Genomic DNA, 68011 nt, shown 5'->3' with positions numbered 1-68011 from the left:
GAGAGAGAGAGAGAGAGAGAGAGAGAGAGAGAGAGAGAGAGCATGATGAAGAGAGAGAGAGAGAGAGAGAGAGAGAGAGAGAGAGAGAGAGAGAGAGCATGATGAAGAGAGGGAGAGAGAGAGAGAGCATGATGAAGAGAGGGAGAGTGTGTGACAGAGAGAGAGAGAGAGAGAGAGAGAGAGAGAGAGAGTATGCGCTTGTGTGTGTGTGTGTCTCTCCTCCTACCTGGGACGCCTCAGTGCTTAGGCCCAGCTCCAGGACAGCATGTGGAGCCTTCAGCTTGGCCTGGCTGGACTGGGCCATCTGCAGGTTCAGCTGCCAGCCGACCTGCTCCAGCTATCACACACACACACGCACAAGATGCATACACACACGTCACTCAACCGTTCTCTGCCATTGCTGGTCTCGTCAAGTTTCTATTTGAATCGATCTAGGGAAATCTCCAGAGACCGCCGGCCATTTAGCGAAAGCGCTAACGTGAGCCCTACCTTCCTGGGGGTGAATATCCCCTGCTGAAGCCTCTCCACCAGGTCGGGGCCAGCGGAGGCCCACGCCTGGCTGACCGCCTCAGCCCTCTCTGGGGACAGACTCACAGCCTCCAGCTGCAGCTTCAGAGCCGCAGGCTTCACATTGTTGTACACTGCCTGGAGAGAGGACAGGATGATAAGATGGGGTTAACCGAATCGAGAGGTCGAGGGGGGGGGGGGGGGGGGGGTAGCAAGAGTAGCCCCCTTGTGGTATCGACAGGTGAAGACCGCTCCTTACCTGTTCTAGAATGAAAGCTGACGTCTCCAGCACCAACCCCAGAGCCTGCTTATCCAACGAGAGAGCAACCTGTAATTTCTCTTCCTCCTCCTCGCTGAAGGTGCGTTCCCCCTGCAAGTAAGTTACATGCTTTTTGCTCCTCTAACTGTTGCGGCGGTCGATAATTGTATCGGTAGGTAGGTAGGTAGGTAGGTAGGTAGGTAGGTAGGTAGGTAGGTAGGTAGGTAGGTAGGTAGGTAGGTAGGTAGGTGCGAAGTCTCGTTAATATCAAGACCACAGCCTACCTTCAGATGAAGCTTCTGTAGAATCCGCGACAGCAATCTGGAAAACTTGTTCTGATCGATTCCATTGATTAGAGACACTGCCTCTTTGATGCTAAGTGGACAGGATATAACGGTATTACTGTACCAGCTACTGTAAGCACACTAGCTAGCATGGCTATTTTCAAATATAACTGAATGTATTATAATACTAGTGTATGGACCACTGTCTATTAATTAAAGACAAACACCATTATATGATTTAAACTTCAGATGAGAAACTAGCTAGCAACAGTTTACAAGAGACCATTCCGCACCAAGACTGTGAACGATCTGTGACCTCACCTTTGAGTCTCTTTTAAGAGAGCAGCCATAGTTGTCCTTCGTGCACTGATTTACTCTACAAGCGATCTAAAGTTTTTAAGCTTTAGCTGGTTGATTGAACGATACTTCCATCCAGCCAACACAGCCGCTTCCCTGTTGTCATGGGGTTTGTCTGGATGTATTTCTGAACATCACAGTTGCGCAGGAATTTGGTGAGGAATATTATCTGTCACCGTAAAGTATTCTATGAAGTGTTAGTATGGTCAATTTCAACAATAACTACGGTAATTAAACGTATATGAGCCTGGGATAATCGATTAATAATTGTGAAGTGATGCGCGAAATTGGCGCTCACGAGTTGCGTTCGATGATGTTTATCTCACGGGTTCGTTGTCACGTGATTGTAGACTTGAAGCGTTAAAGCCACACGCACGCTCCAAAGTCATCAAATGTTATTTGCTGAACCGAGACCCTGCATGGCCAGCTACATACAAAAGACACAAGCGCAAGTGTCGTGCCAAGGCACTTATCCCTGCCAGGATTTGCATCCCCTTGCCGCGAGAGCGCGTTCAAATTCACCTCTTAAATTGAACAAATAGCGACGTGGAACGGTGGAAGAAAAACGTCCTGATATAATGTGTATCCTGTCTGTAACTCTTGCCGTCTACCATATGAGTTACAGAGGGGATGTACTCCCTCCCTTAACATGCTAAGAGTCTGTCCTGCCATCATGTGTGTTATGTTCTGTGTTCATTTGGTCACTGAGATAATATGGAGATGTCTGCTCTTTTCTAGCAAAAGTTACAGAGGGAATAGTGTGAAGGAATGATATCTATACTGCTAATCCAATGCTGCTACAACAATCAATACCTCAATTATATAAAATGTGTCATGCTTAATACTAAACATATATCTTAATGTGATTGAATGCTTTAATTAATGTAACAGTGAGTCTATGCAACAGGGTGATTCTGAGTCTGTAGTGACTAAAAGTCATGCTGAAATGGAACTCTGTAGGAATGTTGAAGGTCGGCACGCTGACTTGGCAGGCTGCTGCTGATGCCCAGGACTGGTGTGAGAACAACTGGGCCTCTCAGCTCAGGGGAGCTGTAGAGTGTCAACTTGAGAGATGAGGTGATGCTTGGGCCGTGGGAGATGTTACTCTTTGCTCCTGCAGGACGAGTCAGACCGGCTGGTCTGACCACCTTTGGATATGCAACCCCTGTTCTACTGCCCTCTGTTCCCTTGGAGACCCTACCCCCCCTCTCTCTGGGTGCTCCTCTCTGATTTCTGTCAAGACTACTTTCTCAACGAAGGGCTTCGTTTGATCTATTCCGTGACTCTGTTCCTGTGAAGCTGCACTGGCATCATCGACTGACTTCCTGTTCTGGACTGAGGACGTTCTGGTGTGTTGTATTCATAGTTTGATTTGCATAATTTCTTAGTAATAAACTACAAAGAACTTGGTCTGGCATTTAACCTTGTATCCTTCTCCACCTAGTTTGACACACCTTAACAATACACATGATATCAGGCTGTTTTTTCACCTGATATCATGTGTACCTCCTCCCCTAACATGCAAAGAGTCTGTCCTGCCATCATGTCTATTATTTCTTCATTCACATGCAGGAACACAATCTATAGGTTATACCTTAGATGCACACACACACACACACCTTGCATTTCCTACTTCAGGGTTTTGTGTGTCACTCACCTCCTGCGAGGTATGGTTGCCATGGTAACACATTTTGGGCTGTGGCATGCTGTGAATGGTGGAGGTGTTTCTTCAGCGCGGTATTGGAACGAAGCAGATGTAAACAGCACGGTGGAATTTCCAACCAAATGAGTGTCTTGCCACATTGCTAAGACTTGTCAAATCGTGTCAGACCTGTATTGGTGCACAATCACATGGGCCTGGATTTTAAGAGTTTTGTGATCAGAGTGTGTTTGTGGGAAATAGAAATACAAATATAGATGTTCAGTGCTCCCTGGTGGTCACATGAAGGTGGGTCTTATAGCTGTCGGAGAATTTCAGCTTGCTGCGGGCTTGGAGAAAAGTGTCATGATTTGACCCAAGTTAATATAATAAAATCACCGGAATGAGCATTAGCACGATGAAATGCGTGAACTGTAATATGTATCACACTCGTAACATTGAATTTTTTGTGATGATTGACTAATTCATATATTGATTAATTGCATATTAATGTTACCAATGAAACTAATAAATTACAACAATATGAAAGCAGTTTTTAAAGGGGTACTATTCAAATGCCACCATTGGGTTGCGCTTTAATATCGCCATCTAGCGGTTTAATGTGAGAATTAAAGGTGCCGTTCTCACAGTAAACCACCAGATAGCGATGGTAAAGCGCAGCCCTATGGAAGGGTTTTTTAAAGGGCACTGTTTCGACAGCGCCATTGGGCTGCGCTTCGATACCGCCATCTCGTGGTTTAAAGGGAGAATTACAGGTGCAGTTCGCACAGTAAACCACCAGATGGCGGTGGTCATCACTGAACGCCAAACTATCTACATTTAGATCTCACAATTCAAAACATTATCGTTTTTTATGCATGAACTCGAGTTCAGCTGTTCAAAAATACATTTATTGGTGCCCATAACCAAGAAAATACCACTGTTTCAGGCATTCATTCAGCATTAAGTATCCATCACGTTCACAAAATGAGCTTTGTCCAGGTGTTTAATTAAAATGGACCAAACCATCTGCAGGGGTGCTCATCATCACACATCCCAACCTTGTTAACTTGGTTGGTGTGAACAAAACATGAATTATACAATAAATATACATATTAACAATACAACATACAAACATGAAGATTGTTATTTTGTGATTGATTAAAGAAGAACACCTAAACAAACCCAATCCACATTCCCCTGCCAATTAACAATGGAAGTGGCCGGTACTACATAACTACAGACATTGTTCCAGTTGAGCTTCTTTTGGCTGTGTGCCACTCACCCAGGCGACGCGCTCACTAACAGGCAAGTAACACGCAAACGCATGATTTCATGTTATAATTCCTAAGAAATAGAGATTATCTCCATGCCTGAAACTAGAATATTCTTAACCCTGCAGAGGAACTCCTGGGCTCATTGTAGAGCAGGGGTGTTCAGCTTCAGGGGCTGCTGTCCTGTGTTTTTTATGTTTCCCTGATCCAGCACTCCTGATTCAGATGAATGGCTTCTTGTCAAGCTCTGAGGAAGCCTGATGAATCTTTATTTATATCAGGTGTGTTGGAGCAGAGAAACATTAGGATTGAACACCGTAATGTAGAGGAAGATGCATAGACTTGAACTAAGACTGCGGTTCTTCATACACTGACGGTACGTATGTTTGTGTGTGCATGTTTCCCTCCTCTGGTACCAGCCTGCTGCAGAACTGCTCCAGTACAACAGAGCTGAGGTTCTCCACCACGCCCTCTTCAACCACCTGTACACATCTGAAGCCCCTCTCATACAGGTACAACCAGATCCACACGACTGTAGCTCGTACAGGTAGTGGGCTATTACTTGCTTGATCAATGCTGCCTCAGGCTGCTGTTGTAGATATCTGTTGCTTTTCTTTGACAAATTTGATGGATGCAGTTCTGAGATGCCTGACTGTTTCAGGTGGTGTTGCCATGCGTTGGAAAAATCCCCTGCTCACTGTCGCCTCCCGGAGGCCCAACCGGTACGACACGGTGCTGCGTCTGGTCCTGTCCCACATGGAGGTGGAACACAAGCTGCCTCTGCGCAGGGTCTACGCTGGCATCCTGCCACTCTTCATAGACATGTGGGCTGCTTGTATCTGTCTGCAGCCAATCTAGGACCCTGGTTGATAGTAAACCAGGCTGTACTTTAACTGTAGGCTGTACTAACTGTGCAGCCTCCAAGTCTGTGTCCCAACAGGATTGGTGGTACCTGGAGGTGTGATGGTCCTGAGGAGCAGAGCCGGATCACCATCCTGGAGAAGACCATCACTGCAGCCTGGTCAGATTCCATTTCCTGTTGTGGCTCTTCTGTCAGCTCATCAGTATCATTCTGTGTTTAAGGTGGCGTGTGAGTGTGCTGGTGAGGAGACTGGCTGACGTGTTGTCAGAGGACGCATCTGCTGCTGTCTGACACAACCACCGAGGGAAAGTACAGGTCTGACATGAACGTAGCTGGAAACGGTAGATGTGGAGATCTCACAGCAAACTTGATGGTTGTGTTTTGTTCTAGACTTCTACAGGATGTGGACAGTAGCTGCGCTGCCGACAGACATCAACACTGCTACCTCCTATACCAGACTGGGGGGGCCAGAACTACCATCACACCCTGTGCTGGATCTGGACATGTTGTTCTGTTTATTGTACTGTCTTCACATTGTGCTGTGTGTTTATATAAAGTTTACAAAAGACTGATTCTGTCTTTGAACATGTTTATTTCAGATCATTACATACAATAAAAACAATTCAATCAAAAACTTAGCCTTATCTAAGCAATTTTTTTTTGGTAAAAATGCAGGAGAAGGAGTTCGAGGGAGCTAGCCAGGGATGGTCAGAAGATGATTACAGCTGGCTGGGTCCATGTCCAGAAGGAGACTATGTTCAAAAGACATGAAGTTAAAAAAAATGTACTAAGTGCAAATTAATAAACAAAATTTGAAAATGACAGACAAAATTAACAAAGACCATATTACCTCTTGGCTGACGAGGTGAGGGGTTCCTCGATGCAAAAAGGCTTTTTCCAGAGCCTTATCAAATGCATGGAAGTTGTAGATGTATCCATACTGTAACAAACACACACAACAATGTGATTACCACATGAGTTGATGAGGAGCTAACAAATGAGAAACAGTCAGACGAGACTTACCTCATTTCTTTTCTCTCTTCATTCTGCTGAGGGGAACCAGCTTCCTCCTTGGGGGGGGGGGGGAACATTCATTGGCATTATTGTCAGGATGACAAATTGCATATTTAACTTACATAAACTTCAGGGTGTTCATACAAGAGTGTATGGTTGCTTACTGTCTGATGAAGCGAGGTCAATAGACGAGGTTTTCGGCAATCTGATCCAAGGCCTTCTCATAGTTCTCACTCGACTTCACCTGAGAGACACGAATGATGGAGACGTCATCTATCTGCATACCAAAACACAACTCTTTACTGTGTCGCCGGAAAAGCTGCTCTCTCAATAATCTTCATGTAACAGAAAACATTGTCGTTTTAAGAATTGCATTTTAGACATTATCTTCAGATTATCTGAGGCAACAGTAACTATGTATTATCAATATGCAGACTAACATAACTACACGTTTAATATCATTAGAAAACAACTTGCCCCTTTCCTCTTCGGTGGTTGCACAGGCCTGTTATGTTGAACTCATTCCTGCTGAAGTTTTTGTCCTGTTGAGAGCAAATTATCATAAGAATAGAGGCTCGAAACCTACAAGCAGAACAGTTTGTTACATATAACGTTACAGATAACCTACAGGGACAGAACTGGATGTCACTGTTTAACCTACATGCATTCCCCGTGCGTTTGGCTAGCTCGTTAGCACACAGACGAACCCGTAACTTTACCGCAGTTTCATAGGCGTTCATGTTTGCTGGTTGAGATTTATGGACCAAATTAAAAAATATCTGAAAACAATTATCGAATGTCTACCGGGGAGATAACCAATTAAAAACAGGACATGAAATTCCCTGATGAACATGTTAGTAGGCTATCGATACGCTAGCTAGCAAACGGAGAAATCAATATCCGTACACCATTCATTACAGTTACTTACGTCGCAGTGCTGCATCTTCAAATCCTTTTCAACGTGTCGTTGACGGCTTCTCGGCTGTTTCAACCTGTCGATACAATATCAAAATATCAACTGTAACTATCTATTTTAGGTTTTGAGTCAGTGAAGCCATGACATGGACATCCAGAACGCCGACATTTTTTTTTTGCGTGACGCAAGTTTTTCTTCTGAGGGTAGACTACGGCAGATTGCAACCAATAATGCATTATCGCCCCCTACTGTTCGGAGGCCTAAGTGTTCCATAACCTCAAAAATACACGTTCATATCTCAATGTTTTACATTAATGTGGGGTTGAAATGCAACCAAATACGCCATCCAGCGATCGTTTCGTATCAGTAATAATGTCAGTGAACACTGGACAGTCACACTTGCTCGTGCTTGCTTTGTGCAACAGACCTGCTGTCAATCAATCGTCGATTTTACGAAATTACGTCGATTCACCTGATAGAGAGACACCGAGTCTATGGAGAATCGCATGCTCAAATGTGAATGGCTATCAAATATATATTACAATTACATAATAGGCCATATAAGCACAAAACAACAAATTACTGTAGCTAGGCTATATAGGCCTATTGTATATTTCGACTGAAATCGGAATGAATTGTGTCACACAAATACAATACCATCATAAAATGATTCAATACTTTATTAGGTTGGAAAAAGAGAGAAACATGCACCGATTAAAATCAAGAAAAATAACTTGATTAGATAAAATTGTTTAAAATATTTTGTGTACAGATAAAACAAAGAGATAAAAGTTTCAGCATATCATATATCATCGTACAGCATATTTGTGTATAAGAATATTATTCTGTTTGTTTTTGACAAACCACTACTAAGGTATGATTTTCCAATACTGTAGCAGCCTGAAATAAGGGCACTCCTCCAAAGAGGGCTGAGAGGAATGTAATAACAAATAAATACTTTCTCAACAAACAAAAAAAGCCACATATAACATTCATTTTCAAACAGGAGTTCAAAACATTAACGCCAAATGGGGATTTCCCACAGTACCTTCATTAGATAGCCTACATTTGATAAAACGTGATATTTTTCCACTTCGGTTTTGGTAAACAACTTGCATCGTAAACATTGGTCGACGTCTGCCGATGGAACTTTGCTGCCGCTACTTGAAGGAGGGTAAGTTTGGCACTTTTATGCTGATGTCTCCAATGTTGATGTTTCGGGGCATTTCCGGAAGGTTCATGTTCTTGACAGCGGACACAGCCCGAGCAGGCGCGCCTGCAATGCCCGCCTAAACACACACACACAGAGATAAAACACACACACGCGCACACACAGCCTGTCACCAGGAGAGCATACCAACATGCTGCGCATTGCAACTCTGTACGACAGACATACGGACAGAGACGGGCACAATCTACCAATACTAAACATGAGGCACCGAACAAACGACAGTCACGGACAAACACAATGCAGAAGCCTGACACTACCACCATACAGACACAATGTGCAAAAAGACATTCAGATGCCTAGCTGGTGTGTGCACATGCATTATTTGGGTTTGTTATGTATGATTTTAACAACCAGAGCCAATTATGAAACCATTAGGAGAACATACTGGTGGGCTCATTTGGTGACAGTAATACTGGTGTGAGAAGGAGACAGATTAAACTCAAAGTAAAAGACCAATCAGAATCTGGAGGTTCGAATAAGGATAAAAATGCAAGGAGAGAATTGAGTAAAGCAGATGAATGAGTTTGGATGTGGAGAGGAAATGAAGCGATGTAAGTTAAGACAGATTTAAGATCGTTTAGCAGGACTGAGTGAACACATGACTTAAGTGAGGTGGCTTGTTCGGACAAAATAAAACATCTGTATGGTCTCATGTGGGCCTCGGTGTAGCTCATTGAGTTACAGGGATCAGCTACATTATGTACACCAATCTCCAGATGGAGCAGATGAGTTCATATCCAGTTTGACCACTAGGACTGTGTCTATGGTGTTAACTACTGTTTAAGACTGAAATTGTAAGTAGATTTGGTGTATGGTGGAAATGGGAGGATGGAACCTTCTAACACAGTGAATCCCAAAGTATACAAATCAAGACCGAAACAAGTCACAGATTCTTCAACTGATTCCAAAATCTGCACTGACAGATTTACATTTTTCTAATCAAATGGTTCAAGTAAAAAATAAAATGTTTTATCCGCGTGCCTAAATCTCCACATTTGAGAATCACTGCTGTTAGAGATCCCCCCCACTAAATCTTTTAACAGACAGACCCAAAAACGAGACCTAGAATCTGGCGTCTCTACGCAACCTATAGCATATATGTTTTATTATATTTTTCTCTCAGCTAAAGCTGGCTGCAACCTTCAGGTTTCAGGATGACTGCTTCAACCCTCCCAGGCTGAACACAGGCAACGATCTGTGATGGGAGCTAAAGGGAACCTAGCCATCTAACCTCCCTCCCGTCCTCCATAATAATCCATGCTCACACGGTAACCAAGGCTCACCGTCTCCTCTCACTCCCTGGCTATCATGTGAGAGGAGTCACACAAGTGGATGTCAACGTGACAGCAAGAATGCTGATCTGGCAGGAATAAAACAATGTGTGTGTTGCAGGCTTGTTCATGGAGAAACAGGGGTGGCTCTCTGACCCATTAGAGAGGGAGAAGGGCTACCAGGAGATACTCCCCAGTAAGACTAGCCCGCCCGCCAGCGATACCCTGGAGCATAAGCGGAGCGGAAGGGGGGGGGGGGTTTGGGACTTGAGCCCCCGAATGTTTCCTCAAAAGCCCCAAATCTTTTAGGTTAAAATCCGGGCTGTAATTTTCAGGCATATATAACAATATGAGTCCAACGTAATGTTTACATTACATAAAGCTCCTAAAACCATTTTGCACTACAATGACTGCACATGACTTTAACCTGCCCATATCCCGGAGGAACTAGGTACAACTTTTGTTTGCATTACATTTAATGGCCACATCCAAACAGCTGTCCAACTCACATCTGAAGAAATCTATACCCCTAGAGCATCCAGACAGGCATGAGAGCCAAGGTAGAGGGAAGAGGTTACAAGATCCTCTGAGCCCTTGGAACATCACAACTGGACGCCATGTTTGTTTACGTTAACCAGACGCCAAGATGAACTGTGTAGTAGGAGAGACCAGGCTTGGGTTGCACTTGCTCTCTCTCACCCTACATCTTAGACACAAACATACATCTCAACGAACGTCACCAGTAGGCCTGAACGAACAGACTTCTGAAGTGAACTTGACACATTTCTGGGTCTGCTGTGAAAGATCTGTGTGTTAGTGACGTTTGGCTACTATGCGGAGGGCCTGTTGGCAGCTGGGGTTGGCGGGGGGGGGGCGTACGATCGATCTGGGGGTCACAGAACTAGGTGGTGGATTCAGCAGTACCTGTATCTACCTGTCCTGCCTGGGAGACTGAAAGATAAACGTCTGTAAAGAGAGAGAAGAATGGAAAGAACTACAGAGGGTCAAGAAAAGAGAGGAAATGAGGAATGTGGTTAAAAAGCAGAGTTCAAAGTAATTACAGTTTTAATTGTAATAGGAATAGTGACTGGGACCTATCGTAGACCGCATTCCGAGGCACACAGTTGACTTATATCCCACCAGAGATGTCTGCTGACAGCTCTTCAAAATGCTGATAAAGCTTTGGTGGGTCTATGTGTAAGACACACTTAGCGGTTTAAGGTTTGCATAATTCCATCACGCCAACCGGCCAATCATCCGTATGATGACGCCAGACTTGCGAAGTTCTTATGGACAACGGCGGTCTAGGATAGGTCCAGGGGAAGAACAGGAGAGGAGACGACAGATCTGACGTTAGTTCAACATTCAGAGAACTCGCTCAGAGAACACCTTAGGAAGCTGAATCGACCCCTCACGCCAGCTGTTGGCCGTAAATATGTCAACCACGCTGAGTAAAGCCAGAGTTCCTTCCTCTCGGTGAGACTGTGAGTATCTCTGACCTCAGGGGACTAGCCATCTGCTCTGGCGCTGCTCAGCCAATCAGCCGCTAGGGATCACCAGTCAGTGTCGAGGAAGTTGGTCACATGAGATCTCTACCTGATAGATTCATGGTTTAGTATGTGGGGTTTTTGCGGGGCAGTTTTTTCAGTGTGACACACTACTATAGTCTGCAGGAGGACGCACGCTGACCTGGTTACCTTCACAGACGTCTGGATTATGCTAGGGCTTCTCAATCGAACTGCAGCAAACAGAGATTGCGTGACCTGTACTTTGTGAATGCAGACGATTTCATGAAATTGTCTCTGGCTGCAAAAAAAAAGGTAGCTTTACAGTGAATGGGTAGAAGTCGCTAGCGTCTTAGCTGCGTGGTTGCACAGGCCCATACGCTCATCGTCGACTGTCAGAAGCAGCAGTGGCTGGATCAAGACAAAGCGGTAAGCCCAGCTGGTAGCTTGCAGCCATATGTGAAGGACTCCAGATAATCACATCCGAGATAACAGGCTTGGCAGATGTTACACTAAACAGACAGCTCAGGGCACCCTTTGACGGACGTCTGAACATCAAAGGCTTCTAACTCTAGCTAGCCCTGGGCCCCTCCCCCTTCCTGCCCCTCCTCCCCCACACCCTCCCCCTTCCTGCCCCTCCTACCCCACACCCTCCCCCAGTTCGGTGGAATGGGGTGAGTGTCTGGGATCAAGGTTCCAAGGACGTACTAACCACAGTGGTACAGAACCACGGTTCTAAGCGATCGGTTAGGACGGTATCTAGGACGAGAACACAGTCGGGTTCTTCTGGGTGGAGCAGTGCAGAGGCAGGGAGGGAGGGGAGGGGGGGAAGGGAGGGGGGGGGCGAACGGCACAAACACCCAGGAGAGGTTAGGAGCATCACGCACAGGCACTGCATAAGGGTTGGGGGGCATCCATGCAGGGTCCAGCACACACACATGCCTGCACATACAGTCCCTGGGGGGAGGGAGGAGGCCGGGGGACTTTACCTCAGACTTCTCCATCTTATTCTGGGCGTCAACCTGCGTGATGATCTCATTCATGTTGGTCTCCAGCACCATCCCGCCCATCACCATCTCAGCCAGGATGTTGTGGACCTGTCAATCAAGGCCACACCACGTTTTGTCTGATCTCTGCACATGGCTGTCTCAGACTGTAGCCTGACTGTCATCACAAAGGAGCAAATGTCTGTTCTCAGTAACAGAGATGCATTCTTTTGTCAGAAGAACTTTGGGAAGTTATGACATCACGAGGGGACATATTTTACCTTGTCCACGTGAAAGATGAGGTCCAGTTCACAGACGTTTTCAAAGCACTTGTCCAGCGTTTCCACAAACACCTGCAGGGACAACATTCAAAAGAGAGCTGTTCACCGGACAAAACACTACAAAACACTTTCTGTTTACTCTACCGGGGGGGCGTGGCCCAACCCTGTAACAAACTTTCCCAACAGTAAGAACGGACGATTCCACACGCTCCCAGACCAACAGCGACCAAGAGTGGATGACAGCGTGGATGAGGTCACCTGGATGAGGTCGAGGATCCCCAGCTCGCTCTCCGAGGAGTCCACGCAGAACACGAAGTACAGGGTGGCGTAGTGCCTGTAGATCAGCTTGTTCTCAGAGCCTCCTATCAACCTGGAACCCAACGACAGCCCATAACTCACCAGCCCGTGACTCACCAGTCCGTGACTCACCAGCCCGTGACTCACCAGTCCGTGACTCACCAGCCCGTGACTCACCAGCCCGTGACTCACCAGCCCGTGACTCACCAGTCCGTGACTCACCAGCCCGTGACTCACCAGCCCGTGACTCACCAGCCCGTGACTCACCAGCCCGTGACTCACCAGCCCGTGACTCACCAGCCCGTGACTCACCAGCCTGTGACTCACTACCTCAACATAGGAGGAAGTTAGCATTGTTGATCACGTGACAGATTACAATCTCTGTTCCCTACATGTGAAACAACAGGGCCGGCTGATATCTTCCCTACGTCTACATTTTACTCGATTACAGGGTGCTTTTATCCGAAGCGAAGCACATAGGCTTGACCCTTCACATGGTCAGAGGATCGCCATCTTGACCTCCACACACAAACTCTTACTGTTCTCGTCCTCCAGATATGATGTGGTCACATGGTCGATGCAGATAAAACCAGGGTCAAGTCAGGAATCCTTGACCAATCACGTTAAAGACTGATAAACCATGTTTGGTAGCAGCAGGCCTTGCTCCCATGGACGACCCAGAACAAACGCTACGTTCTGAGTCCAGTGAGCTTTGGAAAACTCCATTAGTTTAATGAAGCCATCTGTTTGGATGCGTTTAGCTCGGTGGGTAAAGCATTTGACAGCAGATCCAAGAGTGTTCAGGCTCAATACCCCCCTACTCCCCCCAACGGCTGTGTGATATATTAAGAAGTGGCCTGTTGGTGCTACAGCTAGCTAGCTTCTTGCTCTCCCCGCTATCCAAGTTATGGTTGACATTAGCATCTTCAATAGACACGAGTAGTGTTGCCCTTAGTATGTGTTTAACCCTCCCAGTGAAGTGTGAGGTTCCATCGTAGGAACACAACACCTGCCCTGCAATTGCTTCATTAATAATTGATGAATAATTCAACAATTATTCATGATCTATGGTCTTTCCACCAGCCGGTCTCCAGGCAACCCTTTGACAGTTATGGAAGTCCATATTGGATGAATGTTGATGCAATATTGACATGCATTTAATTGCCATATAAAAAAACAACTCCACTTTCTGTACTCTTTTAGAGCAGTTACTGACTAATACAGATCCTAAGCCTATTCTGTTCCAGTTTTAAAACATCTAAAATATGTCTGTAAAATGTAAAGCCTTCACGCTTGGCATTCGTCAGGAAAGGAATCTCTGACCTCTGAGGTCGAGAAGGCAAACACTCACATTCCACCTTCAAGAAAATTGCAGACATTCTCGTCTCTTTTCGACACCAAGTGAAACGTCTCCCTGATGATCTGCTGCTCTGTGTCTTCACTCTGTGGGTTGCAAAAGCACAACAGAACAACATTTACATTTAGTCATTCAGCAGACGCTCTTATCCAGAGCGACTTACAGTAAGTACAGGGACATTCCCCCCGAGGCAAGTAGGGTGAAGTGCCTTGCCCAAGGACACAACGTAATTTTGCACGGCGGGGAATCGATCCGGCAACCATCTGATTACTAGCCCGACTCCCTCACCGCTCAGCCATCTGACTCCCACTGACCACTGGGTAAAAGCTGTCTGTCGTAACACAGGTAGGAGACTAACCTAGAGAAATGACTGGTATGGGATTGTGCTACTACAGACCACGTGGATTGGTACACAAAGTGAAATAAGATAGAGAAAGTGACTGAACTTTCTTTACAGGTTGCCTTCAGCTGTACCACAGTAAGGTAATCTTTTATCTGAGCTGTGTGTGTGTGGGGTCAGGAGGTCAGAGAGAGGGAGGGGGAGGGAGAGAGAGAGAGAGAGAGAGAGAGAGAGAGAGAGAGAGAGAAAGAGAGAGAGAAAGAGAGAGAGAGAGAGGTATGCAGTCTGTACTTGGTCTGGTTACTTGTGCTGTGACTACAGAGGCAGGCTTGCCAGGAGAGAAATAAAAATATAAAGACCTGAACCGCGGCTGCACTCTCATTTCTGTCTGACATCAGTGCGTGGCACCGCCTAGCAAGCCAACGTGCCTCTCGGTTTTGACTCAGGCCGATGCTGTGACAGTAGACTGTCATTTTAGCTCGTACAACAAGACTCTCTGACTAACGGCATGTTGTCGGTTTCCTAGCACTACAGTGAGTGATTTAGAAGAGCTAAAGCTTGGGATGCATATCACATTTCTCAGTAACGTTGTGATAGATGTACTACTTGGATGCAAAAGGTCGGTTTCACTGTCATTGACGACTACCTTGAGATTTAAATCCAATTACACAGTCGAGATCAGAGGACTCGCCAAGTTAGCTTATGTAAATGAGAGCATGTTCCACGTTTTACAATGAATACTGTTTTTATTTTGTTATAGCAGTTGCTACAATTAATAACCAGCATACTGACGGTAAGGAGCACGAGTCAATCACAATTCATTTTATGTTTATCGCTTAAGTATATGTAACGAAAACAAAACGGCACGAATGTTGTTAGTCAGTGTAAATTATACTCTTGGGTACGTTGCATTATTTAGTTGACCTTTTCACAAGACGTCTTTCCCAGACTGACACAGTATACTTTGGCTAAGAGATCCATGACCCAAGCTAATACTCCCATCGATTTAGGACCAGAACAAGTTACACCCCCCGCCCATGATACAACGCTAGTTACAGCAAAATATTAGGCTACTACAATTGTTGTGGCAGCAGTGAAATAAATTACACATTTTGCAGAACTGACTGTTAAACAAATGTAATATAGCCTAAACCTTAGCATGAACGTCTGACTACATGTTCACATCCGATTAAATATTTGGCAATGACAAACCATTCTACCAGTCGTTTTACCAGTCATCTTATTGTGGAGATTATACTAAATATTTCTTGACTTTGTTAGTTTGCTACTTGCAAGTCTTTCAGCCAGTATGACAAGAAAAGGAAATACCTATCTAAATGTAAAAAATATATTTGCAGATCCAGTCGAATACTCACGTAATGCTCGTAGAATTTAGAAAGCCTTGGTTTCCCATGGTTATTGAATATTAAAATGGCTTTAATCATGATGTTATGTTGTATGAAGGGACGACAAAAATGGGATCAGTCTTCGAAAGACTGGTGTCAGCCCTCCTGAACCCAGTTTACCTGGCCTGGGATCGATTGTAAATCCGCCTCAATCTTAGATGAATACGGCTAGCGAAAGCTAAGCTACATTCTGGCTCCACATTCTCTTTGCGGAAATACGACACGTCGGTCGAACCATTCATCTGCTTCTAGCTACAGCAACCGCGGTGGCTCAAACCGTGGAAACACTTCACATCCACTCGACACTGCCTCTGTGTGTCTGACAGCCTACGGTGTTCAGAGCAAAGTGTTATCAGATAGTTTATGGTTCAGACGCCTTGGAGTCATTAAAGCAACGCCAAACTATTTGTTATTGGCTGTGTACTTCCCTCGATCCCTAAGCCTATAATTAATGTAGGCTATTTCATCACGGTTAGACTGCATGAGTCTTGGCGCTTGAAGCCTGGTCAAGGTTTAGGATTTTAGACCTTGGGATGTATTATCCTTCATTACAATATCATACTTCTGAGTATCACAGTATTTTGTTATTCAGGGTCAAAAAATGTGGGCTACCGTTGGACTGGCAATAGTTTATTATCAGGCTTCAGCACATCTGACTGAATGAGCTTAATCCGACCACAAGATGGCGGTACAGTATGATGAAAAGTTAGGCCGAGGGTTCTTGAACCAGATAAAACTGAAATAAATGGCAAAAATGTGCGTTACACTTTTAGTTGGTTAATGCCTAGTCACAACGGCCTCCCTGATCAAACTAGGCCTAAAAAACGGTAGGTTGCCAAAATGTCCCTGTATGGTACCGTATCCTACGTTTGCAATCGACACCGGGCTAAGTAGACGAGCCCATGTGTATATAACTTGTTACTGGAAGAGATCCTCTGTCCAAAAACATGATTTAAAACTCCAGTGACTATAGACCCACTGTAGCTCTTGTTTTATGAGTTCAAGACTAGGTGTTAGATTTGCGGAGCTCCTGTGAAGACGTAGCCTGGTAGCTAACCTACTGCAGGGAAGTGTTGCATCGGAAGTAACACTGTTAATAACACTGTTAGTCCAACAGTGTAAGGTGGTCACACAAATCAAATTTGCTTTATGACAGTCTACTCAAACAGCCGGTCATTCATTCGTTCGTTTGTTCAGTCGTTCATTCATGAGTTCATTCATTTGTTACGTCGTTCATATTTTCCAACTATGTCCAAGAATGTTTTCTGTCTCATTATGTTAACGTTATTGAAGGCCATTTGAGCTCACACGCAATAATTTGATGGCATTTGAACTAAAACAAAAATAATTTTCGAACTGTTTGTTCTTTTACAATGCCAGTCTGACGACAGTCTGCGGTCTTTTAATATTGGTTCAGTGTTTGTAAACATGATTGTTGATGACAATTGTCGAGATTATTGTTTGCCGCCATTGTTTCGGGATAGGGTTAATAAAGTATACAATTAACTTTGAATCTATTGCATTGTAACTAAGATTAAATAAATTTAGCTAAGTCCATACGACCTAACTAAATGCAATAAGTTTGCTATCCTATATATGGGCTAGTTTTCTATCCTATCTCTACCCCATTGTTGAGTCAACTATTACATCCCGTAACAAAGAGAAGGATCAGGCCTCCTATTGTGATCGGCGAGGCGAAAGCAAAGGAATCCTGCTGGGAAGAAAAGAGAACTTTGTTAGTGACAGCTGCACGAGGGTAGAATTGGGCATTTACATTTGGACTAGTCCAAGTGCTCGATAGGGACAAATATATGAGAAGAACTAGCTCGATACATAAATACATTTTATTGGAATATTGTCCACAAATCATACTGAAAAATATGAGAGACGGTATGCGGTCGAATTGATTTTTTTTTTTTCATTGGCATGGTTTGAAGTTGGACTTTGCAGTAGGCGTTTACTCTTTTTCATAATGGTACAGTCTACAAAAGTTCGGCCCAAATTGTAGATTTAAAAGCCTAGGCTTAAGCAATCCTCCATCAGATAGGAAGATCCACAGTCAGCAGCGGTAACGGCACACAAACTCTCATTCAACCATGGAGCATACTGAAGTGATGAAGCCCGAGACCCTTGATGATCTGATCAAGGTGCTGCATCAGATTTTTGAAAGTGACAACGTCAACGTAGAGGAGGTTCAGAACATAATGGAAGCTTATGACAGCAATCCCCAAGATTGGATGAAATTTGCCAAATCTGACCAGTTCAGGTAAAGCTGCTAATATTGCCTTTGTTTGTCATTGCTTGTTAACTTAACCGTTGCTGCATTTTCAGTGTGCTATTTTATTAATGCTTTAATACGTTGTTTTCGTAATAAGGGTACTTTAATAGGCTTTGATGGAGTAACGGACATCCAGATCCATCCACTTGTTTAGGCATGTAAACAGCAAACTAATACCCATGGAATAAAGTCAGTCTTTAATAACAAACATAGGCCATACAAAGCAGATAACTAGTTTTTTCCAAAGAAACGAGCATAATTCGTTTTAAATCAACCAAAACCACGCGTTAATTATTCTAAAGCCTGCAAATTAAACGTCTGACAACTTGGTAACTGCATTCCACCCCCAATCAATTTGCATATCGAATGTTTTTGCCCTGCTGGCAAAGGACCGTCCATTGAAAGTTGTGCGCAGCGATTTGTGCGCAAAAACAGCCTTCTCCATAGAATTCGCCCTCCCTGTGCATGTGTTTTGACGAGTGAGGGGTAAGTGGAGGGTGGGAACACTTCACCCAATCAGCATTTAGAGACTGATCCACACCCGCTTGATTTGAGTACGGCCTGTGCTCGCGCTGTATGAGCTCACCATAAAAACACTGACGAAACTCCAGGGTCGTAAAAGTACCTGCTGCTGCGCGTGCACGAATATGACCACGGTCGGATTACTGTGTGGCCTATAGCATGATGAACCCGAAGTGTTTCTAACTCCATGTAATGTGCTAAATAGACGATTTACGAGTATGGCGGGATTGAAAATGTGTTTTCGCTTATATTTGTTTCCTATGCCCCCTTAAATGTTCCATCCCAATTTAGCCGGAACGTCTGGAGCGTTTAGATTTGTGTGATTTTATATAATATGGCGTCTGACCCGTTTTCTATTAATAGGTCAGGTTGGTTCATAATACTTACCCTTGCCAAGATGTTTCATAAGTAAGATTCCTTAAAATGTCATAAGTCTCGTCTTCCTCTGATCACAAATGACTCGTGAACTACACATTCATCGTGAGTCCTTAAAGTATTCTGGTGTAAATCCTTTGCGATTCTGGACAACCGTAAATAGACCCATACATGTACCCCATTTACATGTATGCATTTAGCCGACGATTTTATCCAAAGCGACTTTCATTGATAGAGCAAAAGAGAGCTTTACAAAAGTGTCACTGATCATAACAACAAGATAGCCCCAAACATTGCGGGTAACCAAAACATGAAACATACATTGTGAAAACTAAATAAGTCCCAAAGGGAAGAACCATAAGAGCATGTTAAACAAGATACAATTAAACAACATGAACCTCGAAAAAGTGCAAGGGTGTAACTGTGGAAGGGTGTAACTGTGGAAGGGTGTACCTCCCATTTACATAACACTTCACAAAACACCTCACACAATGCCCCATTTCACATCCTTACTCTTCAGTTCACCGGGATGGGCAATAAAGTTGTACTCTTTACGATTGTTTTTTCATGCGGTAAATCCAACCAGTTTGACCATAGTCGCCCTCACTGACACCTATGGCTCGTATTTTCCAGGTACACCAGGAATCTGGTGGATGAGGGCAACGGCAAGTTTAACCTGATGATCCTGTGTTGGGGTGAGGGCCATGGCAGGTAAGATACCACACCTGGAGGCTACGATTAAAGTCCCTCAAACCCAAGTTCAGTTGTAGCAGGTCAAGTGGCAGACCATTTGTTTTTCTGCACTTCACAGTACAGACTTTACAGTATAGTTTGCTCTATCGTGCATTTTGTTTGACTTTAAATGTCCACTATTTTTATATAGCTAGAGGTTAATGCAAAGTTTTATAGTGATATGTTATACAGTAGAACTTATGAAACAAAACTGGTGGAAGGGAAATGCAGATTAGAGTCCAATGTTTATTGAGCCATATAAAGAGTAAAATAAATTTGATAACAGCAATGACCTATTTTGAATCCACGTCTGGTGAACTTGAATAACACTTACGGGAGTGAGAAAGCGAGAACGAGAATGTGTTTATACTTTTTATTGGGCACAATAGTCATACCAATCCTGCATTAATTCACCAAATCAGTATGACAAAGCTCTGACAAAAAAACGATTTGGAGTCCTAAACATCATATAGTTCAAGAAGCATAAAAGTCTCTTTCAAAGATTCCATTGGTCACCGTTCTTCAGCGTGTCATAGCTGTTCCACTGCCAGCCAAGTCAACCACAGCAGGAAGACCACTGTAATAGAAAATAACTTTCTTTAAGATGTCTAACAAATTTGGTGGTTTTACTCAGACCCCAGGAATTGTAGGAATACAAGTTCCCCTCTCTTGTCTGATAGACTTATGACTGTATTAAGTTCTACAAACTGTTTCCTTTTTGCTTTTTTGCATTTTGTGGAGTTCATCTTTTGATAGAAATGAACTATTGCACTCTGATTACATAGCTTTTTGGAACCACTGTTTATAAGAGTGCTCACGATTCAGAGTCCTGAACATCGTATGGTTCGAGCAAGCATAAAACTCTCTTTCAAAGATTCCATTGGTCATCTTGGCTCTAGCGTCTCATAGCTGTTCCACTGCCAGCCAACTCAACCATAGCAGGAATACCACTGTAATAGAAAATGACTTTCTTTAAGATGTCTATAATTTGGCCTACAACAATTATTATTATTAATATTAAGGTTTTAACTTCTGTATAGCTAGAATAACCTTTAAGTGTAAAACAGTATTGCTTAAGTTTCCACTTGTTGACCAAATGTTTCTTGTCGTAGTTCATTTTTTGATAGAAATGAACAAATGAACTGATTACGTAACTGTCTGGAACTACTGTTTAGAAGAGTGCTCAGATCATGTCATTTTCAGAGAGCCCTTCTGTTACATATCACTTTGGTACTGTTTTAGAACTGCTCCTCCTTGCTACAAGAATAAACAGAAAAATAAAAATTCTTCTGACCTCAGACTTTAAACGATAAAATTCCACCACACCACATACTGGCGTGCTGAGCCAGTAATAACAACTACAGTATGTTCTAACACTCTGCCCGTGTGTGTGTGTGTGCGACTTGCAGCAGCATCCACGACCACACGGACTCCCACTGCTTCATGAAGATGCTGCAGGGTCAGCTGAAGGAGACTCTGTTCGAATGGCCCGAAGACAAGACCAACGGCGACATGGTCCAGAAATCCCAGAGGATCTTGCAGGAGAACCAGTGTGCTTACATCAATGGTGAGGCCTGACACACACACACACACGCACACACATGCCTATATACACGCTCAATGTGTCTGTAAACTTCTTGCAAACACATCCACGCCCGTGGATTGAACTCTACTTTTTACAGATTTTAACCTTTTAATGTTCTCTTGTGGTTGATTGATAATCTGTGATAACTGCGGCCCAAACAGGACACCGCATAATGACGTGTTTCAGATGTGGGTTAGTGACATTCTGCTGACTCACACTTGTGAGAGCTGAAGTGTTTGCCATTCCAATGTCACTTATCATGTTGACGTGTGACATGCTGTTCCAGACTCCATGGGCCTGCACCGGGTGGAGAACAGCAGTCACACTGACTGCGCGGCCAGCTTGCACCTGTACAGCCCTCCTTTCCAGCACTGCCAGACCTTCGACCAGAGAACCGGCCACAAGAACGTAGTCAAGATGACCTTCTGGAGCAAATACGGAGAGAGAACGCCCTTTGTAAGGATTCTCCCAACATTCCAGCTCATTTCTCGTGCCTTTTACTGGCAACGACATTGTAGTTTGCTGAGACGAAAGAAACAAAGGTTTTGTTTGGTTTAAAACGAGGAAAAAAAGAGGATATGGTAGTTTTTTTGTCTTCGTTGGAGCCCATCTCCTAGCTATAATCTTTCGAGCTAGTCCACACAGGATAGACACTATGAGTGTTACTCAAGCCGTCCTATATTGATTGACTTTCATGTCATACGCAACTCTTTAACTCCCTTTTGGGATATTATATTTAGAACAAACAGTTCTCATTGAGTAAGGAAGCTTATCTATGTGGATCCAAGATGGAGCCACAAAAACAACTTGTTTTTAGAAGTCATAAAAAGCCTCAACTCTTCAGCCTATGTTCCCTAGCCATTGTTAAGTCATATATCTGACTCTAACTACATGTATGGGTGGTTAATGTTTACTGAAGAACAAAGATTATGGGTTTTTACAGAGAGTCTAATCACAGACAGCCAGTCATAACACAACAGAGCATCTGAATGAAAGAGCAGAATAACTTTTCTTTAGCCTATGTTCTCAGCTACCATTTTCGTGGTAGACTTAGTACGTTTTCTAGTTAAGGCGAAAAATACAGGTTTGACTTTCTAGTTCAAGAAAATTCCATTATCATTAAAGGCTGTGAAATCAGCAAGTTTACGGCCATCTCCACCACCTACTACTTTAAGACTTTCCGAGGATAAAACTTTCCTATGTAATGCTTATTTAATGGTAGGATGTAGAAATGCCGGGAGTCTGTTCTCAATCTCAGCCAGATGTTGTCACTGGAAGATTGTGTTCCACAAGGCGAGGGTTTAATGGTTTAAGCATGTGGAAGGCAGCTTTGCGGCAAGCTGGTGGGGGTTCTTGTCTGAGGCGTAGCTGGAACACCACCCCTGAGGCCTTAACTATGCTGTGGGTTTGCCAAACACAAAAAAAACCTTATCAGGAATCTACCAGTTGCATAAGTTTACCTTGACCAAACGGCTGCTTGTCAATGAAATATTACAACACTGGGCTCACTAGATAAGATAAGGTTAACGTGGGCACACAGTGATCTTGCTCAGATTCTGCATCCGCCTACCTGTGCAATCAATTAATTGTTTTAGACACGTTTTTTTGTTAATAAATTGAGGACCTGGGAAGGTTCTGGAAGGAGGAGGGGTCGACGGGGTCAAATTTCTATGGATCGTATTTCCGAACACAGGCGATGTCTAACCTGAAACTGAAACCTGAATCTCTATCAAAAGAGCCTCTTGTTTCTGGGGCTTTACTGTGGCTTTGCAGCCATTTTCACAATAGAACGCCTTTATTCAGAAGTAGTGCTCAGTTTTCATCACCAGTAGGTCCTAATCCGAATCTCCTCTCTCTCTGTCTCTCTCTGTCTCTCTCTGTCTCTCTCTGTCTCTCTCTGTCTCTCTCTCTCTCTCTCTCTCTCTCTCTCTCTCTCTCTCTCTCTCTCTCTCTCTCTCTCTCTCTCTCTCTCTCTCTCTGTGTGTCTCTGACAGGAAACCACCATCTCACAGGAGAACAACTGAGGATGCTTTGGATTCAGAATGACAATGTTGTAAATCCAGAGTGAAACTGCAAAAGAGACGGGACAAAAACTAACAAACACGGGAGGGCGACTACTAAAGTGAGCCATTTATATTGGAGGCAGCGGGCAGTTCAAAGGACATGTCAGTAATTGGAATGGCTTTATCACTGCCTGCTGCATGCCTGGCTAATGCTGATGAGCGCAGGGTGAATGCATGAAAAGGCTTAGCCCACCGTTCTGCTCAAATCAACAAAAAAAACAACAAATCTGCTCTTTGTTAGCCAAGCCAGAAGAGACTCTCTTTCCCTAACAGCAGCATTCCTGTGTGTCTGTGACCTGTGATAACCACTCCTGAGCGCGCCACACAAACACGTTCCTTAGTTTACAGTGAAGCACATCTCAAGGCCTTTCAGTGACAGAACAACAACAACGAGAGCACTGCAGGGAACCACAACACTAGAACACTTTATAGGAACTATGTGCAGGGCAGAGAGGAAGATCAACAACATTTACAACGACAACAAACCTCTGAACTGCCAGAAGGAGGAAGGGAGAGTTCCAATAGGTGGGGTGATGAGTGCAGTAAGAGAGGGTTATCATGTAGGCCATTAGATGATTCCCAAATGTTTTTTAGATGGCTACTAGATAGTTCTGGGTGGGGGTGGGGGGGAGGTTGTAAAAAATGTTTGTGTTTTTGTACTGTTACGGCAGAATGTGGAAATGGGAGATACATGGAAATGGGGAAAAGTCGTCTTTCCAACCACTTACAGTGAAGACCTGCAAAAGAAGAAAAAAAGGGATTCTGTGATGAACAGTTTCACTCTCGATGGAGCACTTATACTTGGGGCGGATTATTGTCTTATTTCACAAATTCACCTGTCAAAACCGTGATGTAACATAAAATTGTTTGTACAGTCAGATGAGTAGAATTGCAATATGCATTAGCAAAGGTAAAGTTTTCTAGGTGTAATATTGTTTTTTAAATGCAATGCCTGTAATGTATTTGCCATGTATTTTGTAGGGCGGGTTATAATTGGCTTTTTCACAGGTTGTAATAAATTGTAATAGACTCAACTTCTCTCAGGATTGTGTCTGTTGTTTAAGTTGTGGCTGTGTTAGTTTGTAGTTTTACAAAGTCCCAAAATATCGTCAGTTATACTGCTTGATGTGAGGCTAATCAACGACAAGTGGTTGCTTTCACGGTACATCATTAAACATTACCCACGTCATGATTAAGTGTGAAGTATTTTTCTGTTCGAACAATCTTCTTTCTGTCCTGTACCCACTAACAAAACCCTCCATCCTGATTCTGTGTTTTTGTTTGAATAAGGGTTGTTTGTAGTCCTCCTGCCTGGTCATAAAAGAGGCACTGTTCTAAGTCACTGGCACCTCGTCAAAGTTTCCATTGGGGAGACTATTGCTATTTGTCATACAGACTTACTTGCCGGTTAGTTAATGGGCGTTTTGGTTGTGTGTGTGATTGTGTGTGTGATTGTGTGTGTGATTGTGTGTGACTGTCTTTGTTGTGTGTGTGATTGTGTGTGTGATTGTGTGTGTGGTTGTGTGTGTGATTGTGTGTGACTGTCTTTGTTGTGTGTGTGATTGTGTGTGTGATTGTGTGTGACTGTCTTTGTTGTGTGTGTGCATTACGTGTTATTCTATGTATTAAAGTTCAGCTTTTATCTGCTTATCTCAGCAGTATAAGACAATAAAATAATAATTATAATAATACAATCTTTCTTAATGCACTGATAACGTTTTAATGATAAAGGATGATGCCTTGACACGGATATATTGCACAACCATATATATAACCATATATAACATATCAGTTATATTAGAGTCCAGGTTCGGTTATTGGATTATCTCTTAATTTGAAATGAATTGTATTATTGATTAGATAAAGCCATGGCCACGAATTTAATCACATTGGTATCTTTCCCACATTAACGATCACTTAATCACAAACTAATAGCCGTATGGATAAAGTCCAGAACCTTATCCCTGTGAAAGTTACAACCGGGGCTTCTTGACTATTCCCACCACCAAAAATCCAAATTGCACGTCCAACTGATAGTAAGAGAGTCATTAACTTCTGACGGTGAATGATTTTCAAAATAGAAATGACGGTACCTTCTGGCCGCCACGTGGTGTTCGGAGCGACATCACTACAGGGCGTGCATCAGAAGGACCTCGTCTACGGACATGGGTTTAATGGAATGGCGGAATGGCCCCTGGCGCGAGACAACCAGGGGTCCAGCCCCGGCAAACAACGCAGACAGGGGTTAAAGGTCGCTGATTACATAACCGTTTTGGGTGGTTGGATCTGAGTTTAAGATATTTCATTTAGAGATTGGGCTCGGGAACCTTAATTTCCGTTTTTTCCAGCGTCGTGAATTAGGAATCATGTTTGCACGTGATGTCACTGGCCCAGCGATCCAACATGCTGAGGTCAAGCAAATGTCGAGACATGCCTACTGAGAGTCTGATACTGCGGAGATCAGAGATAAGATAAGATTTAATGGTCACGTCTGTGCCTCAGCACCTAACCCACCTCTACCTTCTATTGATCATTTCAGCCATCCTGTGATTGATAAGAGGACTTGACTGAAGACTCTTATTCTGGACAGTGTCAGAGGGGACATCAAATTTGGAGGCAATTTTCACTGCCGTTTCCTTTGTCTCGTGCTTTTCTTAATAAGTGATAGCCTGCTGTAGACCAATCAGCATGCTGTTCAGAAACGCATAGACAGGATTGGCCTGGACTGGAAATTTCAGGGTAACAACCCACTCGAAAAGAGCGAGGTGAAGTTAGTTTCATATTCGACATTCGACAAGTCTGGAAAAGTTATTGAGATTAGCAAGGATTTCATGCTATTTTCAGAGATTAGTGATTTTCTCTCATTTAAAAAAAAGTTTTATTCAAAAAGTAAAGGGTGTGGAAGTAGGTCAGACATTGTTGGAATGCTCTGCTGTTTGTTTGAGGTTTTATAGTCATACAAATATTATAAATGTCATCATTTTTCAAAATTGTATGGGTAATTTTCACCCGGTCCCTAACTCGACGCTGCAAAGTAGCGTCTTCCGAATGTGAGACGAATGTCGAATGTCGAATATGAAACTAACTTCACCTCCTCTCTAAAAGACATTATTGTTAGACAGACGCCTTTGGGAAATGTGTCTGAAAGGACGTGCTCTTCCGCTTCTGCTGTATCAACAGATTAAAAGTAGGCAAAGGTCTGCCTCGTATAAATACGCTGACTGTGTTGAATATGCAACATCACACGCTATTTGACTGGATTTAATATATATATATATATATATATATATATATATATATATATATATATATATATATATATATATATATATTGTGCAAATTCTTTCGCGCATGCTGCTGTATCGTATATTTAGAACAGATGGAACAATGCCCGTAAAACAACTGCCAGATTTATCTCCTAGATCTTTTTCCTTTGTTGCCCTCAATTGATGTATGTGCGACACCTGACAGCATCTCAAAGTGATGTTCAAAGAAAATATATTGATAATCTTCTCATCCCATTCTTACATTTTTATCACATACATTTTAAGACATAAAAACAGGATATTTCACGATGTAATTTCACTTATTTTTCTGTCTGTTTTACAACAGTTCAACTGACAGAAAAAGGTTTGTTTTCCTTTATAAAATGACGTGAAATGATCTACATCTGAAACACTGTATCCTATTTTTTTATCAGTCCCTTGAATTCGTATGACAATACAGTACAATATATGTTCCAGGGGTGACAAATTTGACAGTTAACAAATGTGCTATTTCTGTCCTGAGGATCTTCAAGGTCCAACCTCAGTAACAGTCAAAGTAAAGTATTTGTTCCAAGAATATTTGGTCCAAGTAAATCACACCACATGCATGAAATATAATCAGGACGGACAAAACAGGATACAGTCCCCAGTATGAAATGTTGTCTTTCTAATCCACCACATAAAAGATAAAATACTTATTTTAGACAGTGTCTGTGCTCACTGGGAGCGAGAAAAAAAGGAAGAAGAAAAACAGGAGCGTATTCCAAAAAGAACACTGTGTTCAAGGTCTGGCAAGCACTCCGGCACCCGTCTGAACTATTTTATTTGTGACCTTGTGTCACCCTGCACAAGCAAAGACACTCAAAGCCAGATCCTAAACCAAAGTAAACAGGTACACGCGCACAATTTAAATAACTGATATTACCTCTGTTTAATTCTAAACTTGGATTTCATAGATTTGTCTCACAGATAAAATGTAAAGCTAAAGTGAGATAAGCCTGACACAAACACAGGCTTACGGTAAATCATTATTCCCTTTTAAATGTTTATACTTTATTAATTTAGTAGGTGCTTTTATCCAAAGAAACATGCAAATTGTTAATATAATAAAGTAAACCAGGAGATAAAGGATCAGAAATGGAAAATCTAACAGTAATATGTTCATCGAGACTTTAAACCAACACATCAGAGTTCATCTTCGGTGACGTCATCATGGGTGATGGTGCGCAGGCAGAAACTGGCTACTCCGTGACGACCAGAGAGAGTCAACATTTGTTTTGGAATGTATAGTTTGGACCGACCGTGTTAGCCCTCCCAGCCAGGAAATAACAGTTTCTAAACTTGGGGCAGTCAATGCCATGATTCTCTCATACAAGCTGTCCTATTGCCACGCACCAACATTTCACGTAGCCAAACTATCACACTCCGTGCACCCTTCTCCCCCGGCCATTTATGTACTCTACACCCAAACACTTTCCAATACACGTCACTGCTTGTCTGTTGAGCTCTAACATACAGACAGTTCCTTGCAACAGATCATGCTTCAACCTGTTCAGAATGTAACAGAGCACCTTGTTGGTTGGCATACCCCCTAGGAACCTTGACCACCGGCCATAAATACAGTACAGTTTCTGCTATAACCACCTCTCCATGGTACACTGAATTTTGCAACCTCTTTGGAATGTTTCCATGACTACATAATCATTAAATTGATGCACCCATGTACCATGGACGTGGCACGCGGATACTCACTAGCTCCTCCTGATGGATGGTCTGTTTGCGCATGGGCCCAAATCCCTGGTCTATCACCTCCCTCTAGAGGCCACGGCACAGAGAGAGAGAGAGAGCGAGAGAGAGAGAGAGAGAGAGAGAGAGAGAGAGAGAGAGAGAGAGAGAGACAGTGTGTGTGTGTGTGTTCTATTACATACCAGCTGACTTCTTATTCTGTCGACACAAGCACATTCATCATGATGAGCCAACTGTGCAGAAATCAAGACGTGCATTATACATTTGTGTTATTTTTGTTATATTAATTATTATTATACATTATGATGAAGATGAATACTAATGCAGTGAAAGTGTCAGAGCAGTCTGGATGGATGATGATGGCTTACCTTGACTTTTATTTTTGTTATTTTTGTGACGTTGCTTATTGTAGTGTGTCTACGTGTGAGGCGCATAGACTCTTATTTTGATACAAAGTGACATTGCACTTCCTCTTTCAACTGGACCAATAGACAAGGGTAAGAGGCGGATTCTCCCAGATCTCAGCCAATTGCCTTACACGCTGATGTTACGTTTCTTAGCAGCCGCTTGCATCCTGGTGAGGGATTTTAGGTGAGTAATGTTGAGATAGCTAAACCACAATATTGAATTAAATCATTAAAACAGTTTAGTTTAATTCTATTGTACGATGATATCTGCAGACATATACGGTATTTGTCCATTGTGGAACCAGCGGAACTTGGCTACTCAGTTTATCGCTAATTAACCGACAGATTACAAATGTAGCTACTAGCCGTCGAGGCAACTGTGTTAGCTAGCCGTTACTACTAGTGTGTCCGGTTTTGCTAGTCGGCAATTTAGTTAGCCTGTGTATGTTGTCTATTAATATCTAATTCAGTATTACGTTTTATGATTTTGTTTGCAGGTCCTAAACGTCATCAGATTTAACATCTCGTCTCAAGAAAAGATGTTCGGCCATCACGGTGCTATGTGGGTTTTCGTACAGGTGCTCTTGGCCCACCTTTTGTGCGGATGGGCGATTGGGTCCGAACTGACGTTCGAGCTTCCAGACAACGCCAAACAGTGTTTCTATGAAGACATTACCATTGGCACGAAGTGTACCCTTGAATTCCAAGTACGATTATAGTGATTAATAACCCGTTTACTCGACGTGTCGTAGACAGTGGAAAAGAACGGACTAAGACAGACTATACATGTGTATCTCATATTTTATGTCATTGTGTTCCAAAAATCACAGGCAAATTGAAAACGGAAAATACATTTTAAAAAATCAAAGAAAGATGAAAAACAATTACACTGTAAAAGTATCTAACTGTGTGTGTCCATTAGGTGGTAACTGGTGGACATTACGATGTGGACTGTCGCCTGGAAGACCCAGAGGGCACAGTTCTCTACAAGGAGATGAAGAAACAATACGACAGTTTCACGTTCACCGCGGCGAAGAACGGAACCTACAAGTTCTGCTTCAGCAACGAGTTCTCCACCTTCACTCACAAGACGGTCTACTTTGACTTCCAGGTCGGAGAGGACCCCCCGCTGTTCCCCAACGAGAACAGGGTGTCCGCCCTCACTCAGGTGGGTCTGGTCAGCACCTACACCTTCACATTGTCCCATTTGTGTACGTTCTGGTGAATTAATACAACAGTGGTCTGCTTCTATAACCTTAAATAGCCATTGATGATCTGCCGACATGCATACATTCGACTGACTGTCCTGCATGGTTGTAATATCATTTTAATCCACAGTACTGTAACCGTTACCCCTCTCTGTCTCTCTCCCCCCATCACTGTCTCTCTCCCCCCCTCACTGTCTCTCTCCCCCCCTCACTGTCTCTCCCCCCCCCTCTCTGTCTCTCTCCTCCCCTCTCTGTCTCTCTCCTCCCCTCTCTGTCTCTCTCCCCCCTCTCTGTCTCTCTCCCCCCTCTCTGTCTCTCTCCTCCCGTCTCTGTCTCTCTCCCCCCTCTCTGTCTCTCTCCCCCCTCTCTGTCTCTCTCCGCCCCTCTCTATCTCTCTCCCCCCCTCTCTGTCTCTCTCCTCCCCTCTATCTCTCCCCTCTCTGTCTCTCTCCGCCCCTCTCTATCTATCTATCTCCCCCCTCTCTGTCTCTCTCCCCCCCTCTCTGTCTCTCTCCCCCCCTCTCTGTCTATCTCCCCTCTCTGTCTCAGTTGGAGTCAGCCTGCGTATCCATCCACGAAGCTCTGAAGTCTGTGATCGACTACCAGACGCACTTCCGGTTGAGAGAGGCTCAGGGCCGCAGCCGGGCCGAAGACCTCAACACACGTGTGGCCTTCTGGTCCATCGGAGAGGCCTTCATCCTCCTGGTGGTCAGCATCAGTCAGGTGGTCCTGCTCAGAAGCTTCTTCTCCAACAAGAAGACCACGACCACGCGTGTCGGATCCTAACAAGCGGGACTCTGCACACAGCCCGTCCCTTCTCCCATCTCATCACGCCCGGATCCCAATTCTCTACGGCCTCTGTTTGAATATGTAATGGTGTTCTTTTCCGCTCCTCTGATTGGACAGGTGAAAGTCTGTGCTCTCTGATTGGACAGGTGAAAACCTGTGTTCCTCCAGCTGTTACCAGTCCTGTGAAATCCTGAGTGGTTCTACAAGGATGGGAGGAGGAAAAGAGTTTTAGAGCAATTAAAAGTAGAACCGAGATTCATCACCATTATGTTTGCACTATCTGGAAGCACTGTTTGCCCCTCTGCAAGGATGGTCTAATGGGTGTAAGGTTAAATGGGGTTAGTGTTTTCATGTTTCATTACTGATTTCCCTGTGCCAAGCAGGAATGGGAGGTAAAGAATTGGGATTTGGTATCTGTCTCTCACACAAGGAACTGCTGATCCAACTCCCACAAACAGTGATTCATGGCAGAAGTGTTGCTTTGTTTGTCTAGTCAGTTTTAGATTTCATATGCAGATATTTTGAGTTTTTAAGATGAGGTCTCTTATTCTCCAGTCTCAATGTTCAGTTGCTGGTCCTGTCATCCCCGTTGATTCCTTTTTCATCCATAACGATCTAAAACATTGAATCAGTCTGCAACATTCCAACATACTTGAGACGTTGGCTAATACAGACCATGACTGTGCTATGAATTTACTTTTAACACCCCCCCCCCACCCCTCCCTGTGGATGATCTGATCATTATATCAGTTGATGTTGAAAATTTAGCAATTTATTTATTATGTGGGTTGGATACTGCATTGTTTTTTACGACACTGTTTACCTGAATGTATGAACATACTGGTCACTCCTCACATTATTCATTGAGATTGCAGAACTGAAATCAGACACTGGATTAATAATTCCAATAAAAGATTATAGGGGATTTTTTTTGATGTGGACAGGATATACATTATTTGTTTTGGGTTGTAATATTTCCCTTGTCCTGGTTTTGTGGCTACAACAACAGGCCTAATTCTGAAGGAGTGTGATTATGATTTGGTGATATGGTGACTGTACCCTTTGGTTAAATCTTAACTTTCTTGTTGGATTCCAACTGTTCATCTTTAGAAATAAATTCTCATGATTAACTGAAGTGAAATTAAATTAATCCTCAGTGTAGTTTATATGGTCCATCTCTTTAGTGTGATTTATTCCTATTATGTATTTGGTTTAAAGAGGTGGAAGAAAGCTCTTGTTTAAGCACAATTTGATTTCTTCATTTGGCATTTTCTCAATGATGTGGTCAGGCTTTGGTTTGTATACTGTTCATGATCATAATCAGCTTGTGGGCACATCTAAGGGTAATTTCCTTGTTTGCATACAGTTGCTGAATAAACATTTTCTGGTAAACCTATTGTGTGGTCGTTCTTGTCTGATTAATCTTCACTAAACTAAACATGAGAAAACACGTTTAAAATGATTTAAAACAAAATGTCTTATGATTAGTGGCTGAGATAGAAAAATACGTCGGACAGTCCATGTAACCTCATACCTCAAAAGTCATAAAGGAAATTAAAGATCTTGTACTGTAAGTGCGTGGTTCCGAATCTATTTTGTACTTTGAGAGCCTGTTCGTGTTATTGTTCCGTCTGTGTTTTGGTCTATTGGCCACTAGAGGGCGATATGTTTCAATAAAAATTGAACACCATACAGTTAATACGTCTATATCTATGTGTGTAGCAATCGTTTTTCTTCCAATATCATTCATGTCTAATTCCCGCACAATACAATGTGCATCCTATGTACACATGTCAACCACAGTTATAATATCTTAAATTATTTTATTTAGATTCGAAATGAAGTAGGTATATTTCACTTTAACCGAGAGCTCTTCCTTAGATTACGTAACCAACCAGCAGCCCTCTGATTGGATGAAGTCCACGTCAATTCCAGGAAATGTTGCCAAAAAAAAAAAGGTCTGCATTGTTTTTGATTAGACAGAAGCGAGTCGTGATCTGAACGGTGTGGTGGGAGGACAATCTACCCTAATCATCTGCCCCCCCTCTCTCAACATTACAGTCGAGCTAGCTGGCTCGCTACGCGACACGATTGTCCTGTGATTTTACTCGGGTAAATTTTTACAGGAAGAGATCAAAGAAATTCGGTTCCTCCTGATGTCACAGAGCCGTGGAACGACAGAATCTTTGGACACATCACAGCTGTCATCTTATGGAAAAACGCGTAGCTAGTTGGCCTTATAGGATATAAAGCTAACAAAGCTAGCTGGCCATCAAGCGGGGGTGGATGTTGTGGTTTCCTGACTCCACATCCTATTCCTTTTTTGTCGGATATAGCGTCGACGTCGCATGGGTATGTTAAAATGACGAGCGGTGGTGGACTAATCTTGAGCAAGACTTGCGCTAACGTTAACCTGGTGGCGTTTCGATACTAGCCAGAACTACTACTTGCTAGCATCGCCGTGTAGTCAATTACGATAGTATTTCAGCTAATTAGCCAAGTCATTTGACATCTGTCTGGACTAGTCTGTCATATGCTGGGTTAAAATTACAACTAACACCAGTTAGCATAGGCAAATCTATCGTGTGAGGATACAGTTGAGCTTGAAGACAACGGGAGTGGCTTGCTCGGTTTTTAATAATACAGCACAGCTAGCTGGCCAAGCTAGTGCTGAGTAACAGCCCGCTAGCTAGGTGGCTAACACTAGGGACTCCCATAGCTAAACAAAGACTTCCGCTCTTCAGACTTCACTCTCGCTGCTAGCAGTCAATTGTTTGATTTAACTCGGTAGTCTAAGCGTTCTCATAGTAATGTGTGATACAGCCTTTTTAATTGGTTAAGTCTGTTTCCTCCTGTGTGAGAAGACATTTGTTTCAATGGATCTAAAAACGGCGACGTTCAACGCAGCAAGGGATGGCAAGTTGCGGTTGCTTCAGAAACTACTAGAGCACAAAACACTACAGGAGATCGTGTCGATAATATCAGACAAAACCAACGGTGCCACACCTTTACTCATGGCGTCCAGGTATGGACACCTGGACTTAGTAGAGTATCTCTTGGAGTGTTGCTGTGCGCCGGTGGAGGTCGGCGGGTCTGTAAACTTTGACGGGGAAACCATTGAAGGTGCCCCACCGCTTTGGGCCGCTTCTGCAGCTGGACACCTGAAAGTGGTCCAGTCGTTACTGGGCCACGGTGCCTCCGTGAACAATACCACCCTCACTAACTCAACCCCGCTGCGAGCTGCCTGCTTCGACGGGCACCTGGACATTGTCAAGTATCTGGTGGAACATAAGGCTGACTTGGAGGTAGCCAACAGGCACGGTCACACTTGCCTTATGATCTCCTGTTACAAAGGACACAAAGAAATAGCCCAGTATCTGCTTGAGAAAGGTGCCGATGTAAACAGGAAAAGCGTAAAAGGTAAGCAGGAAATCAAGCAGTAGATGCACTACATTAAACAAGCGCTGTTCCTCTATACAGAGGCTTGTCCGTGTCTCTGAAGATAAGATGATAAAATACTTATTTAATGCATGTGTGTTCTCAAAATGTGTAGTTTTAATAACATTGTGTATGTTTAGTGTGCTGTTTCCACCTCCAATGGCTTCTTTCTAACAGGCTGTCATTGACGGCCTTATCTTGATGTGTATATTTGGACTGTCAGACTAGTTAACCTACCAAGCTGGATTAATTTGTTTGTAGCTAAACCAATTAGGTGAAGTGAGCCCACCCCGGCCTGTTCTAAATTTGAGCCTTGCGACAGACATCTCTCTCTGAGGCCCCGTTCTGCTCGGAGAGATTTGCACCTTCTTGGCAAAGCTTCTGACTGGCACATAGCTTACATCACTCGGCTACACCATGCACCGCCCCAGAGACGGAGGGAGAAGGTTAGGGTTTAGTCAAGCATGGTCAAGGCATTTACCACCCAGAGCCCCGGGGAGACCCGAGGGAAATGAAGGAGAGTCTTTTAGTTTTACAACGGCCATCATTGTTTTATGTTTGATGTTGTCATTGGCTCTTTTGGCCAGGTCGTCCCCAGACATGGATGAACCCTAGCCTAGGACTAAGACACCCTCTCCATGGACAGCCTGTAGAGTTGTCTTTAATCTGTCCTGGGTGCTTGACTGTTTACTGTCCTGGCACTTTGACATCGAGGGATAGTCTGCTTCCACTTCCAGTACAGAAATAGCCCAGTGTTGTCTTAGGATCAATATCATCTGGGTTGGGATCTGACTTGAGTGTCATGTATTGATCCTAGGTTGTGATGACGCCTCAACCTTGAGAAAAGCAATCTTGCCCTCTCGACACAAATGTTTATTTCAGTCTTCAGTCTCAATCCAGGTTGTTTCCAATTGGCTTAATTTGTGCCCTGGAAAGTGGAAACACAGAGCAGTTTCATAAAATATATATATATATATATAAGACAGATAGATATAGAGATATAGATATAGATAAATAGAAATAGTCTGCATTGCTTTGGTCACCACTGATTGTTTGGATGCGCCGATCACCCCGTCCCCTAGGCAACACGGCGCTCCACGACTGCGCCGAGTCGGGCAGCCTGGAGATCATGAAGATGCTGCTGAAGTACGGCGCCTCCATGGAGCTGGACGGCTACGGCATGACCCCGCTGCTGTCAGCCAGCGTGACGGGACACACCAACATCGTGGACTACCTGACGCAGCACCAGCAGACCGGCCGGCCCCAGAGGATCAACGCCCTGGAGCTGCTGGGGGCCACCTTCGTGGACAAGAAGAGAGACCTGATGGGAGCGCTCAAGTACTGGAGGAGGGCCATGGACTTGAGGTACAGCGACAGGTAAGACCCGTAGGAGGAGGAGGGACAGGAGAGGGGTGGGTCTCCCCCTAGTTGGACGAAAGGGCCTCCTAAATTGAGTCAATAATAAATGACTAACGCTGCTGCTTATTTCCTATCTCCTAGCAACAACATTCAGTACAAGGCGGAGCCCAAGCAGCTGATCATGGCGTACGACTACGCCAGGGAGGTGACGAACGTGGAGGAGCTGGACAGCCTGATCTCCGACCCGGACGAGATGCGCATGCAGGCCCTCCTGATCCGCGAGCGCATCCTAGGCCCCTCCCACCCCGACACCTCCTACTACATCCGCTACCGGGGCGCCGTGTACGCCGACTCCGGCAACTTTGAGCGCTGCATCAACCTGTGGAAGTACGCCCTGGACATGCAGCAGAGCAACCTGGACCCCCTCAGCCCCATGACGGCCTCCAGCCTGCTGTCCTTCGCCGAGCTCTTCTCCTTCATGCTGCAGGACCGAGCCAAGGGCCTCCTGGGGACCTCTGTGTCGTTCGACGACCTCATGGGCATCCTGAGGAAGAGCGTGCTGGAGATTGAGAGGGCGGTGGGGCAGAGCCAGCCTGGTCCGGACCCGGCTCAGCTCAGCAAGGCCCTGGCCATCATCCTGCACCTGGTGTGTCTGCTGGAGAAGGTGCCCTGCTCCTTGGAACAGGACCACTTCAAGAAGGAGACCATCTACAGGTGAGCTGAACCAGGATGCTCCTCAGCCTCGCTCAGGCCAGGCTCTGCTGGACACCTGGATTGAGACTCAGGCCCAGAAATCAAATCTGGGCTGTGAAACATCTACTGGTGCTAGTTTTAGTGTGTCTTTCAGTCCTGAGTGTAAATATCAAAACGTCCTTCTCCACCAAAACGAAACAACGTTTGAATCCTTTGCAAAACTCTGTTTCCTTCTCCTTGCTTAGTCTGCGATTGGTTCTGTTCAGCTGCTCTGTGTTTATCCCTGGAGGTTTTGCAGAGCTGATGTGTCTGTGTGTGTGTGTGTGTCCCAGGTTCCTGAAGCTGCACCCGTGTGGTAAGAGTGGCTACAGCCCGCTCCACCTGGCTGTGGACCGTAACACCACCTGCGTAGGCCGCTACCCAGTCTGCAAGTTCCCCTCCCTGCAGGTCACCTCCGTCCTGCTGGAGTGCGGCGCCGACGTCAACGCCCGCGACGATGACCACAACAGCGCGCTGCACGTGGCGGCGTCCAACAACCAGCCCGACATCATGAACCTGCTGATCGCGAGCGGCACGCACTTCGACAGCACCAATGCCTTCCGGCAGACGGCCTGCGACTTGCTGGACGAGAAGGAGATGGCCAAGAACCTGATCCAGCCCATCAACCACACCACCCTGCAGTGTCTGGCCGCCCGCGCCATCGTCACACACAGCCTGCCCTACCAAGGCAGCATCCCGGAGAAGCTGGAGGCCTTTGTCCTGCTGCACAGATAGGACCCTGGAGAGACCTCCTGGGGGGGAGGAGGAGGGGGCTGAACTGCTCCTCCTTCTCCTTGAAGCCTCCTCTCCCTTCTCCCCTCCCTCCTCCACCTGCAGTTGAACTCCAGTTTGATTCACCTGGAAGTGGATGTTTGTATGTGACCCCCCCCTTCTTCAAAGACAGTGGTTCCACTGAGTCTCCTGAGGTCGTGGGGGGTCTGTGCGGGACGTTCTGTACTGTCAGCACAATGTTTTAAGCTAGATTCCCCCATTCCCCCCCCCCCAACTCCCCTTTAATTTTAAAGTATTTTTTATTTTATTTAGCTGCTTTAGACTTGATTTCTTTATATTCCATACTATTTATTATCCAAGATGTCATTGAGAGATTTTTCTCCATGCCTGCCCCCCTGTATGTTTCTCTCTTTATGCAATGTGGAGGAATATGCCAGGACTTAAACCATCACTATTTTGCCAATATTGACATAAAGGTATGGACTGTCTGTCGCTATGCCTTCTTACTGCTTTCAGCTCTGCGGGTAGTTTGTCCCAGACCTGGAACACGCTGAGATGGGAGGGGCCCAAACGTTAGCAAGCTTTCTGAGAAGGGTGATCGTTTGCAAATACCATAAGTGCTTTATTTCTCCTATGCACAGGCTACATGATACCAGACTGTTCAGTGTCTGCACTTGTCTGTGCAACAACTCGCTTTTTACTTCTTTTTGTTCGTTTTATTTTATTTTAATTTTTTGTGGTGACTGCCTGTTCCTTCATGTTCCCATGGTTACGCTAAGCTAAGAGGGGGAGCAACAATTGCTGGATGATATTCTGTTTTGGGGGGGGGGGGGGGGGGTAGTTGCCAGAGGTGTGTGTGTGTGTGTGTGTGTGTGTGTGTGTGTGTGTGTGTGTGGAGGGGCGTAGGTGTGGGTGAGACCCTCATACTTCCTGTCGACGATGACCTTTGACCCTGGTTGTCGCCGTCTGCGAGCGCTTAAACAAAGACAAAGGTCGGTTCGGGGTTCAGACACAGCCATGCATGGGGTATACTCCTTTTTTTGTATTAGACATTTTTACCATCCATCCTTTTACTCCATCTGAGCTGTGCACATCATATCAATCATGGTGTAAACAGCCTGACCCGCGGGAGCAAGCCCCCATCACAACGTCAACAACTATCATCCAGTTGTAGGAGAATAGGAAAGAGGCTCTCTCTTGTGGGAGAAGCTTAGCTTTGTGAAAATAACTTTGCACATTAGCTTTACTGAAAAAGAAAAGGGCTTTTTTTTCATACTTTTAGGAACAACTTTCTCCTGTAAAGACGGGTAGAGAACAACACAACTGTACAGACCAGCCCGTGGGGGGGACATGCTTTAATTCTGCACTTTATTCCACCAGAATGGTAAGACTTCATACCAACATAATGGCGACATAAATCAAGTTCATGTCTTAAAGAACCGATTTGACAATAAAAACCCATTGTTGCACTCGTGCTCTCCTCGCCTCTGTCCTTCCTTCATTCCTTCCTTCCTTCCTCTCTTTCTCTTCCGGCAGCCAAGCAGCTAGCCAGGCTCCTGTGTGTGGGACGGTGTCTTTCCTTCTTTTGAGAAATCCCTGATTGGCCGAGTCAGAGCTGGGCTCAGCTGTGTGTTGGAGCACAGCCTTCCATCTGCTCAATCGAGGCAGAGCAGAACTGACCCAGAGGAAGGGAGAGATGCTGTTGCTGTTCAAACAAGGTTCCAGTAACCGGGGAGAGGGAGGGGAGAGAGGGTGGGACAGAGAGACAGAGGGAGAGACAGAAAGACAGAGGGAGAGACAGAAAGACAGAGGGAGAGACAGAGGGAGAGACAGAAAGACAGAGACAGAGGAAGAGAAAGACAGAGGGACAGACAGAGAAAGCAGGAGAGGAAATGTTCGTATGTTGTTTTTCTGGAAAGCTGGGCTTCTAGTTTCTCTGCACCGTGTTCAGAATGTGGCACCGTGGCTGGATGTTCCAGCGGTGATGAATCACAGAGGAATGTTCTCCTGCAAGACGGAGCAGACACCCTCGCCCCAGGAGAACTGCCCAGTAGCCCTGCCTACACCCGGAAGAGCCTAACTCAATGCTAACCTTGACCCCTGGAGGGTGGGTGTCTTTTACTAACTTGCTCTTATCTTGATAATAGTAACTGTAAGGGACAACAATTTGACAGGGAGAGCAAGCCCCAACCTTTGACGAGGTCAAAGAGGTGGATTATCTTATCTGCAGTCATGAGCCAGCTGGGTGGGTGTGTGTCTACCTCATACTGGATGTTAATCTGTTCTAAGTTTCAGTCAACTGTTTCCCCGATTAAAACACCAAGCGCATCTGTGGTGAGGGTTTGGGCTGGTGGGCTTGCTGGCTGTCTCGCTACCTTGAGGAACACACACGCATACTCTCTCTGACAATGGCATACACACACACACACTCTAAGCCCTTTGACCAGGTGCACTGGCTAGCTCTGAAGTGTGAGGAATACACACACCACACCAGGTGGACTGGCTAGCTCTACTGTGAGGACTGTCTCCCACCTGCCCTGTGTGTGTGTGTGTGTGTGTGTGTGTGTGTGTGTGTGTGTGTGTGTGTGTGTGTGTGTGTGTGTGTGTGTGTGTGTGTGTGTGTAAAAAACAGGTGCTCCTCTCTCCTGGTGGCCGGGCGAGCTGAGACCTGTCTCCTCGTAGTCGCATGGTAGGAAGAGAGTTTCCTGGCTCCACCTGTCACATCAGAAGAAACAAAGTGTGTGTGTGTGTGTGTACAGTCAAGTGAGCGCATTCCCGTGGTGTGTGCTGTGTTTGTTTAGAGTCTCCACACACACACACACACACACACACACACACACACACAGACGTATCTCACATCTCGCAATGAATCATTCCCCACGTTCCGTTGTCAGGTTCGACTATCTGTACCATTCCATAATCTCCAGCTCTATTGTCATTTGACGCTCAGCCTACTTCTGTCAGTTCCTAAAATAACTAGGAATTATGCCCCATTGGAAACGTGTCCTACATTAGGGGCTGCTGCCATCGTCACGGCTCCTGCCTGGGCCTGTGCGCATGCCACCAGCTCTCCTGCAGCGGGGTAGGGGGAGGAGGAGCAGGGGGAGGAGGGGAGGAGGAGCAGGGGGAGGAGGGGAGGAGGAGCAGGGGGAGGAGGAGCAGGGGGAGGAGGGGAGGAGGAGCAGGGGGAGGAGGGGAGGAGGAGCAGGGGGAGGAGGAGCAAGGGGAGGAGGGGAGGAGGAGCAGGGGGAGGAGGGGAGGAGGAGCAGGGGGAGGAGGAACAGGGGGAGGAGGGGGGAGGAGGGGAGGAGGAGCAGGGGGAGGAGGAGCAGGGGGAGGAGGGGAGGAGGAGCAGGGGGAGGAGGAGCAGGGGGAGGAGGGGAGGAGGAGCAGGGGGAGGAGGGGAGGAGGAGCAGGGGGAGGAGGGGAAGAGGAGCAGGGGGAGGAGGAGCAGGGGGAGGAGGGGAGGAGGAGCAGGGGGAAGAGGAGCAGGGGGAGGAGGAGCAGGGGGAGGAGGGGAGGAGGAGCAGGGGGGGAGGAGCAGGGGGAGGAGGAGCAGGGGGAGGAGGAGTAGGGGAGGAGGAGCAGGGGGAGGAGGGGAGGAGGAGCAGGGGGAGGAGGAGTAGGGGAGGAGGAGCAGGGGGAGGAGGGGGGGAGGAGGAGCAGGGGGAGGAGGAGCAGGGGTAGGAGGAGCAGGGGGAGGAGGAGCAGGGGGAGGAGGGGAGGAGGAGCAGGGGAGGAGGAGCAGGGGGAGGAGGAGCAGGAGGAGCAGGGGGAGGAGGGGAGGAGGAGCAGGGGGAGGAGGGGAAGAGGAGCAGGGGGAGGAGGAGCAGGGGGAGGAGGGGAGGAGGAGCAGGGGGAAGAGGAGCAGGGGGAGGAGGAGCAGGGGGAGGAGGGGAGGAGGAGCAGGGGGGGGAGGAGCAGGGGGAGGAGGAGCAGGGGGAGGAGGAGTAGGGGAGGAGGAGCAGGGGGAGGAGGGGAGGAGGAGCAGGGGGAGGAGGAGTAGGGGAGGAGGAGCAGGGGGAGGAGGGGGGGAGGAGGAGCAGGGGGAGGAGGAGCAGGGGGAGGAGGAGCAGGGGGAGGAGGGGAGGAGGAGCAGGGGGAGGAGGAGCAGGGGGAGGAGGAGCAGGGGGAGGAGGAGCAGGGGGAGGAGGGGAGGAGGAGCAGGGGGAGGAGGGGAGGAGGAGCAGGGGGAGGAGGAGCAGGGGGAGGAGGGGAGGTTCCACAGTGCCATTCTATAAACCAGACCATCTCCACATCCTTGCTGATTGAGAGAGTTTAGTAATGATGGCAGTCTGTTTTAAAAGGTCTGTTTGTGCAGTCAGGGTTACTCACGCTGTCCTGAATAGAAGCTTCTACTTGATGTGCGTCTTCAGCCTTTGTTGTTACATTTCATGACTGCATGACTCATTCACAGTCCTCATTGTGAAGGGAGTGGAGTGTGTTGTACAGTCATCGGGTAAGGAGTCAGATGGCAGAGCGGTGAGGGAATCGGGCTAGTGATCAGAATGTTGTCGGATCGATTCCCCGCCATGCAAAATGACGTTGTGTCCTTGGGCAAAGCACTTTACCCTACTTTCCTCGGGGGGAATGTCCCTGTACTTACTGTAAGTCGCTCTGGATAAGAGCATCTGCTAAATGACTAAATGTAAACTCTGTTTACAAGTTCTGGTACCTTCCAGGTAGACAGACAGACAGATAGACAAGTAGTGCTTGACACGAGAGGAGAGAAGCTTTGGTGTCACATCACGTCACCCAGCCAGAAGCTCGTGTCCAGTCCAGGTTCTACCCAGACCGTGTCCATTACTCTTGATTAGACTTCACTGCTGATACTCTACTACCTCATAACAGCCCGCTCCTCAACTCTCTCTTTCGCCCTCTCTCCCTCACTCAAATGAGCGGTCCCTCTAACCCACCTCACACCCTTCCTCTCTCTTTCTCAGTTTTAGACAGCACCTAACCTCACTCTGTTTAGTGTGTGGTTCACCTGTTGCAAATCTCAGATATGCAACAGGTTCAACAGCCACACCCCCTGCACAGTACTGAACCTAGAAAGTCCTGCCGTTGCATTGGGGACAACATAAGACCAGACGATCGGAGCGAGCACAAGTTCCCCCTGCAGGTTCCCCCTGCAGGTTCCCCCTGCAGGTTAGACAGGTATCCAAGTCATGTGGAAAGGTTTCATATATTTACATTATCGTGAGTGGGGTTTAAAGTGAGGAACAGTGCAGTCACCATGAGCAATGTGCCCTAATGAATCCCTGTGCCTGCCTTCCTGCCTGCCTGCCCTCCTGAGGGAAGCTCGGTGGTTAGAGCACTTCACTGCAGATCAAGAGGCAGCAGGTCCAGATCTCCTCTTGCACTGTATGTCAGGCTGGAGAAAAAGCGTTTTCTAAAAGAATACGCTATTACAGAGAAGAGAAACGACTTCAAATGAACAAAGCATCGATGAGAATCCCGCTGGAATGAAGACGATACCCTGGTGTTTACGTCCTCGTTGGTCACAGACCACAGTAGTTAAGGGCAGGTCATAGTGCGAACTGGTCCACATGTCACTCGACCCCCATATCCACCCGCCCCCCCACCCGGTCAGCTGAGGCAAGTGACAACAACCTGACTGGCACTTGGCATGCCCGCTATGGACTCATCTCACTGCTCACACAGGTATGTAACCCTATCACTGTCCCGGCACACTCTCTCTCTCTCTCTCTCTCTCTCTCTCTCTCTCTCTCTCTCTCCCTCACACACACACACTCTCACACACAAACACATTTACACACACACTCGGTCTCATGGACAAGGGAAGTGTATAGGGGTTCTGGTCAACGTGGCTGACGCAATGTTTGTGAAGTATTCTAGCACACAAATACCCTTCTCAGAAAAATGGCATGCGTCATTTCAAAATAGCTGTTATTGCTTCATGTTTTTAACTGCTTAAACAAGACCCATATGACACGATCAAAGACCCCCCTAATAATATAATATGGACACTGATGTGGAGGGTAACTGCGCTTGCTCTGCTTATGGTGTATGAATAGCTGTGGTGCCTTTAATGTGACAAATACTTGTGACAGGAATGTATCCTCCATCATCAAATCTAGTTCCCTACAGTGTCCTCTGTCTATATTGAGCACAGTTATTTGCTAAGTGTCCCATATCCATACGCCAAACATAACCTTGACCACGGGCCTACTTTCAATCCTAACCACCATTTACAGTGTACTGTCTAAAACTTACACACACTATATAAATATATATATATGTAAATAATACTTCAAAAGTGTTCCACGTGCATGAATTTTTCAAGGAAAAGATCCATGTTTGTGTTTGTATGTGTTTGTGAAGTAACTGCTACAAGCCTGGAGTGAACATGTTTTGTTTTGGTCATGACATGGTGTGTGTTTATCAGAATCAGAAAGGGTTTTAATCACCATGAAAGTTTGCACAGACAAAGAATTTACTTTGTCAGGAAAGTGATTAAGCTCAACATATAGGAGAAAATCTAATAATTAAAAAAATATATATATATAAATATACACTATACAAGGTAGTATGTATTAGTTATGTATTAAGGGGAAAGATATGTAAAATAAACTAAATATAAAGTATAAAATAGATATAATGTACACACGATAAATACCAAAATAAAAATAGGGTACTTAGTGCATACACTTAGTGTATGATTCAGTAAACTATCCTATGCCGGAATCCACAGAAATATGTCATCGACACAGTACACAACAGATTTAGTTTGGATGTCACTAAAATGGGGCCCAAAAATAATAACAGAAAAATGTATAATAATATATAATAATAAACGAGAGAGAGAGAGAGAGAGAGAGAGAGAGAGAGAGAGAGAGAGAGAGAGAGAGAGAGAGAGAGAGAGAGAGAGAGAGAGAGAGAGAGAGAGAGAGAGAGAGAGAGAGAGAGAGAGAGAGAGAGAGAGAGAGAGAGAGAGATAGAGAGAGAGAGAGAGAGAGAGAGAGAGAGAGAGAGAGAGAGAGAGAGAGAGAGAGAGAGAGAGAGAGAATGCAGTGCCACGGCCCAGGACAGAGGGAAAGGCACTTATAGCGATCACTTTCCCCCGTCCCTGACTCACCCTCAGCCCAACCTGGCTGACCCCAGGGGGTCCTGCAGCTCGAGCGCTGCCAGGAGATGTAAACATGAGACACGTGCAAACCCACACGCGCTCCTGTTACCTACGTCCTGACATCCTGACATATGGGTCAGCAGCAGCTATGCTCAGATGTCGAGAAAATGTACTGGGTCTTGAGTGAGTGAGTATGTTATTTTGTACCACAAAAAAAACGCAAAACACCAGAAGGTCGATGGAAACATATTACAGGTATCTATTTCAAGGGTAGGTAGACTTACACACATTCATTCATAAGTGATCATATATCTTATTTTATTTATGGGGGGGGGGGGGGGGCTATATCAAATGATATTTTCGTCATAGTGGCAGAGATGAATGTAGTAAATTATAACACCGCCCATTAGGGGATCGGTTGCTATTTGTGTTGCGAAGACAACGACGCCCTAAACCCCTGAGATTGGCCATCCTAAATATCCTCTCTCAATAATGGATTTGTCTGTCTATTCATAGCCACTGTCAAGGGAGTATCTCTCAGTCATTGCTGAAAGTAATCGTAGCCGCCACTCATCATTTTAAAGGGTTGTCTTAAAAATAACCTCATTATGGCAGCAGCTGATCCGTTTGTGCGTCATTTAACTGTAAATCACACGCATCCGTTGCCAGAATGGGTCTATAAAGTTTTACATTGAGCGAGGCCCACAATTAGAAGTATATTGCATTGTTTGTTGTTTATTGGAAGAGTAAAAGTGGTCTACAATCACAGATGGAATATGTTCTGTCTGTCTCTGGATAAGAGCGTCTGCTAAATGACTATATGTCTCTCTCTGGAGTTTTCTTCCAGATGAGTTGAGTGGAGAGCGACAGCGCCAACCGCTGGCCATACGGTCAAGACGTGATGAATGTTCAGCCAACAGGTGCACAGTGAAGATGGCCTCCCTGACAACCGCAGAACCTGCTGCCAAACAACGGCTGGTATGTGTGTATCAATTGTTAAACAGTTATTTCTTACGAACGGATATGTTATAAACAAAATGTTTTGCATCCTTGGTATTTTTGGGAGCGCAACTATAAGCGACGAGGATAAGATCTTACGCTCCCAGCGAGTGCTTGCAGCAATTGTTAGCCTGCAGGCTAGTTGTTTGGGGGTTGCTAGCCACAGTACATTCTAGGACTAACAACAACAATCTAAAAAGAGAAACGTAGTCTCTAGGCCTACAATACTATACTTTTATAATAATACCTGTGTTTGTGTGTGCGCTTTTTCCAGGGTGAAGGGGACTTCCATGGCATTGCACACCACAATGCACAGAACAACGAGGAAAAAGTTTCTCAGCAAAAGAAGACGGAATTCCTACGAACTGCAGACAAGCTGAAGAAACAGTAAGATTTTCTCAAAATCGGTTTGTGTTATAGAAGATACCGAAGTAGTCTCCTTCACTGTTTTCCCCTAATACCGTTCGTGTTTGTAACTTTCGTCAGCCAGGTCAATGTTGTGTTTTGTAAACTAAGTACATACCTGAATTGTCTATTAATATGAGTACAGGATTGAGAAGATAGAGAACGAGAGAAGGTTGAATGCCCAACCCAGGAAAAATATCTTGAAAGATGGATACGAGGGGCTGGAGGAGTTCGAGAACGATCTGCGGAAGAAGAATCAGCGTGAAAGTCAGTCTAGAAATACTCTGCGTTCAGATGTGTCTGAAAACTATCCTTGACAACATCCTGGCGGTTGTGTTATAGCTCTCTCTCATTCTAACAGTGGTCAGTCTGCAGAAACAGCTGGTCAAAATCCATCATGGAGTGAAAAGATTTCAGAGGCAGCTAACTGACGTCAGGCCAACTCCAGAATGTAAGTCTTTCCACTGTAACACTGATGTTTTCAGCATTCTACTTATAGGGTACGTGCTTTATTATATCTTAATTACGTGTTCCAGTGATTGAGAAACTGAAAGAAATAATGACTGAAGTGGAGAATTCAATCAACACTTTCAAAGAGGACCAACGTTTTCGGTAACACGTATCACAGATATTACAACCCTTTACTCACACAGTAAACATTCCAGAATATGTTTACTTAACTATAAAGCCTCTCTTGCTCTTTCTTTCCCCTCCTCCTCCTTCCTCTCCTCCTCCTCCTTCCTCTCCTCCTCCTCCTCCTCCTCCTCCTCCTCCCCCTCAGGTACGAGGAGCTGTTGAAGGAGGAGAGGACCTGTGCCCTGGAGGTCAGCGCCTTTGAGAGGAAAATGGATGCCTGGTCAATAGCTGGGAAAGCCGACGCCCACCTGCTACTGGCCCCGCCTCCCTCAGCCAAGGTGGGAGTGACCAGAGCCACGGAGGCGGAGCCTCCCCCTGAGGTGTCGGCCCTGGAGACGTTCCTGCTGCAAACGGGGGGGCTGCAGGGGGGCTGGGACCCCTACGACCACCAGAGCTTCCTCAAGGTGAGGATGTAAAGAACTAATCATTAAATAAAAAGACGAATCTAAGAGGGTTAGATGGCTGAGCGGTTAGGGAATCGGGCTATTAATCAGAAGGTTTCCGGTTCAATTTCTGGCTGTTTCAAATGACGTTGTGTCCTTGGGCAAGGCACGCTACTTGCATCAGCGGTATGTCCCTGTACTTACTGTAAGTCGCCCTGGATAAGAGCGTCTGCTGAATGACTAAATGTAAATGTAAAATGTAAATGTTATCTGTATGAGATAAACACAGCAGAGAAGATGACAGGAAATATGCGTAGCCATGACAAAGAACAACCTTGACAACAGTAGGAGACAGTGTGAAAATGTCTCTATGATATCCGTGCAGGTGTGGACCAAACACCATGGGAGGCCTGCCTACAGGAAGGAGGCCCAGCTGTACCTGCCTGGCCGGACCCTGCAGGACCTGCAGAAGCACGAGGAATGGTACCTGGAGCTGCTCCACCTCCATCACCAGAAGAAGGAGGTAGTGTTCACCAGGACACCACGCGGTCATTCTCCCTGGCCCAATACAGGCTCTGTAGTGAATACCATGTTGCGAAATCACCCGTGGGCAGACTGAGGGTATATTAGACGCTTGTAAAAAGCAGAATGTCCAGGTGATTTGATTATATAAAGGTCTTTGTTTATTGGTAACTTTTAGCTGTTTCCAGAAATAAAGAGTTGTCTTACCTCTGGTTTCTAAAGTTCTGAGTTAGGAACTAGGATGTTTTGTAACTGGGATGAATGAAGGATCAAAGGTTTTCAAGCGGGCCTGTTGTTCCTCCACCACCAGGCGATCCAGAGGTGGAGGTCAGCCAGGCAGCAGAGCAGGCTAGCCAGGCTGCAGATCCAGGGTGAGGAAGAGGGCGCTGCCAGGAGGGAGGCCCAGGCCCTGGCCCTGCGGCGCCAGGCCGAGGAAGAGAGGAGGGAGGCTGCCTTGCGTCTGCAGGACTGGAGGGAGCGGAGGAGGAGGCAGCAGGAGCAGGAGGAGGAGCGGAGGCGGGCGGAGGAGGTGCAGCAGAGGAGGAGGGTCCAGGAGGAGCGCAGGAGGCAGCAGGAGGTGAAGCTGGCTCTGGAGGCCCAGCTCCGAGAGAGGAGGGAGGAGGAGGAGGCGCAGGCGCTGAGGAGGGCTGAGGAGGAGCAGGGTGAGGAGGAGGAGAGGAGGCGGACGGCTGGACAGGAGATCAGACGCTTCCAGGAGAGGGTTTGTCAACAACTTATGTATTTATTAGCTCATTAAGTCCAAAGTAACAGGTACTCACTCAGGTATATAATGAATTCATTTAGGAGACGTTTTTATCTAAAGCGAGGTACAGGGGGGGTATGAACTGTATGGTGACACTACGTGTTTATGCTTGGTTACATTTAGTCATTTAGCAGACGCTCTTATCCAGAGCGACTTACAGTAAGTACAGGGACATTCCCCCCGAGGCAAGTAGGGTGAAGTGCCTTGCCCAAGGACACAACGTCATTTGGCATGATGGGGAATCGATCCAGCAACCTTCTGATTACTAGCCCGACTCCCTCACCGCTCAGCCATCTGACTCCTGGTTGGAGGTCGGGTCAGAGTGTGATGTCAGTTGCTCTTTGCAGGACCTCCACAAGATGGAAAGCAAACTTCTGGAGAAACAAATGAAGGAGAAGCAGGAAGAGGAGAGACAGAAGAGACTAGCAAAGTTGAAGGAGAAGGTACTGGGAAATATACATCTTTAATCCCTTGACCCGCACCATGACTGAGGATTGTGTGGTTGGCTGAGTTGAGATGGTTTTGTTTTTCACCTCCTGAGGTGGTGGTGAATGTCAGCCGTGATCCCTCCAGAGTGTGTAAGCCCACCAGGGGCTGGGAGGAACGTACCAAAGAGATCGGGCCCACGGGGGGAGGGCCTGTGCTGCAGATGTTCCACAGGTAAACTCGCTCAGAGTAATCCATTCAGAAGTTTTGGTGGGTCGAGCCAGGTGAGGTTACTGTATGGTGGTTTAGCCATAAGATGTATGCACTGTTTCTACGTCGCTTTGGATAAAAGTGTGGTAAATGAATAAAATGTAATGATATGTCATTGATTCATTGTTTTAAGCTCTAATTTTGTTTTTTTTCCAGGGCGGTTCCTACCTGGAGGCAAGGACTGTGATACAGGCCAAGGGAGTGTCACAGGTAGATTATATGTGTATGCTTTTAAAGAAGCATGCTAACTGTTTTAAAAATGTACCTTCAGAGTCAGTTTCTATGACTTGTAAATAGTTGTCTGCTCTATTGCAATGCAATGTTGCCTTTAATTGAATTAAACTTCTTTAATTAAAATGAAATTGTTTTGGTATTCATGAATGTGTTATCTCTGTAAATATTCTGTTATCTTATACATCTTCCATACAATTCCTACCACCACCCCACCACACCTAATCCAAACCTATAGACCAACCTGGCAACCCAAAAGGCAGTCGACTTGTTTACGGATGTGATGTTGTCTTGGTTACGGAAGTTGTTACTAGCTGTCGATCTCAAAGATGGCGGAGGAAGAGAACCCGCTTGCCGAATTTGAGCAAATTGACTTTTTAAGAGATCGTCATGTACGATTCTTTGAAAGGTCGTTGCAGGTGTTGCCGGAGAGATATTCGTCGCTTGAAACAAGCAGGTACATAAATCGTAAAGGAAAGATTCTGTCACAATCTTCTCTTACAACTTCCTCAGCTACCGTAGCGAAGCTAGCCATCCTTGCTGTTTGAAATGGGAGGCTAGTAGTCAAGCTAGCATGAGCTAACTTTGCGTGTTTCATCTGTCGGTCATATGTAATAGGTAATAGTTTTAAACTAGCTAGCTGAATAACTTTGGGTAGTGGTGACTGTGAGTGCAGAAACATTGTGTTGCTGTACTAAACATGTGTAATCAGAGGTTTTTAGGAGCTCGTTCTCAAAGTGACAGCTACTGTCGCGTACAGTAACCGCTGGCTTTCATCACCTACAGCCGGCTAAATAAGTACAGGATACATGGTACATACTTTTAAATCAAATTATTTCTGTGTCATAATTTAACCAATCCCAGAGTGTTCTTTTAAAGGTAAAACGCATAACTACTTGCATCTGGCTTGATCCCCAGTGACATATCTGCGAAATGAAGTAACAAATTCTGTTGAGTCTTTACCCAAAGCAATCTATACACGTGGGGATTCGAACCAGCTTCACCCTGATCTGCAAGTCAAAAACTCTGTAGTAATAGTTAAACCCAATCCACCTGATATATATACTGAGTTTAGCTGTGTCTGGTGTGGCTTTCTCCTGGCCAGGTTGACCATAGTGTTCTTCGCCTTGTCTGGCCTGGACGTTTTGGATGCACTGGACGTGATAGACAAGCCCAGCATGATAGAGTGGATCTACTCCTTACAAGTGTTGCCTAGCGACGATCGTGAGTACCCTGGAGCTTTTGACGCACTGTTCATACGTCGCTTTGGATAAAATCGTTGTGCTAAATAGATAAAAAAAAGGTCGCGCAAATGAACTGTATAGCACACACACTAGACACTAGGGGTGTAACGATACACTCAGCTCACGATTTGATACATATCACAATACTGGGTGTACAATACAATACGTATCACGATATTTTCAACAACATTTGAAATGAAACTGAAATTCAGTTAACAGATTTATTTCCAAAACATTAAACATTTTCAATAATTGTCTTTGTTGTACATACAATTCAGTTAATTCTGTTCGAGCGATTTCTGTGAATGCAATGAATGCAGGCATGATGCAGGTGCAGAGTAGGTCGCGTGCTGGTAGCTCAACCAATAGGATCAAACGGACGTCATATTGTAAGAATATTGCCATAACTGTACCATACATATTGTAAACACTTTGTATTGTGATAAATTGTTCCACAGTATATTGTTACACCCCTGCTGGACACCCACAGCTGCCCCCTTCATTAGGCCTGAAGGCTACTTATTTGGGCAGTGGCCAGACTTCATATTCCGCCCCTCCCACATGTGTGTAAAGACTCTCTGGGTTTGATCAAGTGAATATTTGATAAGCTTTCATCTGGACAGTCCTAATCACTCCCTTCAGCCATCTGTTCTGAGTCCTCACGCCTTGGGTTGAATTATTCATCTGAGGAACATGAATCTTACCAGGAAGTTTTTTTTGTTTGTTTGTGCACTGGAAAAGCTTCTGCCATATGTTACCCATGTTTATTTTGATTAGAGCCTTGAGGCTAACAGGAATGTGAGATTTCGCCATATGTTAGCTAAATTAAATTCTAGGTGTTTATTTTTTGCAAAGCTGTTGTAAGTGTCACTCACTGTACATATCTTTGTTGACGCGCCTAAACGAGCAGATTGAATTGGTGTTGTAATATGGTGATAAGTAGTGTTACATGGCTGCTGATAAGTTCATTATCCTACTTCCATACTCCTGGCTTCACTGTAGCCTCTTTGGGTTCAACTTTCTCATGGACACTAGGTGGCAGTAGTGCACCAGAGTCAAACACAGCCTCCCCTCTGTAGAACAGAAACCTTCTGACGTTATTCCTCCGTGTCCTCAGAATCAAATCTAGGACGATGTGGTTTCCGGGGGTCGTCACACATCGGAGTTCCATACAGCACCAAGGTATGGCTGGCCACAACTAGGATGTAACCGAGGACCAATACTTTGTTCCTGTAGATTTTTCTGGTATCAGTACTTTACTTCCCTATTTTTTTTTCGACAACTTTTTAATTTCAAATTTTTCACACGAGTATCTGTACATTCTACTTATTACATTTTAAAGCCAGGATCATTACTTTAGTTTTAATCTGTATATGGTGGCATGATCCATATTTTTTCTTGTCATTGTCTTTCTACAAACATAAGCTAGTCTATGCTACCATGGAGCAAGGAAGAAGGCAACAATAATGATAAAAATAAAATAAAAAGTTTCATGTTTTGAAAGGTTGAAGAAATCTCCCCTCCTTTTGGCTTCTCTTTTCTATCTCCTTTCACTGTGTGGAAAAAAAGTTCAGAAAAAAGAACTCTGCACTTCAGATCCTTGATCTCACGCTGTATTTTCCAGATGGGGAAGTTCCCCACTTTGGAAATGTATTTGGATAAAAGCTTCTGAATGAATGAAATGTAGCAGCTGCTGTCTGTGTCCTGCCCAGGGCCTGGGGGTGGCACACCCCTACGACAGTGGCCATGTGGCCATGACCTACACAGGGCTGGCCTGCCTGCTCATCCTGGGAGACGACCTGAGCCGCGTCAACAAAGAGGCCTGTCTGGCCGGGCTCAGGGCTTTGCAGCTGGAGGACGGAAGGTAAGGAGGTGATGGGCAGACAGGCAGGCAGACAGACGGGCAGGCAGGCAGGCAGGCAGGCAGGCAGGCAGGCAGGCAGGCAGGCAGGCAGGCAGACGGGGAGAGGGTTAGACAGACAGACAGTCCCGGATGACCCCGTGACCCAGCATGACCTTCCTCCCAGTGAAGAGCATCTCTGTTTCCTCCCTGTGTCTGCAGCTTCTACGCCGTCCCGGAGGGAAGTGAGAACGACATGCGCTTTGTCTACTGCGCCGCCTGCATCTGCTACATGCTTAACGACTGGTCGGGCATGGACACACACAAGGCCACCGACTACGTCAGGAAGAGCATGGTAGGTGTCTCCTGAGAGATACACTGTAGAAGCAGGTTTATGGTAGGTCTCTCCAGAGAGATACACTGTAAAAGCAGGTTTATGGTGGGTCTCTCCAGAGAGATACACTGTAGAAGTAGGTTTATGGTAGGTCTCTCCTGAGAGATATACTGAAGAACAACACACAGGACAGTATACCAGGGTTAAGCAACATTACTGCGCCTGCACCATAGTGCTGTCTGGGACCATGTTGAGTCATTGTGCATCACATCATCAGGGCTCTTTAGAACTGAAGCCCTCTAAGACAATATCATTTAGACACCGGCTGCTGTACCCAGCACAATAGTCCAGCGTTTGGCTCCTTCCCTCCCTCCTCTCCCCCGGGGTCACAGACGAGGAGAGAAGGCACTATTGTCTCTCCTAGCCTCTCTCCCGTCTCTGGTCTTTCTCTGCCCTCCTGTCCAGCACAGTTCCTCCAACAGTGGATTATAACATGTAGCCGGTTAGCCTAGCTCTAGTGCTAGCCTGGATGTGTCTCTCTCTCATCATGGCGTTGCCGTGGTGACGTGCTCTTCTTTTGATCCTGCGTGACTAATGTTGGGTCATTCAGCTCTGTCCGTTTGCTTTGTTTATGTGTTGGTTTTCTCTCTCCACAGTCTTATGACAACGGGATTGGTCAGGGGGCGGGGCTGGAGTCCCATGGTGAGTGAGTGAGTGAGTGAGTGTGTGTGTGTGTGTGTGTGAGAGAGAGAGAGACAGAGAGAGAGAGAGAGTGTAACTTCCTGTGTACACAGGAAGCAGTCTGTTCACTCACATTTAAAGACACAAGACCATGTTCGTACTGGGAACACAATACTACATGGTTGGAGGAGGCTCAATCACACACACGTGTCTCTGACACACACACACAGACACACATACACAAACACACATACACAGACACACATACATGCGTGTACATACACAGTACATGATTGCAGTCCTATTAGACCATCCCTGGAGGTCCACCCCCCAGTATGAAGATCCCTCTCTCTGGCACCGTCACACCACAGTTCACTCCCAGCCAGAACCAAACCACCTTTATTCAACCACATTCTGGAGGAGTGATTATAAGTATTATAGACTCCACACCCTTATTTCATAGTGTATGTGCCAAGGGGAGTATAAGACCTGTGTGTGCGTGTCTGTGTGTATAGGTGTTTGTGTGTTGGGCCCTTCCTAGTGTCTGTGTGTATAGGTGTGTGTGTGTCTGTGTGTATAGGTGTGTGTGTGTCTGTGTGTATAGGTGTGTGTGTCTGTGTGTATAGGTGTGTGTGTGTTGGGCCCTTCCTAGTGTCTGTGTGTATAGGTGTGTGTGTGTGTTCCTAGTTATTTTCTGCCTGCACAGCCCCCCATCTACTGCTTCAGCTCAGATGTATAGCCGCCCCCCCCCCCCCCCACACACACACACACACACACACACAGACTGTTTCCGTGGTGATAAGCAGGTAGTGAGGGTGGGGTGACAGCTGAACACTAAGGGGTGTGATGGATGGAGCTTCTCTAACGTGGATGATAAACCCCATCATTACTTAAACACGCACCGACATCACACACACACACACACACACACACACACTCACTCTTTCTCTGCTGGAGTGCTACTCCAGGCACAAGAAGGATACTGATGTGATCAAAGAGAGAGATTAACCAGCATAACTGTGTGTGTGTTTGGCTGGCATGGGGGTGCATGTTGTCTGAGGGGGCCTCAAGCGTACTGTACTTAGAACAGTGTCGCACCCTGTTCTTTATACCTTGTTATTAAACTGCTGTTAGTGTACAGTCTAACCTGCCTGTCTGTGGGTCTACCTGTCTGTGGGTCTACCTGTCTGTGGGTCTACCTGTCTGTCAGCTTTCCAGAGTCACTGTCAGGTCACTAACCTCAGCTTTCCGTGTAGTGGCAGGTCTGTCTGTCTCTGTGTGTCTGTATGTCTCTGTATGTCTGTCTGTGTCTCTGTGTGTCTCTGTCTGTCTCTGTGTGTCTGTCTGTCTGCCTCTGTGTGTCTGTCTGTATCTGTGTATATCTGTGTGTCTGTCTGTGTCTCTGTGTGTCTGTCTGTCTCTGTCTGTCTCTGTGTGTCTGTCTGTCTGTCTGTCTCTGTCTGTCTCTGTGTGTCTGTCTGTCTGTCTGTCTCAGTGTGTCTGTCTGTCTCTGTGTGTCTGTCTGTCTGTGTGTCTCTGTCTGTCTCTGTGTGTCTGTCTGTCTGTCTCTGTGTCTGTCTGTGTGTCTCTGTCTGTCTGTCTGTCTCTGTGTCTGTCTGTGTGTGTTGCTGTCGCTGTCTATCAACTGACCCCGCCTTCCCCCTCCCCTGTGATTGGATCTTTATTCAGTCTGTCAACATCACAGCCTGCCTCCCTATCTCTCTCAGTCCATCCCTCCATGCGCTCATCCTCCCCTCTCAGCTTGTTGACCCCTGACCTCTGACCCCCAGGCGGGTCCACGTTCTGTGCGGTGGCAGCGCTGCGGCTCATGGGCCGGCTGGAGGAGGCTCTGAGCCAGCGGGAGCTGGACAGGATCCGCCGCTGGTGCATCCTGAGGCAGCGCAACGGCTTCCAGGGCCGACCCAACAAACCCGTCGACACCTGCTACTCCTTCTGGGTGGGCGCCACACTGGAGGTAGAGCACACACACGCACTCTGACACACACACGCATGAGAGACTATACTCTATGAGTCTGTTGAAATGGGTGGAACCATCTCAAACAGTCCATAACCTGTGCTGTTTCAGTCCCGGGTCCACAGGCTTCCCCTCCCCCCAGCAGTCAGACGAGGCCCAGCCCTCAGCAATCACACGCAAGCACAGCGTGTGTGATCCCCATGTGTACAATGTTAACCCTGCATCGTACAGTTGTGTGTGTGTGTGTGTGGTCATGTGAGGCACTGTCAGCTTTCAACGCTGTCTGTGAGCAGACTAACCTGAGACTGGAGCCTAACCTATCACACACAGGGCTCCAGACTAACTTTTTTACTAGGAGCACAGTAGCCCCTGACTGAAAATGTTAGGAGTGCAAGAGGAAAATGTAGGGGCACACCTTATATTAACCTGCAATGTCATTATTAATGTAACTAGAGAGGGTACAAGTCAGTGGCGAATTTTAGACCCTTTTCAGAGGTGCTCAAGCACCCCCTAAGTTTCATCTCAGCAACCCTAAAAAAAAAAATATATATATATATATATATATATATATTGTTTATTATCATTTGATGCTGGTAGTTCATGAAGACAGGGACATCCTTAGTTTTTTAATTCTTTCAATATTTTGCATAATAATACATAACTGTATTAATTGTTATCCTGTGAAATTAGGGATTTATATTAGCAAGGTGGTTTAGCACATTTGCAAGGGACTGTATTCACGTCACATTCTCATTGGGGGCTAAGCACCCCTAAAGGTCTGATCCTAGAATCACCAATTTCTAGGGTGTGCTTGCGTCGGTTGCAGATGGATCAGTTTTTTTTTTACTGACACAACTGATATACATTGACCCACCACATAAGCTTGAGTTTAAATACATTTAAAGTGACATTACGCACTGTACATGCAAGTCTTAGCTAAAGGACTTAAATGTATGATGCACTTTTTCCTCCCCCGACATCACAACACAATACTTGCTGAGTATAACAACGCAACAGCGCAAACAGACAGGGATACAGTAGCAGCGCTAGTGCTAAATAAGTATTTAGCTGCTCGGCTCCATGACGCCGGGTAAGAAGGGCTTGTGAAACTGCTCACCTAAAGAACGAAGGGGAATCCACTTGTCTGGCAGATTAAGACATGTTCGTAGGAACCTAGCGAAAAATAGCCAAAACTTTCCTAGACTTTTAGCTAGGTTTATAGGTAGCATTACCTAGCGAAAAATAGCCTAAACTTTTCTAGACTTTTAGCTACGGTACTAATGCCGAGGGCTCGCTGATATCGCTGTCTTACTAGAACATCGTATCTCTTGCTAACGTGTGCTGATGTTGTGTACATCCAATAAATTCAAAATGTGTAGGTCGCACATGCGCGAGTGCTTGTAAAAAATGCTCGCACTGTCTCAAAAACTGGTCGCAAAATGCGACCATTTGGTCGCAGTCTGGAGCCCTGACACACACACACACTCCCTAACAAGTCTTACAGCAGCATGTTGACTCCAGTACTGGAGCAAACAGCTATGAGATATGATACCTGTATAGTCCATCTTGATATGCTTATTCCTTATCAGTGTGTTTTGAATGGGACATCAATAGAGGTACACTGACATGTGATATGCTGGAGTGATTTGTGTGGCTCGGCTGGTAGTCTTAAGCTGCACACCGGATCTTGTTGTGTGTGATGGTTTCATCATGACACAGTGCTGTGTCCTTTAGGGCTCATGCTGCTGTTCTCTGAGGGAGGCTTCCTGCGCTCTAAGGTGTTGTGGTGAAATGTGCACCCCTGTCCTCCTCACCCCTTCTGTCGTTCCCCATCTTTCTCTCTCTCTCTCCTTCTCCCTCTCTGCCTCTCTCTCTCTCTCCTTCTCCCTCCCTGCCTCTCTCTCTCTATCTCTCTAGTTGTTGGATGTGTTTCAGTACACTAACTTTGAGAAGAACCGCAACTACATCCTCTCAACTCAGGACCGGCTGGTGGGAGGCTTCGCCAAGTGGCCTGACAGCCACCCAGGTAGGGGGGGGGGGTAAGAGAGGCCTGTTTTGGTCTAACAGAGATGTGTTGAAAGGGATGTGTGTGTGTGTGTGTGTGTGTGTGAGACAGAGACAGGGAGAGACAGAGACAGACAGACAGAGAGACAGACAGACAGAGAGACAGACAGAGACAGACAGACAGAGAGAGACAGACAGAGAGAGAGAGACAGACAGAGAGAGAGAGAGAGAGACAGAGAGAGACAGAGACACAGAGAGAGACAGAGACACAGAGAGAGACAGAGAGAGACAGACAGAGAGAGACAGAGAGAGAGAGAGAGAGAGAGAGAGAGACAGAGAGAGAGACAGAGAGAGAGACAGAGAGAGAGACAGACAGACAGACGTTGGCCCCTGTCAGTGGAAACAAGCTGGTAACTGTACACTCCGAGGGAGGGAGGGAGGGAGGGAGGGAGGGAGGTGTATATCTTATTAATGAAGTGATTATCGTCCAGCCAGAGCTATGGGACAGCATCCAGCTCAGCTTCCAGGACTGCTTGTTCCTCAGCCAGGGGTGAGGCCAGGGGGATGTTAAAGTGAGGCCAGGGGTGAGGCCAGGGGGATGTTAAAGTGAGGCCAGAGGTGAGGCCAGGGGGATGTTAAAGAGAGAGGGAGGGAGGGGAGAGAGGGAGGGAGGGAGAGAGGGAGGGGAGAGAGGGAGGGGAGAGAGGGAGGGGAGAGAGGGAGGGAGGGAGAGAGGGAGGGAGGAGAGAGAGGGAGGGGAGAGAGGGAGGGAGGGGAGAGAGGGAGGGAGGGGAGAGAGGGAGGGAGGGGGGAGAGGGAGGGAGGGGAGAGAGGGAGGGGGAGGGATAGTGAGAGAGAGCATAATCTGGTCAAAGTCAAGTCTGAGTGTAAAACTTCCTTGATGTTTTGGACAGGGATGTAAAATGTAGTTTTTTTTATTCGATCATCTGAGAGTATTTTTAGATCTGATTATAAAGCTTTTATTGTGAAATCCCACATTCAAGTCCGCAGCCTATGTGCCTTGGGCCAAAGTTCTCTAGAATGTTCTACAAGCTCCGTAAACACAGCACATCACCGCAGCGAACAAAACACATCTATCCCATAACGCCAGGAGACATTAATCATGATCAATATTAGAAATGGCTTTATAATTGATTTTAACGTCCCAGGTCCAATCCCATATCATTTAATTATAATTGAATAAAGGTCCACTTTACTGTGCTGCTGGCTCACGGAGCCTCCTGTGGGAAGTGGCCCTTTAAGAGGGGTCAGCATGCATTATGGATGTCTGCTTTACAGGGGCTGTCTCACAACAATACACCCATTCACTCACACACACACACTCAGATGCACACACACACACACACTCAGATGCACTCACACACAGACTGTTGTTTTTGTTGCTTGTCAAGACAACAGCAGAGATGGTCTGGGCAGATCTGTGCTTTCTGTTTTCAGTTGCTAATGAATGTAGGCTGCAGCTGCTGGGATGCATGTGGAGGTGCAGACCTTGTGTTCATGGATGTCTTTTCATTCTGGAAGCTTCGCAGGGGCTTCTTGGTCAGGCAGTTAAGGACCTAAAGCTTTCAGGAAATCGAACGCTAAAATAGGATTTGGTCGAGTTTATTGGCATCCTGTCAGTTATCTTGTCCAGATCAGTTTCATTCAGAAACACAAGCAGGAGATGGTCTGAGGCTGGAACTATGCCCACAGACTTTAGATCAATGATCTTCCTTTAAATAAATAAAATAATCATATTCCTGTTACTCCATGTGATGGAGGCAGGGGTGTCTTTTGTTTCGGGTGTAGGGCTGTAGCTGATCGTCCACAAACACACACACACACACACACACACACACCCCAGGCTGCGGGTTGCCAGGTGTGGCCCTGCTGTCAAACTGGGTCAGACCTGAGCAACCGAAAACAGAGCTGCATGCCAGATCTAGTAACAGATTGTTAAATGCTGTCTAACTATCACTAGCAGCTGCCTTTCTGTGTGTGTGTGTGTGTGTGTAGGAGTGGGTGTGTATGAGGTGTGTGTTGTGCAGGAGTGTGTGTGTGTAGGTGTGTGTCTGACCTAGTTTCTCCCGGTGTCGTCTCCAGATCCACTCCACGCCTACTTTGGGATCTGTGGTCTGTCTCTGATGGGTGAGGCTGAGCTGCGCAGGGTCCACCCTGCTCTCAACGTCACCCACAGGGCCTTTCAGTACCTGCAGCAGCTGCACCAGACCTGGGCCAGCACCTGCACCTGACAGCTGCACACACAGACCCCCCTCCCTCCCTCTCCCTCCCACCCTGTCCCTCACCCCCCTCCCTCACCCTCCTCCCTCTCACCCTGTCCCTCACCCCTCGCCCCCCTCCCCCGCCCACATCCCTCAGATTCCAAGCTTCCCAGTGTTCACCTCCACTCACCATGCCCCCTCACGCACCGGCACTGTGTTAGTCAGCACCCCGTCACCCCCACTCATACACCCTGGCAGCCTCCACTGGGGCCCCCTATCTAGCCCCCCCCCCCACCGACTGTGACCCCCAGCTCCCCTCATCCCACCACCACAACAAGCCCCCCCCGGCCATGTCTAGCCTGCCCCCCCCCCCCCCCAGCTACTTTAGCAATAGAAACCCTAGTCATCAGAGGAGAGAGGAGAGGACTCGCGCTGATTCGGAGGGAAGAGAAAAGGCGAATAAATAAAAGAACGTCTCCATCAATTATTGAGGCCAAACAGGCGGAGGGGATTCTACCCTGGCCACGCCCCCAAGCTCCACTCAGCATCACCAGGTTGAACCGGACTCCAAATGTGTCTGCGTTGGTTTAGAGGGAAACATTTATCACGCTTCTGTCTCTCTTTACTTTCACGTTTCAGAGACGGCTTCTGCGAAGGCGTGGACGCCTAGATGCTAGATTCCGCCTCGGTCACACGACCATCTCAAACACTTCGCTTAGAAGTTTTTTGCCTTGAATTTTGTTTGGTTGTGTTGTTGTTTTTTTTTTTATTATGTCATTTGTTTCTAAAGATGATTTCTGTTGTGAAGAACACAACAACATGGTGACTAACCACACCTTGTCAAAGCCTCTTGTGTTCCCAGAACTCACGGTTGATGGTCGTTGCGTTCCTGTCTGTTTTGTTAGCCGCTGTCTGGTGTTCTGTGATTGAGCGGTCCTCTCGACCAATCACAGTCCTCGGCCCGGTCTGAGATTAGGTTGACCGGGCGCCACTCACGCAAACTTGATTCTCCTCTCTGAAATGTGCCTCACACAGCAGACCGGCTGCACTCTACCCTGAGATGCAGAGACCCCCCCCCCCCTTCCAGACACAAACAACACCCACAGCCCATCCCTAGCTGCCTAGCTCAGCTGTCTTCAGTTCTGCTTCTAGAGAGCTGCAGCACTGCAGAGAGCTGGTCTTTGGTGCGTTGAATGTTGAAGGAGCAGGCCCGAGACAGTCAGAACCACCTCTCGTCTCACGTCACTTAAGTGAGAAAGAAATGTGAGCTTGCGCTGCCAGGGTGGTTGTTGTTGCTAACAGTGATGATTCGACTAGCATCTATGGCCAAGCTAAGTGGATGTTAGGGTACCAAGTCCAACTAGAGATCAATGGACTAGCATCTATGACTGAGCTAACTGCTAAGCGCTAGGCTAGCTGGTCCAGGGGAGGGTCTCTTTGCAGCTCTCAGGTGGTTGCAGGTGAGTGGGTTACTGGGTCAGACACCTGACACCTGAATGTTTGCCTCGTCATGAACTAGACTATAAAAAAAAGCAAAAGTCTAAATTGAATTTATTTTTTCTATACTTTATAGAAATATTAAGTGTAGACTTGTATAAAAAGATAATCAAATCTATCCTGTAAGTGCTCAGTGTAATAACTGCTTACACCAGTGAGAAAGGGGAATTTGATATGCATCGTTGAAATGTGAATTAAACAACGGCATATTATTATCATGTCAAAATGATAAAAATGATGGCTTTGCAGTATTTATTTGAAACAATTAAACAATATGCTAATTTTGATTTGCACCATCTTTGAATATGTCTTTTGTTGAGAATGTGTTTGAAACCCTCCGCTTTGAGATTTGGATGCAACACAACCTAAGAAAGACTTCATGGATCAACATTACTGTCCCCTTTTCCCCACCATGTCTTCATTGATTAAGCTCCACACTGTTATCTGGCCACATACTTCAGTCTGCGCTGCATGCTAGCTCTCCCTGGTATTGATCGGCTGATTTGCTCTCCGTTTTAATCACCCTCTTCCCTGACTCAGCAGTTTGGTGATGAACTGGACTATGGACCAGGAAGCACACATGGGCTCTGGGTACAGGAAGAGGAAGCACACATGGGCTCTGGGTACAGGAAGAGGAAGCACACATGGGCTCTGGGTACAGGAAGAGGAAGCACACATGGGCTCTGGGTACAGGAAGAGGAAGCACACATGGGCTCTGGGTACAGGAAGAGGAAGCACACATGGGCTCTGGGTACAGGAAGAGGAAGCACACATGGGCTCTGGGTACAGGAAGAGGAAGCACACATGGGCTCTGGGTACAGGAAGAGGAAGCACACATGGGCTCTGGGTACAGGAAGAGGAAGCACACATGGGCTCTGGGTACAGGAAGAGGAAGCACACATGGGCTCTGGGTACAGGAAGAGGAAGCACACATGGGCTCTGGGTACAGGAAGAGGAAGCACACATGGGCTCTGGGTACAGGAAGAGGAAGCACACATGGGCTCTGGGTACAGGAAGAGGAAGCACACATGGGCTCTGGGTACAGGAAGAGGAAGCACACATGGGCTCTGGGTACAGGAAGAGGAAGCACACATGGGCTCTGGGTACAGGAAGAGGAAGCACACATGGGCTCTGGGTACAGGAAGAGGAAGCACACATGGGCTCTGGGTACAGGAAGAGGAAGCACACATGGGCTCTGGGTACAGGAAGAGGAAGCACACATGGGCTCTGGGTACAGGAAGAGGAAGCACACATGGGCTCTGGGTACAGGAAGAGGAAGCACACATGGGCTCTGGGTACAGGAAGAGGAAGCACACATGGGCTCTGGGTACAGGAAGAGGAAGCACACATGGGCTCTGGGTACAGGAAGAGGAAGCACACATGGGCTCTGGGTACAGGAAGAGGAAGCACACATGGGCTCTGGGTACAGGAAGAGGAAGCACACATGGGCTCTGGGTACAGGAAGAGGAAGCACCCATGGGCTCTGGGTACAGGAAGAGGAAGTACACATGGGCTCTGGGTACAGGAAGAGGAAGCACACATGGGCTCTGTGTTTAGCTGGTGTAACAGGAGGTCCCATGAAGCCACGCTGAAATTCTTATCTCTTCTTCGTTGGTGTCTGACGTCCAGGGTAGTGTTCAGTCCTGGGTTGAGTGCAAAGAAGACCTGCTGGTTGTCATCAAGTTCATAAGTTGGATACACCCCCCCCCCCATCCCCCTCTCTCTCTCTCCCCTCCAATGAGGTGAGTGTCTTGTTGCTAGGTACCCAGACATAACAGACCCTAATAAGGACCCCAGAGGTGAGGTTTCCTCTCCTTGCTACAACATTTAACCTCCACTTTAGTATATCGCACAGATAAGACTCAGAGGTCACAGCGTCATCGTTCCCTGCCGTCCTCGTGTGGCTTGTGTGAGTCACTGACTGTATCGCGAGGTATATGACATAAACGTCACAGAACAACAGGATTGAACCACAGCCATATGGTCTCCTTCAACCTGATCAATGTAATCGTTAAAAACAAACAAGTAAAGATTACGTTACTTCCTTTTACAGTCTTTATGGTCCACAAAGGCTGTAAAATAAATAAATAAATGATGGGGCACTGGGGAATTTCTGTATGGGCCTTTCTCTCTCGTTAGGCAGGTGACAGTGGTGGTTTTAGAGCTCATTACGGCCATCTTGTTTCCGTTTTTCTTGGTCGCATCCCACCAATGAGACATTGTACGCGCGAGGCGACCATCTGCTGACGCCAACCTGTCGCCATGCGTGGAACAAGTGGCATTGCCAACAATTATGCACAACTTAATCCCTTCAATTTTATAGACGTTGCGTTTAAATCCCATTGTATAGGACTATATGCCTATACGCGAAGACGTGTGGTTAAAAAGAGAGCAACATGATGGTATACGGTTATTTGGAAATAAGATATCTAAATTGTTTAAGGGGGTCCTATACCACTGTTTAATGCACATCTACAAATCCGTTTAGCACATGCATAAAAATAATCATGCCAAAGGTCTTTGTGGTTTGGGCATTGTGAACAAATAGGCCAACGCTATATAAAGCAACATATGCGTCCACGCGGCTGCTCTCTTACTCATGCGTAAATAATAGGCAGCCAGTAATTAAATCCATTCTATGGCCATCATTTCCGTAAATCTAAATACAATTTGTTTGTCCTTCACTTGATGAAGACAATTATTAGGCCTATACACTTCACTTGTTGATGACGACATTGTCTTCAAATGGAACAAAAACCCCTATGTCTGTGTACCCGTTGCCAGGGGAGCTTCGTGGCTCGAGACATCACCGAGGATGCCGAACAGGAACGGTACGTGGCTTGTCTCGGGGGCGCGCGCTCACGGTTAACAGGAGATGTACAGTGAGGGCGGGGTTTCGTCTCTAAGATGATTCTGGGCTAAATCAAATGTCCGCTCACGCAGCGGGGGCACGCAGGGTTTCCAATGTGCAGATGATGACTGGGATGATGGTCATCGACACAAGCGTGTTTATCTGGAAGTGACATCCCATCTTTTGATTCATTCATTCGATTTTTCTACAGTAGCCTACACGTCAAGTCTTTTCTGTCTTGCTGAGCCTTTATTTTTTCACGTCAACTGCATTGTCTTAACGGCGCAAGCTTGAACCATGTCGGAATCCGAGGATATGAACGAGTTCGCGAGCATAGTCGAGCGGATAGAGAGAGGAGAGGTAAGTGAACTCGCGAGGGAGATGATTTATGGGCATGTCAGGTGCAGTCTGCTGAGCGTCGTGCGCTGGCATCGGTCTGGAGGTTTGATCAAGGTGTGAAGAGGCGCCGTCTGTCTGGCGGGCTGATGGAGAGAAATGATGCTCGGATCTAGAGCATACGCGGATAATACATTTAAAATACGTTGATTTTAGAGTGGATGAGGGGCGACAACCTGTGGTGACAACCTCGAGATTTAATATCTTATATCCACTCGATAAAAGGGTAATAAAGAATGTAATGACGTGAGTGGTTCACGGGGGGTGGAGGAATGAAATATGGAGGATTTTTTGTAGTTAAGTAGCTTTGTCGCTTGAATTTATTTGCACAATATTAGATGTTTTGGAGTTTTTCTTAGCTTTTATGCTATATTTTATAATCTCTCTCTCTCTCTCTCTCTCTTTCTCTCTCTCTCTCTCTCTCACACACACACACACACACACATACACACATTGGCCTAATTACCCAAAGCGTAATTATTCATGAGCGTGTTTAATCAGACTATGTCAGGGATAGAGGAGAACATCCAGTTGTAGGCTAGACTACTGCTCTTAAGAATACGGTGAATAAGCAATTAGATCTTCAGCTAAGAATCACTTAATTGTGAAAATGTATCCGACGTGTTACCCAGGAACTAACTTAAGCCTAAATCAAATTGCAGACCTATGAGCCAAGCTGATAGCATTGCCCCTATGTGATTGATGACAATAAATAGCATTGGCCTCGCGCAGGGGCCTTGACACATTGTTGTGAACCCTAAGTTTCGTTAAAGTGGAACCCGATGCCGTATAGCCCTGCCTCCCTTTGAATAGTCAGGACTGCAGCATTGTTCCTATGGAGATTTGAGCTATTCAACCCCGCCCTCTCCTGATCTCACTTGGCTCAACAGAAGCAGACAGCCGTTTCACTCCTGCTGATTCACGCCGCGGACCGATTCCACAGCGTCACGCTATATTTCATTCATTGTCCACTCGCTCAAACCCAAAAGCAATTTCGATTACGAACTTGCGCGACATAGGCTACGTTTTTAGAAAATTGAACGCCATTGAGATATCATCATGTCTGTGATTTCGAGGCGAAGTTCTGTGGTAAGTAGAAGATGCGCTATAACTTAAAATAAGTTCATAATTGTGGCGGAGCGTGTTCGACTGGCGTTCTCACGGAGAGCGCGGTGCTGATTCAACATTGTTGTTTGGATCGTCTTAGGTTACAATGTTTGTCGTTGGTGTTTCTGAATCATAGATTAAATATTGGAAATAAACTTTACATAGCAAAGTCAGCAGCGTTTTATTGACGTCCGGCATTGTATTGTAGGTTACAACAGGCTATATTTACATGAAGAGTTCACATGTTCTGTCAACATTGATTTGTCGGAACCTCTTCCTCTTCAACCAGTTCATTATTTTAAAACAGTTGCTTGAAACTAAAATTGGACAATATTGCTGACCTTCGGTAAAAGGCTCAGCAAATCTCACCGCATGGCAACATGACCAACTGTCACATCACAAGCTGAAACCATAGCCTATTGATTAGGCTATAGGTCGTTGAGTCCCTATATTGATTTAGATTTACTTTTAGATTGACTTTTGAGATTGTCAATGTTTTGAAGCTAAACCAACAAAACATAGAGAATGCACGTGACGGTTTTGTAAACTAGTAGGATCCATAGGAACGCTGTAGAGTTTTTTTTTATCACGTTTTGATATGCTTAGATACGATTATCCCCCCCCCCCCCCCCCCCCCAGTGCCGCTATTCACAAAGGACGTCACTCACTAACCGAGTGATATGGATGTACCCAGGCCCACTGTAACTGTATTCGCTCTTCCGCAGGTTCCTATCAAGAACATCGAGCGGGAGCTCATATGCCCGATATGCAAGGAGCTGTTCACGCACCCGCTCATCCTGCCCTGCCAGCACAGTGTCTGCCACAAGTGCGTGCGGGAGCTCCTCATGCTGAACTATGACGACTCCTTCGATGCGGGCTCCGAGTGCTCCAACCCGGGCAGCCCTCGTTCCAGGGTCCCCTCCCCCAGCATGGAGAGGCTGGACCGACTGGCGCGATCAGGTACGTCTCGGATGCGTCGGGCCAGTCACAACAGCCCCTTTGCGACCGGCGATGGCACGAGAAGGGGTAATATTTTTTTCAACGATGAATCCCAGTTGCTGAATTCATGATCACGCCATCTTGGGGATGATTTCAGCTTGAAAGCATGTACAATCACAAAGGAAAGCTGGTTTTCAGGGCTTTTCTTCAGGAAACAACCTCCCTTTTCTCTCTAGTCTACAACCATGTCATATCATGATCCTGGTCTAAATTTTCCAATAGTATCCACCCTCTCTTTGAATCCTGTCTGCCTGTCAGACAGGCCTCATAGGTGTAGCCAAGGCAGAGAAAGCTGACCAGCTCTCTCAAGTCCTAAGGTCTCCTGTCTGTTTCAGCACTCTTGCAGACACAGGCTCCAAACATCCACTCACCAGCCCTGCCTTGTGGACAGAGTGATTTGGAAGTTCTAAGTAGTTTCAAGCGGCTGATGTTAACACTCATTTTTTTCAAACTGAAAAGAGGATTGGGGTTTTTGTACACATGGCTGAACAAAGCATGGCAATGATCCCTTTTACAGCATTAAAAATGCTTACAAAATACCTGGAGTTGTTTTGGGGTGGGGTGGTGTATTAACAAGGGGAGGTTGTCACAATATTATTTTGCTTTGCAATCCTAATGGCAGTGCTTGAGGGTTCAATGTTTAAACCCTGGCTGAAAATAGCATTAAAAGGCAGTGAAGACAAGGCTAGCCTTTCTGCTGCGGGCTAGGAGCGTCGTGCTGCCCCACTCCCCACGCCGCCTCCTCACCTCCATAGCTTCCTGAATGCCCCTCTTTACCCCTACCCACACCAGCCCCGCTCCACAACCAGTCACACAGTGGAAACATTCAAACGCGCTGCCCGACAAACAAGTTCTGTGGTTAATTCGAGAGTAATATTTATACGTAAAAAAAAAAGTGTGCAGTCTCAAGTCATGAACTGGAGTTCTAGAAGGAGGGATGGTTGTTAGTCGGTGAGGTTTCTCTGGAGCTCATCAGCAAATGAACTTGTTTTTAGTATCAAGCATGTCTAGATAACTTGGGGATGGCACGAACGACAACACAGGCCCAAACAGAACCGCTTAATCTCTGATGTAATTCCCCGCAGGTTTAACCTCTGCTGATTGGCTGAGTGGAAGAGTAGTGGTGTTCATGGTGACGCAACCGTGTGGAATGAAGGAGGGATTAAATAAAGAGAGAGGAGGACTTGGAGGGCTATATTTGTCATTCCCAGAGGCTTGAAAAAGCTCAACAGGCTAGGCTGAGAGTGACAGGGGCCTCATCAGTCTTGTTGTGTAGGGTCTAAACCCCCTGCTGGGTTTAGGGGTTCACAGTTGACTACTGATGAGGGCTGATTTGGTACCGGATGTTTTGCCCCTCTCCTCCCGATTTGAATTACTTTGTTTATAAATGTTTTGGGCACTCAAAGAAGTGCTTCGGTTTCCGAAATTCCCTCGATTAGGGCAAATCTTAGCTGCTGCTCTCATCACGAATCGACTGTTTTGGGAAACGCAATTAAAACAGCAGCAAACCTGCACAATTCCTGTTCACACTCACAATTCAAGTTCCGCATCTTTTACAAAAATCATTTCATCCGCTTCTTTTAGTTGATTAACATTTTTTCAGATTGATTTACCCCGTTGGCTGTGGCCAGCTACTTGTCCACTGTTCACATTGGAAGTGTGTGTTGATCATTTTGTCTCTCTCCACATCGCTGTGCGTCACCTGTCCGTGTGTGCGTCACCTGTCACTGCTTCCAGCCACTCTCAGACGGTCATTTGGAGCCCGAGGTAGACGAGGATGCCATGTAATGAATTACTGTGGTAGTGAGTACGGCCTTTCTAGTTCCCCTGTGAACCACCCTGGCTCTACTCTACTGTACTCTACTGTACTCTACTGTACCCAATCCCCAATTCTCCTTTAGTTGCTCTTCTACCCAGACACACTACTGATTACCCCCTCGTCACTGCACGCGGCGTGATCTTACTAGCTGGTAGACTAGGGACCAGTTCCCTGGACTGGGATACAGATTCTGCCTACTTCTGGACTGAAGTTCAGTTTTTAATGGAGATTATCCATTAAAAAAAAAAACTTTTAGTCCTTGAACGGGGATAATTCTCGGTCTGGGGAATTGGTCTACA

The 68011-nt window shown here is 46.0% G+C and overlaps 8 protein-coding genes and 2 long non-coding RNA genes across 15 annotated transcripts in view; 7 read left to right on the top strand and 3 right to left on the bottom strand.

The window, feature by feature from the left end:
* commd10 (COMM domain containing 10) overlaps window positions 1–1728 on the bottom strand; it is a 28482-nt gene extending 26754 nt beyond the window's left edge. For both annotated transcript variants that reach the window (XM_084690600.1, XM_084690601.1), the window contains exons 1-5: window positions 1372–1728; window positions 1051–1141; window positions 767–877; window positions 490–645; window positions 227–337 (exon numbers count right to left, since the gene is read on the bottom strand). In XM_084690600.1, the coding sequence (XP_084546726.1) occupies window positions 227–337; window positions 490–645; window positions 767–877; window positions 1051–1141; window positions 1372–1400 (498 nt within the window). In that variant the 5' untranslated portion in view covers window positions 1401–1728. The remainder of the gene's footprint in view (window positions 1–226; window positions 338–489; window positions 646–766; window positions 878–1050; window positions 1142–1371) is intronic.
* A 2592-nt stretch (window positions 1729–4320) lies between these two features.
* On the top strand, window positions 4321–5754 carry LOC146233154 (uncharacterized). 2 transcript variants are annotated; one of them, XR_014742237.1, is made up of 5 exons: window positions 4321–4354; window positions 4740–4832; window positions 4982–5144; window positions 5404–5497; window positions 5573–5754. It is a non-coding gene; the product is annotated as an uncharacterized LOC146233154 (long non-coding RNA). The 2 variants fall into 2 exon arrangements; XR_014742236.1 differs by lacking the exon at window positions 4321–4354 and adding an exon at window positions 4465–4601.
* Window positions 5755–7310, bottom strand: LOC146233153 (uncharacterized). The gene is made up of 6 exons (XR_014742235.1): window positions 7125–7310; window positions 6674–6738; window positions 6361–6440; window positions 6206–6252; window positions 6033–6122; window positions 5755–5934 (listed from the first exon to the last, which is right to left on the bottom strand). It is a non-coding gene; the product is annotated as an uncharacterized LOC146233153 (long non-coding RNA).
* Window positions 7311–7774: 464 nt separating this feature from the next.
* On the bottom strand, window positions 7775–16142 carry ap3s1 (adaptor related protein complex 3 subunit sigma 1). 2 transcript variants are annotated; one of them, XM_084690167.1, is made up of 7 exons: window positions 15907–16142; window positions 15757–15781; window positions 14035–14126; window positions 12645–12756; window positions 12387–12458; window positions 12109–12216; window positions 7775–8401 (listed from the first exon to the last, which is right to left on the bottom strand). In XM_084690167.1, exons 1-7 carry the CDS (start codon window positions 16026–16028, stop codon window positions 8273–8275), a joined length of 660 nt encoding a protein of 219 aa, XP_084546293.1. In that variant the 5' UTR covers window positions 16029–16142; the 3' UTR covers window positions 7775–8272. The 2 variants fall into 2 exon arrangements, with proteins under 2 accessions (XP_084546293.1, XP_084546294.1); XM_084690168.1 differs by having other exon boundaries at window positions 15757–16045.
* Window positions 16143–17804: 1662 nt separating this feature from the next.
* cdo1 (cysteine dioxygenase, type I) lies at window positions 17805–24533 on the top strand. The gene is made up of 5 exons (XM_084690169.1): window positions 17805–18052; window positions 19595–19672; window positions 21103–21260; window positions 21565–21734; window positions 23273–24533. Exons 1-5 carry the CDS (start codon window positions 17883–17885, stop codon window positions 23300–23302), a joined length of 606 nt encoding a protein of 201 aa, XP_084546295.1. The 5' UTR covers window positions 17805–17882; the 3' UTR covers window positions 23303–24533.
* A 4291-nt stretch (window positions 24534–28824) lies between these two features.
* On the top strand, window positions 28825–32153 carry tmed7 (transmembrane p24 trafficking protein 7). Of its 2 annotated transcripts, none has more exons than XM_084690790.1 (4): window positions 28825–28944; window positions 29258–29467; window positions 29683–29928; window positions 30518–32153. In XM_084690790.1, exons 2-4 carry the CDS (start codon window positions 29300–29302, stop codon window positions 30752–30754), a joined length of 651 nt encoding a protein of 216 aa, XP_084546916.1. In that variant the 5' UTR covers window positions 28825–28944; window positions 29258–29299; the 3' UTR covers window positions 30755–32153. The 2 variants fall into 2 exon arrangements, with proteins under 2 accessions (XP_084546916.1, XP_084546917.1); XM_084690791.1 differs by lacking the exon at window positions 28825–28944 and adding an exon at window positions 29022–29042.
* A 590-nt stretch (window positions 32154–32743) lies between these two features.
* fem1c (fem-1 homolog c) lies at window positions 32744–38492 on the top strand. Its single transcript, XM_084690073.1, has 4 exons — window positions 32744–34177; window positions 35278–35572; window positions 35696–36268; window positions 36580–38492. Exons 1-4 carry the CDS (start codon window positions 33634–33636, stop codon window positions 37019–37021), a joined length of 1854 nt encoding a protein of 617 aa, XP_084546199.1. The 5' UTR covers window positions 32744–33633; the 3' UTR covers window positions 37022–38492.
* A 5726-nt stretch (window positions 38493–44218) lies between these two features.
* ccdc112 (coiled-coil domain containing 112) lies at window positions 44219–48874 on the top strand. 2 transcript variants are annotated; one of them, XM_084690074.1, is made up of 12 exons: window positions 44219–44363; window positions 44945–45086; window positions 45382–45494; window positions 45658–45779; window positions 45874–45963; window positions 46049–46124; window positions 46294–46552; window positions 46917–47054; window positions 47364–47774; window positions 48164–48259; window positions 48358–48476; window positions 48669–48874. In XM_084690074.1, the coding sequence occupies exons 1-12, from the start codon at window positions 44302–44304 to the stop codon at window positions 48697–48699; spliced, it is 1659 nt and encodes a 552-aa protein (XP_084546200.1). In that variant the 5' UTR covers window positions 44219–44301; the 3' UTR covers window positions 48700–48874. The 2 variants fall into 2 exon arrangements, with proteins under 2 accessions (XP_084546200.1, XP_084546201.1); XM_084690075.1 differs by lacking the exon at window positions 44219–44363 and having other exon boundaries at window positions 44490–45086.
* A 153-nt stretch (window positions 48875–49027) lies between these two features.
* On the top strand, window positions 49028–59151 carry pggt1b (protein geranylgeranyltransferase type I, beta subunit). The gene is made up of 9 exons (XM_084690076.1): window positions 49028–49200; window positions 49849–49967; window positions 51105–51169; window positions 51700–51851; window positions 52050–52182; window positions 52818–52863; window positions 54633–54817; window positions 56735–56843; window positions 58925–59151. Exons 1-9 carry the CDS (start codon window positions 49073–49075, stop codon window positions 59071–59073), a joined length of 1086 nt encoding a protein of 361 aa, XP_084546202.1. The 5' UTR covers window positions 49028–49072; the 3' UTR covers window positions 59074–59151.
* Window positions 59152–63688: 4537 nt separating this feature from the next.
* The window catches only part of trim36 (tripartite motif containing 36), a 17007-nt gene continuing 12684 nt past the window's right edge, over window positions 63689–68011 (top strand). Inside the window, exons 1-2 of the mRNA XM_084690034.1 lie at window positions 63689–63751; window positions 65620–65854. Of these exons, the coding sequence (XP_084546160.1) occupies window positions 63689–63751; window positions 65620–65854 (298 nt within the window). The remainder of the gene's footprint in view (window positions 63752–65619; window positions 65855–68011) is intronic.

The sequence above is a fragment of the Hypomesus nipponensis genome, chromosome 24 (genome assembly GCF_054491055.1).
Source record: "Hypomesus nipponensis isolate SF chromosome 24, ASM5449105v1, whole genome shotgun sequence".
Taxonomy (NCBI): domain Eukaryota; kingdom Metazoa; phylum Chordata; class Actinopteri; order Osmeriformes; family Osmeridae; genus Hypomesus; species Hypomesus nipponensis.
Note: the sequence above shows the minus strand (reverse complement) of the source record. Positions and strands in the feature narration are given on the sequence as shown.

Bases quoted from the DNA above. Each gene is read 5' to 3' on its own strand.
- ap3s1 (XM_084690167.1), bottom strand. From the start codon at position 16,028: ATGAATGGTTCGACCGACGTGTCGTATTTCCGCAAAGAGAATGTGGAG. The intron at 14,127-15,756 runs GTGAGTATTCGA...TGCAACCCACAG, and splicing joins CTAAATTCTACGAGCATTAC to AGTGAAGACACAGAGCAGCA. The intron at 12,459-12,644 runs GTGACCTCATCC...TTGTCCCTGCAG, and splicing joins GGATCCTCGACCTCATCCAG to GTGTTTGTGGAAACGCTGGA.
- cdo1 (XM_084690169.1), top strand. From the start codon at position 17,883: ATGGAGCATACTGAAGTGATGAAGCCCGAGACCCTTGATGATCTGATC. The intron at 21,261-21,564 runs GTGAGGCCTGAC...ATGCTGTTCCAG, and splicing joins CCAGTGTGCTTACATCAATG to ACTCCATGGGCCTGCACCGG. The intron at 21,735-23,272 runs GTAAGGATTCTC...TGTCTCTGACAG, and splicing joins ACGGAGAGAGAACGCCCTTT to GAAACCACCATCTCACAGGA.
- tmed7 (XM_084690790.1), top strand. From the start codon at position 29,300: ATGTTCGGCCATCACGGTGCTATGTGGGTTTTCGTACAGGTGCTCTTG. The intron at 29,468-29,682 runs GTACGATTATAG...TGTGTCCATTAG, and splicing joins AGTGTACCCTTGAATTCCAA to GTGGTAACTGGTGGACATTA. The intron at 29,929-30,517 runs GTGGGTCTGGTC...TCTCTGTCTCAG, and splicing joins GGGTGTCCGCCCTCACTCAG to TTGGAGTCAGCCTGCGTATC.
- fem1c (XM_084690073.1), top strand. From the start codon at position 33,634: ATGGATCTAAAAACGGCGACGTTCAACGCAGCAAGGGATGGCAAGTTG. The intron at 35,573-35,695 runs GTAAGACCCGTA...CCTATCTCCTAG, and splicing joins GACTTGAGGTACAGCGACAG to CAACAACATTCAGTACAAGG. The intron at 36,269-36,579 runs GTGAGCTGAACC...TGTGTGTCCCAG, and splicing joins AAGAAGGAGACCATCTACAG to GTTCCTGAAGCTGCACCCGT.
- ccdc112 (XM_084690074.1), top strand. From the start codon at position 44,302: ATGTTATTTTGTACCACAAAAAAAACGCAAAACACCAGAAGGTCGATG. The intron at 47,055-47,363 runs GTAGTGTTCACC...CTCCACCACCAG, and splicing joins TCCATCACCAGAAGAAGGAG to GCGATCCAGAGGTGGAGGTC. The intron at 48,477-48,668 runs GTAAACTCGCTC...TTTTTTTTCCAG, and splicing joins GTGCTGCAGATGTTCCACAG to GGCGGTTCCTACCTGGAGGC.
- pggt1b (XM_084690076.1), top strand. From the start codon at position 49,073: ATGGCGGAGGAAGAGAACCCGCTTGCCGAATTTGAGCAAATTGACTTT. The intron at 51,170-51,699 runs GTATGGCTGGCC...TGTCCTGCCCAG, and splicing joins GAGTTCCATACAGCACCAAG to GGCCTGGGGGTGGCACACCC. The intron at 51,852-52,049 runs GTAAGGAGGTGA...CTGTGTCTGCAG, and splicing joins TTGCAGCTGGAGGACGGAAG to CTTCTACGCCGTCCCGGAGG.